Here is a 67,239-nt window from a genome sequence, read left to right on the forward strand (position 1 = left end):
CCGTTTTTTACTTCCTTGTTTTGTGTCAAAAAGTTACGCAATTTTTCCTCCCCACCCCTAATTTGCATTTGCAAATTAGGATTCGGTTCAGCGGGGCAGAAGGATTTGGGCAAATCCGAATCCTGGTGAAAAAGGCCAAATCCTGGATACGGTGCAGCCGTAATTTTAACGCCAAGAGACGCAATCTCCACTACCACAAAAACCCACCATTGTCCCATTGAGTTAGCAGTCTCAAGTTATATCCCTGTATTAATTGAACTGATGAGAAGCAAAAACAGTGCCCAGATCCTCATCAAGAAGCACAGATCAGTCCTTTTATCTCTCTGCTGAGGATGATGGGAATTGTAGTTAAGCAGTCACACAGCTTCTCTTTCCCCTGTTTCTCTTTAGACGTGATAATAAGCTGATTTGGCTTGGATTTAGGATTTTGAATGAATTTAATCATAAATGAATGTGCTCATTTAACACCTTCCTATTTGCTGGTACATTAATCCCTAACTAAGAAATATCCACCTTTCCCAGCTCAATGCAAACCTCACAGCTACCCCCTCTACAAATCTGTCAGTTCTCTCCTGGGTACCATCGCTGACACTGATCTGTTGCTATGACATTTCACCATGGTAACAAGCATCACCTAATTCACTGTACGGAAAGCATTGGCTCACAAGCCTTTCTCTGGTTCCAGCCTGAAGCAGCCATTCCTGACACGGAGGCGACAAAGGGAAAGGAGAGAGAGAAAGCCGGGCGTTATCAGGTACCCTCTTATGGCAAATAACATGAATATTTTATATATATATATAATAGACACACAGTATTTTACATTGGAGCTTAGACATTAAAAGGAAACAAAGAGGCTGTATGGAGATCGGTGTAATGGTGCTGGGGAGCTGAAATGATTAAGGCGAGGGGGCTTTTAACCCTAGAACTGTTTCTAAATATTGACCTTGGGCATTGGTGGGTCACTATTATAAATGTGCAAGAGACAATGTGGGGCGGCAATTATGAGAGTGTTGTGTGGCTTTGTACAGGGCCAATCACATCCCCTCTAATTACAACACAATGGGCTCATGGTGAGACCCTCCGAAAGCTCTAACATCTGCTCCCCTTGCTGGAGACTGACTTGCAGAGACATTAACAGGTATTTGATTTTACTCTTACTGCCAAGATCCCAATTGTGTCCTATCATCACCCAAGTCGGTCGCTTTCAGGCACACAATGGGTTAATGGATGGGGATTATTTTCCCTGCAGAGACAATAGAGATTCCTAGTTATGCGATGGCACTGCAGCCATTCGTCTTGCTACATTTGCTGCATTTATTTGAACCATTTTCTTTGGCTGCGGGAAGAGACGGGTGTATGTTAACCCTTTACGTGCTGTATTCAGTGGCGTAACTAGATATTACTGGGCCCCACAGCAGATTATTTCTCAGGCCCCCAGGTTGACCAGTTTTACCAATATTTATTTAAATTGTATATCAATTAGGACCTCATGGGGCCCCTATCCCTTCTGGGCCCCCCTGCAGCTGCAGGGTCTGCTTCATATATATTTACACCCCTGGCTGTATTGATATGCGTGCTTGTGGCTTTCTTATAATAATCACAGGCTTGTTTATTCAGGGGACATTTGCCTTTCTCATACAACAATCGTCCAAAAATAACCTTATTTGTCCAGTAGAACGTACGTGAAATAAAAGGATTAGCGGGTGCATTGTGTGTAGACCTGTATTTTATACCTGTCAAATGTGGTGCCCATATGTTGGTTTTGGGAACGATGACAAACGGTATTGTCAGAGGAAGGAAGGGGAGGAATGGGTGACAAGAAAACTTAGTGCTCCATCTGTTGGGAAGAAAGATGATATAAACTAGGAAGGTTCAGCCTGTGGTCCTCCAGCAGTAGGTGGAGTTGCATTTTAATAACAGAAGAAGAAGAACAGAAGAACATTATTAAGTGAAAGGGGGAACTACATGGCACAGTGACGTCCAACTTGCTGCCCTCAGGATATACCGGTAGTTGAATTAGAACTTACACAGGGCTCCCTGCCTGGAGTCTGTGCCTTTATGTGGTCCCTATTCATCTAGAGAAGGAGAACTGCATGGACTTCTAAAGCTTATTATAAATGATCAAATACAATGTCTCCTGAGCCCAGAATGGACCATGGAGACAATAATACAACCTTTGTACTCTCCTATATCAATATATCAGACGACACTGAGATATACAGTATAGGGCCTGAAGCTGGCCATAGATGTAAAGATTTTTAAAAGATCCGATCGTCATCGCGAGACCACGATTATCTCGAAACGATGGTACGAATTGTCCATTGCCTGCTTGGCCCTGCAAACATAGATAGATTGCACTGGGGCCGACAGATTTTTTAACCTGGCCGATCAATTTCCTGACAGATGTCACCCGAAAAATCGTAAGATGTTCGATCGTTCGAATCCCACTATCTTCACGATAATTTCGATGGATTGGTCGGACTTCGCTAAAATCGGTCGTTCGGCAAGAAAAATCTTTGCGTCTATGGGGAGCTTAAAGCTACTTCACATTGCTCATAAACAAGCATTGTCTTTATATCACAATATATTCAAGATGCTCATCCATGATCTCTTCCATCCTATGCTCACTTTCATCTTATTCGTCTTATATTTCATAATTTTTATGACTTTTTCCGCAACTCATATTTACAAGGTTAAAACTCTCTGGATCTTGGTATAGTCTTGTTTCATTGTCGCAAATATATACATATATTTCCTTTGTTGAGCAAATAAGTCACGCAACATATTATCAAAGACACATAATTAACATAGGGAAAGGCTTTGCTGTTGGATCTTGTGTGTGTGTTTGTGGCATAGGTATGGGACCTGTTATCTAAAAAGCTCAGGACCTGGGGTTTTCTGGATATGGGATCTTTATGTAATCTTGAACTCCATACCTTAAGTCTACTAAAAAATAATTTAAACATTAATTGAACCCAATTGGCTGGTTTTGCCACCAATAAGGATTTTTCATTTTATCTTACTTGGGATCAAGAACAAGTCACTGTCTTTAAAAATTAGAATAATTTGCTTAAAGTGGAGTCAATGGCTGATAGAGCTATATATATATATATATATATATATATACACACACACACATTTGGGATGCACAAATGCGGTCTTTGGGGCACCAGGATTCGGATTCGGCTGAATCCTTGTGCCTGGCTGAACCAAAGCCGAATTCTAATTTGCATATGCAAATTAGGGGCAGGAAGAGAAATCACTTGACTTTTCGACACAAAACAAGGAAATTTTTTTTTACTATTTTTTCTTTCCTGCCCCTAATTTTCATATGCAAATTAGGATTCAGAGTTTAAAGGTGTTGGTAGTTCCAGGGGTGTGATATGGAATAAATGGCTTAGGTGCAATTTTTGCTCGCCTACTTTTTCAGCCTTAGAAACACTATTCACTGTAACTATACACAGAATCATTAGTTATGTCCATATTCTGCTGATCCTACACAAGAATTCTGCTGGTCAAGAAGGGATTGTTGGTCTTAAAAACACTCTAGTCCTTCTTGAAGGCAAATTTAACCACAATGTGCTTGTTTGTAATCAGGGCCAAGCAGGGGAGTAACTACAGAGGAAGCAGACCCTGCGACTGCAGGGGGACCCAGGAGGTATAGGGGCTCCACGAGGACCTAATTCATATAAAATTTCAATATTTCAGGCCAATTTTGGGGGCCTCAAAAATCATTTGCTGTGGGGCCCGGTAATTTCCAGTTACGCCATGGGGACAAGGTAGCTAAAGGTAGTTATATAGATGTGGTCAGTAGAATGACCAAAAGAGGGGACATGATAAGTCTATAAAAACTTTAGTAACATATAAGAATACATATATTCAGAGCCGAATTAAGACTAAACAGGGCCCTAGGCAAGGTACCTTCGAACTACCTAAAGTTATAGTTGTAAAAGTAGAACTACTATGCTAGCACATACCTCCCAACATTTTGGAAATAGAAAGAAGGATAAAAAAAGTTTCCTCATGCGGCAATTTTGGCCACACCCATTTTTATGGCCACACCCCCTAATTACCATGTTTATTTTATTTTTGGCAGGTTATGAGAGATTGAACATATTTCTGCGGTTTTTTTTCCTGGCCAGGCTCCTAGAGCTAGACAGGTGCCTAGTGCGCCTAGCGGGTAATCTGGCCCTGCATTTACTACTTTAACTTGCACGTTAGCTCTTAATGAAATGAAAATGCTAAAGACAGTAATTTGTACAGCAAAGGTAAAAGAGCAGAGCTGGAAAATCAATATAACCTTGCCTCTGGAGGGCAACATGAAGATAAAGCAATTAAACATGTTTAATTTTGAGGATAGCTAGATATTACAACTATTGATCTGTGACAAGAATACACTTTTTCCCAGATACAATATTTTAAGGAGAACTAAATCCTAAAAATTAATATGGCTGAAAATGTCATATTTTATATACTGAACTTATTGCACCAGCTTAAAGGGTCAGCATCTCTATAGCAGTGATGATTCACATGAATTTCCCATTTAAGGTATAGTATACGTCTGTGACTTGCACATGCTCAGTGGGCTTTATGCTGTTAAAAGAGAACTATACCCTGAATAGGAATATAGGTAAAAATGTCTTATTTTATATACTAGCCTACAGTTTCAGCTTGTCAATAGCAGCAATGATCCAGGACTTAAAACTTGTCACAGGGGGTCACCATCTTGGAAAGTGTCTGTGACACTCACATGCTCAGTGATTGGCTGTTGAGAAGCTAAGCTTAGGGCTCGTCACTAATTATCCAGCAGAAAATGAGCTTCCCTGGCTGTAATATAAGCTGATGCTACAGGTTTGCTGATTATTAAATTCTGATGCTAATTGCACTGGTTTCTGTGCTGCCATGTAGTAATTATGTGTATTAATTACTAATCAGCCTTATATTGTGACATTTCTATTCTATGTGTACTGTATATTGTGAGTGGGTCCCTAAGCTCAGTAAGTGACAGCAGCACAGAGTATGTGCAGTGAATCAGAAGAAAAGAAGTTGGGGAGCTACAGGGGCATCTTTGGAGACACAGATCTTTACTGCTAAAAGGCTGTGGTTGCCTTGGGCTGGTACAGAAGCACAAAACATAATGTACAACATTTCTACCTACTTTTTTAGTTAGGCTTTAGTTCTCCTTTAACACTGTATAGGTGCTCCAGGTCAGTCCTAAGGAGTGAGAAAGGTATATGGCCGTGAAGCCTGTTGTGTATTTGTCTTGAATAGTTCAAGTTGAATAGGGTTGGAATGGCTGTAAACAGGCAAATATAACTTCAGATGGGTTGGTAGCTTATTGGCCTGAGTATGGTTCCAAACTGACCATATACTGGATCTATCTACATGGACTCTCATTGCAGCGTGTATGTATTTGGCTAGAACAGGGAAAGATCCACTAATGTGACCTCGCCAAATGACCTTATCTTTACATGTGTGTCCAAAGGGAGCTATAAACGTAGAAGTGAAGAAGCAAAATATTTTTAATTAATAAACCTTGTCAGGCACACATCAGCTTATTTATATAAACAATAGTAGTGTTTCTGAAGCGAACACAGCAGTTTTAAAAGCGCTGGGCAACACTGCATTATATTTGTACACTTTAATTTTTTTGATGTTACTGTTCCTTTAACCAGATGATATTGGAGAGGCAGCAGAGGACAAATATCTTTGTGCTCAGTAATGAGACAATGGTTGGAAAATAAATTGCTGTGGGTTGTAACAGTGGAGGGAATAGTAAGGTATGGAAAGGGGAAGGGAGTGATGGCAAGAAACCCTGATACTCCCCTTTAAATCACTTCTTGAGAACAGCAGCTAAGGGATCCGGAGTCTTCCATTACTTAACATGACAAGTCCAATTGCTCTTCTAGATCTTCACTGAAAGGAAATGTACAACACGGACGCAATGTAACATCAATTATACTGACAATGAATTGCTCCGTGTCTGCCAGATCATGTTTTATTAAAATGCCCCGCCTGGAGATGTTTTAGTCACAGGAGTATTTCCTTTGCTCTTGTCACTCACAATGATATCGATCATGATTTATATGCAATGTCCCCCTGGGAAATCAAATGTGTATCTATATATATATATATATATAGTAGTTAAGTAGAAGTAGTTGGCTGGAGAACTAAAAAGACACCTCCGTCATTTTTGTTCAAGTAAAAAATTCGCAAAACGGCGAAAAATTCACGAAACGCATTGAAGTCGATGGGCATCAAAATAATTTTGACCTGCGTCAATTTTTATACGCGTGACTATTTTGTCCAAATGCATCAAAGTCAATGGGCATTCAAATAATTTTGACACTCGACAATATTATGTGCACGACTATTGTGACGCGTGACAATTTTGCCACGAATTTGTGCCTGGCAAATTAATTCGCCCATCACTAGTCTATAACTACTAATTTCATTTCAGCTTCTCATTTGCTGAAAATACATCCGACCCCTTCTGTACATTACCTTTTGTAGCCGCCCAAATAATCTCTATTTGCTTCAGAGGAGCATTGGGCAACTTCAGTTTCTCACTGTAAAAACCGATGAGATTCTCTGTTGTTCTGTAAAACCATCAGTTTTTGTATAAATATGTATTACGTTTATTGTGGGATCCCTTTATATCAGGGCTGTCCAACCTTTTGGCTTCGTGGGCCACATCGGAAAAAGAAAAATTGTCTGGGGCCAAACATGAAATACACAAACACTTTTGATTTGTTAAATTAAAGAAAATACACAGAAAAGAACTACAATACCAGTTGGTTAACCAGATGGAGCTATAGATATATAGAGTATATACACTGGAATATGAGACACCTGGGTATTAAATAGACTTATTATATTATTATGACGTTTCCTTGGGAACTGAGCGTTTTAAGATGGGCCACATTCATATCTATCCTGGGCCGCATGCAGCCCTCGGGCCACAGGTTGGATACCCCTGCTTTATATATTTGTACTCTGGGATTATATTAAGTGCCTCTTCTCCAGACACCGTATAGTACCCTGTATATATATATATATATATGTGTGTTTACGGTATATGTAGCCCATTACCTACTATTGAGAGAGGGTTGATCCCTGCCATTTGGAAGGAGCTACAGGGTCAGACCCTTCTACCTTGCTTAATACAAGGGAAACTTGTTCTAAACATAACATTTATATTGATATAAAGTGGGGTTTTAGTAAGAACCTGATCAAACAAAAACACTGATACTATTGCCATATTCGATTTGCAATGTTATCTTATATAGGCCTTATTGATTATGTTATCTTATTATTGGGTCCTATATTATTACCTGTGTTATCTTATTACTGGGCTCTGTTTTGTTATCCGTTTAAAGGCCCCCATAAACGGGCCGATATACAGCTGCTGACAGACCGAGTCGGCAGCTTATTGGCCCGTGTGTGGGGCCATCCAATCGGCGTCCCCGATCTATATCTGCCCGAAAGTCGGCCAGATGTCGATCTGGCATGGTTAAAAATCCCGTCGGATCACGGCCGTATCTGTTCGTTGATGCAGAACCCGTGATCCGACTGCCTGTATCACCTCCATTCTGATCTGATCGTTGGGCCCTAGGGCCAAAGATCGGATCAGCCCTATATCGCCCCCTTTAAATATCGGGGAGAGATCCGCTCGTTTGGCGACATAGCCAAATGAGCGGATCTCCCTGTGCATGGCCACCTTAACTTTTTATTAGGCCCTATTTAATGACCTGTTTTAACTTATTATCAAGGCCCTATTTAATTCCCTGTTTCATCTTATTATTAGTCCATATTGAAATCACAATTTTGTAGGCCCTATCCTATTTTAGGTTCTATTTCATTACCTCTTCTATCCTATTATTAGGGTCTACAGTATGTAATTACCTGTTTGATCTTATTATTAGGCCTATTTGACAGAGTGATCGTATTATTAGCCCCTATATAATTACCTGTTTTATCCTATTATGAGGCCTTATTTGATTACCTGTTTCATCATTAGGCTCTATTTAATGACCTATTTTATTTTTTTGTAAATGATAAAACCTATTATTGGATCCCATTTTAAATGCAAATTTACCTTATTATTAGGGACTATGTATTACTACCTGTTTTATCTTATTATTCATCCCTATTTGATTCAGGGTTGTATGTTATTATTAGGGCAGATGTGATTTTCTGTTTTATATTATTATTGGGCCTTATTTCATCTCCAGTTTTATCTTAGTTATTTTGTATCTTTATAGAGTGAATATGCTCTTCTATACAAATTAATATATTCACTGGCCATTGACAATACATTTGCTCTTTCCTTTGCGTCTAACCTTGGAGGTGCGCCTGCTGCTTTTTTTGTTTAAATCAGCATGGGATTCACATAGAGGCCTCTAGCATTTGGTCCAGGAAATCAAATAGGGCTTTTCTAATGAGATACAACTGGAAATCAAAGAGGCCTGTTACAGTGAGGCTGTGATTATCTACCTCTACCATATAGAAACCCCTGTCAACGGGATATTAATGGTTGCTGCATCCTGGTCGATTTCTGGGCTGAGCTCTGCTTTGTGTGGATGATTTCCCCCATTACCTTTCCTTCTGAAACTAAATAGGATCAATTTTACTGACAGATGGAAAAAACCAAAGATTCAATGATTTGAATATTGTGGCTCTCCAAATATAAAGCTAGAGGGGGCTGCTCATAGTACTACTGTGGCATACCTCCCAACTGTCCCGTTTTCAGCGGGACAGTCCCTCTTTTGACAGCTCAACCCGCAGCCCCTCGTTTGTTCTGTAGAGTCCAGATTTTCTCTGCACTGAACAGCTAAACCATGAGGTACAAATGAGATACTTTGTAACAATTTTGTAACAATTTTATAACAATTTTGAGATAAGCAAATAAGTAATTGTAACAATTTAGGAAGTCCCTTGGGAAAAGTTAGACTCACAGCTTAAAGGGCAATTCACTTTCATTAGCAAAAACTAACTGAAAAAAACACAGAATATGTTCAAACTTTCAAAACCTGGGCAAAAAATGGGTGTGGCCGCGCAATGTGCAGCAAATTTTTTGTCCCTCTTTCTATTTCCAAAATGTTGGGAGGTATGCTGTGGTAACCAGCACAATAATTTATATGGAGCCTTTCTGAATAAAAAAAAAACAATTATTTGCAAACAGTCGTAATAACTAAATTAGATTCAGGAATACAGATTATTATATATAATGCTGGGCAACCCTGGCATAAGGGCTGTTTATTAATAAAAACTAGTACATTGTAGCATTGAGACATTTTGTGCATACTGCTACTAAAAGATGCCTTACCCTTTAAACAAAACAGGGATTGTTTGTCCATATATTACAATATATTTAAGCTGGCCAACTACGTCAAAGTCATCCCATATCTGGCCAGTCCTACACTCAACTTTCTACTTTCAACTTTCTCAAACTCTCTACCCCCCAATAAAGAAACTATTGCAGTCCAGTTGCTGCCTTGGATTTGTCCCACACCTTCATATTTTCTACAGTTTGACTAAACTGGGATATCAAGCACAGGATACCCCGTGGGAAAATCCGACTAAGAGACTAGGTGAGCTCCGCGTGTATTCTTATCTACACTCAACTTTCATCTGATTCATTAAGAATTCTATTGCTTCATTTTACACAGGGACTAAGTTTTACCTGCAACTTACTAGCTGCTTTCAAAGTAAAACCCCCAAACTTGGCTGCCCTTTTATTAGACGCCAGTGGGATCACCTGACTATAGTTGGGTAGGGTGGGAGCTACAACATGGAGCTGGTCACTGCTCCTGTATAAACTATAACAAACAAGGGAAAGTTGTGCTCACCACTAATTTTTAAAACCATTATGCGGGGGTGCAATGAGGGTGTGACCACAAAATACATATAGTCAAATACAAGAGTCCTCTGCACTCAACCCATTATCAATATATTAAGGACACTACTAAATATGCTTTAACCTTTAAACAAAACAGGGATTGTTTGTCCATATATTGCAATATATTTAAGCTGCCAACTATGTCAAAGTCATCCCATATCTGGCCAGTCTTATGCTTAATTTTCATCTGATTCATTAAGGATTCTATTGATAATGGGTTGAGTGCAGAAGATCTCAAACTCTGTTTCTATCCATGGATAATTTGCTATTTATATTGCTTCCACATTTGCTGCCCATTAATCATGTCATAACATGCCTCTGTATCATTGTATTCCTCTGTAGGTGTTCTGATCCTATAGATACCAGGCGATGCCTTCCAGAAGCACATCAAGGTGCATCTACTCCAAGCTCTTCCTCATGCTAACGATGGGGCTGCCTTTCATGAAGCTGGTCTCAGCAGAAGAACCCTCTGGAACCACTATCCCCCCAGAAAGTAAGTGCAGTGCATTACTCCTTGCTGGGAAGAGGGTAGGGAGGCCTCTACTAAGGCCTTCTATTGTCTTGTCCATTGTTTCCTACTACTGCTCATATGATTATAATATGGTTTTCCAAATCCTTTAATCTCATCAGTGAGCTTTTGTGTAAGGCAGCAGATGCTGGCAAGGCTTACAGTTTTAGTATTGCCTAAGAACGGATGAGGTTAACCATTTCACTGCAGATAAGGGCTCATTCAGGGGCGTAACTACTGGGGGTACAGGGGTCGCACCTGGGCAATGTTAGTGGGGAACAGATTCTTTACAGAAAGAAAGTGAACTTTGCTACATTGTTTCAGTGGTGTGTAGTCAGAAACAGCAGTGAAGAGGAGAGCAAGAGACCGGGTTCAACAGCAATTATATTTAAATATACTGTAACTCCAAAATATTTAAAAAATCGACAACGAATGCATATTGCAAAATGCATAGAATTACATTTTCTTTCATTAAACAAAATGAAATGGTAGCTTGTAGGTAAAGATATTCCGCTGATTCCACTTTATATCATAGACCATGAACACAGAATTAACTTTTAGTATGATGTAGAGAGTGATATTCTGAGACCATGTGCAATTGGTTTTCATTTGTTATTATTTGTGGTTTTTGTGTTATTTAGCTTTTTATTCAGCAGCTCTCCAGTTGCTAGGGTCCAAATTACCCTAGTAACCATGCATTTATTTGATTGAGAGACTGGGATATGAGTAGGAGAGGCCTGAATAGAAAGATGAATAATCAAAAGTAGCAATAACAATACATTTGTAGCCTTACAGAGCATTTGTTTTTTAGATGGGGTCAGTGTACCCCATTTGAAAGCTGGAAAGAGTCAGAAGAAGAAGGCAAATAATTAAAACACTATAAAAAAATAAATAATGAAGACCAATTGAAAAGTTGATTACAACTGGCCATTCTATAACATACTAACATTTAACTTAAAGGTGAACCCCCCTTAAATGGAAATCGTTGATATATATGAATGTAATTATTGCCCTTGATTTCCCTATACCTTCTTTAAAAAATTATATACATAGTGAATAAAATACCCTCTATTGTAAATTATAAGGATATTATAAGTCGGCTGAGTTCTTTTATACAGGCCATGGAACTCCGAGGTTACTTCTAAAATCCTCATATTTTCCAACAAGGGGCACTTTATTAGAATACACAAGTTTTAGTGAGTCATGTGTTAGAAATGACTTACTCACCATTTATAACCGATGACTTCACTAGTCACCGTTAATTAGGATATAATTTACAAGATATTCATGGCTTTTGTTTATTATATATATATATATATATATATATATATATATATATATATGTATATATATATATATATATATATATATATATATATATATATATATATATATATACATGATATACATATATATGATCTATCTATCATACATCTCCTAGGGCTATTTAGGGGTTATTAAACACTATAAAAATTCATTGCTAATGTAATGGTTAACCCTGCAACCACTGTGCACTGGGTGACCAAAAAAGAAATGGGAAAGACTGCTGCCCTGCATTATAATGCCTTTGTGGGCACATCTGTTAAGAGGCGCCGGGGTCTGTAGCAACAAGCCATATACTTGCGCACATGTGCAAGTGCTGCACTAGGCATGGGTCTAATATCATATTCATATTTGGAATCTGTGAAAAAACACATTCAAATGGGATGTGTTATCTTTGCTGGAGGATCTGGATAAACGGCTGACGTGGGCAGCTAAAGGGCATATGAGTGTTGATAAATGTAAAGCTATGCACTGAGGATTTAAAAATATACAGGTTGCTTACACCCTTAACGGGTCTAAGATCGGCGAATCCTTGGGGTGCTTGTGGATAATAAACTGATCCTATGATTAAATATCTGCTGTGATACGAAACGCATAAGTTCATGCCTTAACAGAACCAAAATAAATAAACTTGATTTTTATTACGTCTGTGTGGAGGAATGGTCCTTTGAGTTCCTGCTCAACTACATTACAATAACAGACTGAGCCCCATTGTCCTTTATTAAAAGTGATATAAATAATGGTAGTGGAGCAGAGTTATTCTTCCCCATTATAAAGCACAGACGATGCCTCAAGAAAAACAGCAGGAAATCTTTAGTCTCCAGTGCTGAAAAGGGTCAGACTGGATGAGCTGGAGTTGCTTACACTGGAGAAGAGGCATTTGTGGGTGGATTTGATAACCCTGTACAGATATATAAAGAGACCATACAAAAATACAACAAAACATTGCAGCATTCTCTCTCTAAAGTGATGGCAGCAACATTATTTCGTTTCAAGAAAGGGCTGGATGCCTTATTTTTAACAAGAAAGGAAAGGTTAAGGGTACAAGGTTTTATACTCAGGATGACAACTTCCCGTGGACCAGTTAGGTGTTAAGGTGGCCACGGACACAGAGAGATCCGCTCGTTTGGCAATGTCGCGAGGTGGGCAATATTGGGCTGATCCAATCGTGGGCCCTAGGGCCCAACGATCGGATCTAACGATGGCTAACGGGTGGTCGGATTGCGGGACCGCATCAACGAACAGATGCAGCTGCGATCCGACGGGATTTTTAGTCCCGTCTGATCGATATCTGGCCAACTTTCGGCCAGATATCGATGGGGGAAGCCCCATTCATGGGCCAATAAGCTGCCGACTCAGTCTGTCGGCAGCTTTTATCGGCCCGTGTATGGCCACCTTTAGGAAGGATTTACTTTAACAAAGGGTTGAACTTGATGCAGACGTGCACATTTTTTGGAGACAAGGGCATGGAAATGAGCCAGGTACAAACAGGGCTGCCTATTGCTGTACTGGTTACATCTGATGTGCAGTACTTACAAACACACACACCTGCTCTTTTGGGCTCAGTAATTAACACTGGGCAAATTTGCACCGAGGCAGAAACCCATAGTAGCCATAGTGTTTTTATTTGTTTAATGTGCAGCTGGCAGAAAAAAAATCCAGTCAATGATTGGTTGCTATGGGTTGCTGCCCACAGGCAAATACAGGGGCGTAACTAAAGATGAAGCAGACCCTGCAGCTGCAGGGGGGACCAGGAGGTATAGGGGACCCATAAACCCTAATTCACATACAATTTCAATAAATATTGGTAAAACAGGTCAACTTCTAGACATTTGGGGGGCCTGGGCAAGCTAGTGTTAATAAATGCATCCAGTTAGTTCATTTATGGAGCAGAAGTCTGAGTAGTATTAGCCATGTATGAATTATGGAGAAGAGTAAAGTAGAGGTGTTACATATATTCACTAGTGCAGAGGTTAATGTTCACAGGCGACCTCAGGCTCAGGTAGTGCCACCAAATAAATATATCTTCAGAGCTTGCCAAGAGATAGCCATTAGCTAGAATAAGCTATATAAATACCCAGATATTTCACTTCTGTTTAAAGGAGAACTAAAGCTAGTTAGAAATGTTGTACATTATGTTTTGTGCTTCTGTACCAGCCCAAGGCAACCACAGCCCTTTAGCAGTAAAGATCTTTGTCTCCAAAGATGCCCCAGTAGCTCCCCATCTTCTTTTCTGCTGATTCACTGCACATGCTCTGTGCTGCTGTCACTTACTGAGCTTAGGGACCCACTCACAATATACAGTACACATAGAATAGAAATGTCACAATATAAGGCTGATTAGTAATTAATACAGATAATTACTACATGGCAGCGCAGAAACCAGTGCAATTAGCATCAGAATTTAATAATCAACAAACCTGTAGAGTCATCTTATATTACAGCCAGGGAAGCTAATTTTCTGCTGGATTAGTGACGAGCCCTAAGCTTAGCTTCTCAACAGCCAATCAGAGCCCACTGAGCATGTGAGTGTCACAGACACTTTCCAAGATGGTGACCCCCTGTGACAAGTGTGAAGTCCTGGATCATTTCTGCTATTGACAAGCTGAAACTTTAGCCTCGTGCAATAAGCTCATTATTAAAATATGGCATTTTTAGCCACATTAATTTTTTGGGTTTAGCTCTCCTTTAAAGGGACACTCTGATGACCATCTTAAAACCCCCTGTGCTGCTTCAGATATGGAGCAGAGACATTACTTAGTGTGTTTGCAGCTCTATCTTGTGCCCCGGGGACTTGTTGGCTATGTGAAAGCATGAGAACATGTGCCGCGGGCAGGATGGTTGCTTTGGACACATCATGGGGGGGGGGGTGCTGGGAGTTGCACAGCTTGCAAGTCAGGTTTCATGGTTATACTAAGCAAAGTAACATTTTTATACTTCCCTTCCACTCAGTATCTATATTTTAGGTACTGGTCTCAAACTAGTTTATTTTGTTTTTCTTTGGGTACAAACACTTTAATATTTACTGAAGTTTTCTAATGCTGTATTTGTTGTCAGGTCGCCCCTGTGTGGATTGTCATGCCTTTGAATTCATGCAGAGAGCACTGCAAGACCTCAAAAAGACAGCCTACAATCTAGACTCACGGGTAGGTACCAGGTCCTGTCTGTATCATCATTCTGAATCATGAGCAGCTGATCTGCCAATGGGGAGGTACTGTACTTTCTAAACTCAAGGGCAGGTACCAGCCTTGTCTGTATCATCAATCTGGAAAAGAAAAACAGAACGGCCAATAGGAGGTACAGTCTAGACTCATGGGTTGGTACTGGCCTTGTCTGTATCATCATTCTGGATTATGAGCAACAGATCAGACAATAAGAAGTACAGTCTAGACTCATGGGTTGGTACTGGCCTTGTCTGTATCATCATTCTGGATTTTGAGCAAAAGATTGGCCAATAGGGGGTACAGTCTAGACTCATGGGTTGCTACTAGGCTTGTCTGTATCATCATTCTGGATTATGAGTAACAGATCTGCCAATAGGAGGTACAATCTAGACTCATTGGTTGGTACTGGACTTGTCTGTATCATCATTCTGGATTATGAGCAACAGATTGGCCAATAGGAGGTACAATCTAGACTCATGGGTTGGTACTGGCCTTGTCTGTATCATCATTCTGGATTTTGAGCAACAGATTGGCCAATAGGGGGTACAGTCTAGACTCATGGGTTGCTACTAGGCTTGTCTGTATCATGATTCTGAAGTTTGAGCAACAGATTGGCCAGTAGGGGGTACAGTCTAGACTCACGGTTGGTACTGGCCTTGTCTGTATCATCATTCTGGATTATGAGCAACAGATTGGCCAATAGGGGTACAGTCTGAAATCACAGGTAGGTCCCAGGCCCTGTCTGTATCATCAGTCTGTGTCAATAGCAACAGATCTGCCAATAGGGAGACTCATATGTATGTATTCTGCTTCTCTCTGGGTATCAGTCTGACTTTTGTTCAGTAGCAAATTGGGCTGGCATGCCTAAAGAATGAAAAATCACCTACAGTGAATGTATTTGCTTTATTCACCTGAGCTTCATTTCCCTTAGATTTGTTTTACTGAGATGTTGGTACCATGGGAAATCACTATCTGGGGCTGTGTTGTTGTACCCACTGGAATATACTGGCCCTATATAAATAAAATATAATAAATAATCTGTTGAAGTTGAACTGGAAATAATATTAATAACAACAATAATAATATGCATTTTCCTCTCCCCTCAAAGACAGAGACCCTTCTGCTTAAGGTGGAGCGGAGAAGCCTCTGTGACTGCATCACGGCCGAGGGCTTGAGCTGAACTTCTCCCACCTTGGACAAGGACAGTCTCCCTTAACCCTTCTGCTGCTGGAAAGAGCTTACAGCCCATTGCTCCGGAGTGTCTGGCAGGTCCCATTGGCAGCGAAAGGGTTAAACACTGAACATGCCACGAACATCGATTCCCCACAACATCGTATATCACCTTGACACTGTAATGTGCATGTATGCGTGCAAGAATTTCTTAATGGGGTTCTTAGAATAAAATCATTGGGATCTTTTTACAAAAAATTATTTTTTATGTCCAACAAGTTAGAGTAATAGATTAATGGGTCAGAAAAATACTTTCCTGGCTTTAGGGATGATTTTAGGGTAGGCTTGCGGGCGGTGACATCACGGGGGCAGGATGACATCAAGGAATGTTGGTGATGTCAAGGGCGGGGGTATGATGTGACCATAGGCTATTAGTCAATCTAATAGAGTCCTGCCCAGTTTTGCCAATTTAAAAAAAACAGGGCAGGCACTTTTGCCCCAGACAGCCCTCCCAAAAACTAGGCTTCCGGGTCAAAACAAGCAAGTGACACCCCTATTTTAGGGTAGGACAGGGAGAATATTGGCCCCCATAAGCAGAAGGGCCCTTTGGTGTAAAAACACATTTGAGAAAAGCACATTGTACTTATACGAGTGCATACCTCCCAAATGTCCTGTTTTCACAGGACAGTCCCGATTTTAACAGCTCAACCAGCAGTCCCTGATTGTTACTAAAATGTCCTGACTTTCGCTTTGATCTCCTGCACTGAACAACCACAAAAAGATATGTTTCTAAAACGTAATTGGCTTTTGGGAGAGAGCCCAGAATATGTGTCAGGTGTACTTAGATACTTTTGTAACAATTTAAGATAAGCAAGGAAAAAATTGTAATAACTTAAGATAAACAGGTCTCTTGGGGAAACTGTGACTTGCAGCTTAAAGGGCCATTCACCTTCATTAGCAAAACTGCAATAACATATAAATCACGCCAAATTTTGTAAAATGAATATGGCAATGAGGGAGCGTGGCCACAAACAGGGGCAAGGCAAATCTTTTTGCCCCTCTTTCTATTTCCAAACTGTTGGGAGGTATGCGAGTGCACATATTAGTTCAGGTACTTCAAAATGGGTGCAAAGTAGAGCACAGACATCCTCATGGGTGCAAATTAAATCTGTGGCCACCCTTGAGTGTGCTTTAGCTGTGTATTATGGCTGTGTGTGACCAGGATACAACTGCTTGTCTTGTGCCAAAGACACACATGTACCTGGGCAACTCCCTGCAACTCCCGGTTCCTGGTGTAGTTCAGTGCAGCAAAGGATCCATTCAGAGAGGTGATTCTTGCAGCAAAATGACTTGTTATTTACAGAGAACAGTTGCAATGGAGTAATTCACAGACACTTAGATGTCCACAGAATAATAGTAACAGGGTCCAGTTAGGGTCTAACACTCCTGGGGCAAATCCTTGCAGAGAGTAAAGCTTCCTGCCCAGGAATAATCATCTTGGGATCTTGGCACCCTCATTAGTCCTCACCCACTGAGTCCCTGAGCTAGTGATGTACTCACCACGGGGTCCTAACCCCACTACTTCTCCTCGTTGGAGCGGAAACTGCTCACTACATACCCTGAGCTTCTCCTTTGCTCCTATAGCAACTATGACAAAACCTTACTATCATTAAATAACTTTATCTGGCTTAACCACCGGCAGACCTGGACCTGTAATACCTCACAGTGAGCTACGGTCCCAGAAAAGCACATGCTACTTTAAACTGCTGCCACCTAGTGGATAAACCCTTTTCAGACTTTTTCCAATTACTTGCCATTATTTATTTTTTTACTGTTTTTCCAAAATATAAGTTTAAAGTTGAATGTTCGTGTCTCTGGTGTTCGCTCAGTAATTCAGGCGCAGATTCTAAATGGTTAAAATTTTTGCTACATTAGTTGATCCATTTCTCAGCAGCATCTCTGGAGTATTAACAACTATTGTATCAATTCTAACAGCTGCCTTTAATGAAACTGTATCAACTAAATGTATCAATTTAAAACAGTTTACAGGATCGGCGACCCCCCCCCCCTTCCAGAGCTGCTTCAGAAGGTGAAAAATTACACTTTACACCATGTAGAAAAACGGTCACACATAGAAAATAGAAAGTCATTGGAAAAAGTTGTTATTTCTGGTGATCTATCTGAAACCAACTAGTTGTTTGAAGGTGAACAACCCCTTTAATTACTATGGACCCAGGAAAAGGGACATACTGTAACCTGAGTAGACTGAAAGGACCCTTAGGAGCCCAATTACACAGGCCCAGATTTTTAACTCGGCCGCCCCTAGGCCCCCAGAGGGTCCCCCAGAGGGTCCTCACATCGCCCCCACCTTGCATGCATGCGCAGGTTCCTGCCGGAGTACTGGGAATTAGGTTGTGGAAGATTTAAAAAGCTGTGTATCCTCAGTGTTTCCAAAACATTGCGGCTGGACGGCTGAATGAACAGGGTTTATGTTGGACATGCTTTCTGTCTGCTATTTTAATTCAGAACGTGCACGGTTATTGCTTTGCATTATTTATTGCGCTAGCTCCCTCTGGTCCTAATCAGGCTGGTGTTCGCATGCACGCAGCGCGCAGCCCGGAAGAGGAGATCTGCACCATTGTGGGAAAGACGAGAGACAGTACAGCACAGGCGGCACTGCAGGAGCCCAGGTTGGGGACGGGATGGCTACACGCGGCCTTAGTATTATACATTTATTCACAATACAAAAGCTGAGCTCAGCTGCTGCGGTGGGTCAATGTGGGGGTGGTTGCTCTGCTCTATTTTGGAATTGGGAATTTTTCTTACTATAAGTTATAGAGAAGATGTTAGGGGTGCATGCTTGCCGCCCCTAAGATCTTGCCGCCCTAGGCCCGGGCCTAGGTGGCCTCTCTCCAAATCCGGCCTGCAATAGGCGAGACTGCCTGAGTATACGTACCCAAATCTCTGGATCCCTACATATCCAACATGACAACTGGTAATTCTATGTAGAGATGCAATGAATCCAGGATTCGGTTCAGGATTTTGCTAGGATTCGGCCTTTTTTCAGGCGAATCCTTCAGCCCGGCCAAACCAAATTCCAATCGTGTGACTTTTTGTCACAAAACGAGGAAGTAAAAAACGTTTTCCCCTTCCCACCCCTAATTTGCATATGCAAATTAGGATTCAGTTCGGTATTCGGCCGAATATTTTGTGACGGATTCGGGGTTCGTCCGAATCCAAAATAGTGGATTTGGTGCATTCCTAATTCTATGGTTTCCCCAGCAGCTTGTGACACAAAGCAGGTTCCACTTGGACAAAAGGTTCAGTTTAATGGAAAGCGTCCAACATGGTAATAGTAGTGTAATATGGCAACAGTGGGACAGCAAAGTGGTAGTAACACTTTTTATATCAGGCTTGCGCTAACTGCTGCCCAGCAGCTGTTGCTGAAATACAACTCCCAGCCAGTGCCAGGCCAAGTCAGTTGGGTGTCCAAGACAGGGTGATGGAGCATCAGGGAAGGACTGGCCCACTGAGATACCAGGAAAACTCCCAGTAGGCCCAGGTGTCAGTGGGACCTCCTACTTCTGAACATTTGGCCTAATTCATGGTTATTCCCTATTTCTATGAGAACAAAGAGGCTAAATAGATGGAATAATATATTATAGTGTGTAAAGAAAGGAGACTAGGAGAATAGAGGCTGAGTGAGGAGAGGAAGAAAAATAGCACTGAGAGTGGGCCCCTGGTCTAAGGTTTCTTGGTGGGTCCCTGGTGTCCCAGTCCAACACTGTGTGATGCTGGCCAAAGGATTAGTAGATGAGCGGGTGGCCATAAGATCAGCTGGCAGTCAGGTGATAAGGGTGCAGAGTAAGGGGTCGGCAAAGAGAAGACGTACGTGTGTAGCACCTTCCCACCATTGCACCCTAGTCATGTGCCTCAGTCTACCCCTAGTTCCTGGCCCTGCTCCCAGCATCCCACAACAGCTGACGCCTGTAAAGGAAAAGACAGTCATCATTTGTCACAACTGTATTTTTACCTCCATAAATCAGTGTGTGGTGCTTTACAGCAGCTGTGTGTACAAGTGTAATCCTAAATAAAGTCTAATTGTATGGTTCCCAAACAAAATAACTTGCATCAGCCAGAAGCTGCCGAAAATCACAAAGACATCAAAACATTTTGGAACAATTAGTGAGGAAATGTGGGTTTATGTTGTCGTGAGAACGGCAGTCAAATAAAAAGCAAATAACAGAGCACACTTTACGAAAATGTAAAAAAACCTCAAAACAAAACCAAAAAATGTTCTTTAAACAATGTCATTATATAATAATATAATACACTCAGCTCATAGGGAAAATGGGCAGTGAGTGATGCCAGATGCGCTTCGAAGTGAAGAATATATATACAGGTATGGGACCTGTTATCCAGAATGCTCGGGACCAGGGGGTTTCCGGATAATGGATGTTTCCATAATTTGATCTTCATACCTTAAGTCTACTAGAAATTCATATAAACATTAAATAAACCCAATAGGCTGGTTTTGCTTCCAATAAGGATTAATTATATCTTAGTTGGGATCAAGTACAAGCGACTGTTTTATTATTACACAGAAAAAGGAAATCATTTAAAAAAAAATTGGATTATTTGATTATAATGGAGTCTATGGGAGACGGCCTTTCTGTAATCCGGAGCTTTCGAGATAACGGGTTTCCAGATAACGGATCCCATACCTGTACCAATATATGGGGCAGAGATTGAAGCGCAATTGAGTAAGAAGTACATTGAATCTCAGAAGTGCTTCATGTTTTATGAAGGGGGACTGAGCAATACAGGTATGGGATCCGTTATTCAGAAAGCTCAGAATTATAGGAAGTGCGTCTCCCACAGACTCCATTACAATCAAATGATATAATTGTTAAAAAATCATTTCCATTTCCTCTGTAGTTGGCAGACAGTACTTTGTACTTCCAAACTAAGGTATAGGAGGTAAAACGATCCTATTGACTTTAGTTATGATTTTTATTAGACTTAAAGAGGTGCGTCACCTTTAGTTCTACGTTTAGTATTTTATAGAATGGACAATTCTAAACCACTTTTCTTCATTTATTTTTTTATAGTTTTTATTTGCTTTTTTTTACTGACTCTTTCCAGCGTTCACATGGGGGTCACTGACCCCATCTAAACAATAAATGCCCTGTAAGGCTACACATGTATTGTTAGTGCTACTTTTTATTACTCATCTTTCTATTCAGGCCTCTCCTATTCATATTCTGGTCTCTTAGTCAAATAAATGTATGGTTGCTAGAATCATTCGGACCCTAGCAACCAGACTGTTGAAATTACAAACTGAGAGCTGCTGAATAAAAAGCTAAATAACTCAAAAAACACAAATAATAAAAACCTAATGCAAATTGTCTCAGAATATCACTCTCTACATCATACTGACAGTTAACTCAAAGGAGCAAAGTAAACAACCCCTTTAAGGTATGGAGATCCAAATTCCAGAAAGATCTCATATCTGGAAAACCATAGGTTCCAAGCATTCTAGATAATGGATTGTTACATTGTTTATGTTCTGCTTCAAACTAGACACGTGTCTTCTCCTAGCATGGGTTAGCTTTCAGGTGTTTAGACTATATGGGACAGGTTTATCAAGGGTCGAAGTGAAAATTTGAATTAAAAAAAATAGAAAATTCTCTATTTGACTTTGATCATTCGCCATCTAAAACCTGCCGAATTGCTGTTTTAGCCTATGGGGGACCTCCTAGATCCTATTTGGAGTCAATTGGTGGACTTCTAAACTTCTAATCGAATTTGATCGAATACAGTGTTACTTTGATTCGTATGATTCGAATTCGAACGGAAACAGCCTATTCACCCAAAAAAACCAAAATTAGATTTTTTAAATAAATTTCGGTTGCTCTTTTTTTATTCAAATTTCAAAGTTTTTCTATTTAAAATTCGACAATTGATAAATCTGCCCCCTAGATGAGAGAGAAAACAGCAGGAAGTTGTATCAGCTACTTTAATCCTGTAATTATTCCTATTTTAAACCCCAAATATTGTCCTATCTAGGCCAGCTTTCTTGACCCAGTTGCCTGGCATTGCCACCGGAAAATTAGATCACTTTTATTACCCTACTGACCTACTTACATTCTAAACTAAGACAATGCAGGGAGTCACTAGGGGAAAGTAGTAATAGAAGCATCATTTATTGTGCTATTGCTGCAGGTAAGTAATGAGTGGCGTAACTAGATGTTGCTGGGCCCTACAGCAAATTAATTTTAGGGCCTCCAACATATCCAGTGTTTGTCCTGTTTTACCAATATATGTTGAAATTGCTCATCAATAAGAGCCTCATGGGGCCCTCTGTACCTCCTGGGCCCCCCTGCAGCCGCAGGGTCTGCTTCCTCTGTAGTTACGCCCCTGTAAGTAATGTAAGCAAACTCTCTGTGACCTGCAACAGCATTCTTTTATTTTTCTGAGCTCTATGTTTTAAACTCCAGGCAAAGAGAACAAATACTAATAGGTTAAATCCATCGACCTCACCAACAAACAAAAGATTCCTGGTAGGAAAGAGTTAATAAATCAGGAAACAGATCAAACTGCCCAGGAACCTTCTGGAATCCCTGTTGCCAGTGTGTTCATTTATTGAAAGTATATCACACAACTTTGATGCGGTCCCATCCAGTCATTTGACAGTTCATAATGTCACAACGAGCAATGACGTCACAATAAAATATCTAAATATTTAGAAATATCTAAAGGTGGCTATAAAATAAATAAATAAATAACTAAGCTGATATAAAAAATCCAAGGACACAGTTTTCAGGTCAAGGACAAGGAACCAGAAACAGACAAAAGATGCACTATTTCATCTATAGTGTTGAAAGTGACTGTATATAAGGAATATATCACACTTCATGTGACATGTGCATATCTGTCATAATACAGTGATTGATGTAACTATGGTAAAATTGCTATTGTCGAAATCTGAATTGCTACTGGCAGTGCTCCAAACAACTTAAGGGAGTTTAAACAACTTTATGTTTGGCTATTAGTGACACAATAGAATCGCATAATAGCCAGTGCTTCAATGTTGTAGCAAAATAAAATTGAATACATTAAGGAGGTTATTTATCAAAGGTCAAATTTTAGGGGCCGATTCACTAAGGGTCGAATATCGAGGGTTAATTAACCCTCGATATTCGATTAGGAATTGAAATCCTTCGACTTCGAACATCGAAGTCGAAGGATTTAGCGCAGATAGTTTGATCGAAAGATCGAAGGATTATTCCTTCGATCGAATGATTAAATCCTTCGAATCGAACGATTCGAAGGATTTAAATCCAACGTTCGAAGGAATATCCTTCAATCAAAAAAAGTTAGCCAAGCCTATGGGGACCTTCCCCATAGGCTAACATTGACTTCGGTAGCTTTTAGATGGCAAACTAGGGGGTCGAAGTATTTTTTAAAGAGACAGTACTTCGACTATCGAATGGTCGAATAGTCTAACGTTTTCTATTTCGAATCCTTCGATTCGAAGTCGTAGTTGAAGGTCGAAGTAGCCCATTCGATGGTCGAAGTAGCCCAAAAAAACCTTCGAAATTCAAAGTTTTTTAACTTCGAATCCTTCACTCGAAGTTAGTGAATCGGCCCCTTAGAGTAATGTGAATTCTTTAAAACTCTAAATTCGATTTTATTCACAATTCGAATGGTATGTTATTTATAAAAACATCTAAAATTCGATCGAATAGTGCCTACCTGAAAACTCAAATTCAAATAGAGTTTTCCTCCAAAAAGAAACCTCGACTTTTGCGCGTCAAATTTTTTTTGATGCACAACATTTGTTTTCTCCCATTGGAGTCTATGGGTCGTCATTTTGAAAGCGAAACTTGGCAAAAATGTGGCCCATCACTACTATTAACATCTTCATATAGTTCAAGGGACCTCTGCCATTGACTTCTACATGAACTCGGCAGGTTTTAGGTGGAGAATAGTTGAATTAGAACTGTTTGGGTCACGGTATGATAAATCTCACATTCAAATTCAAGTTAGAGTTGGTGCTTTTAAATTATAAAATACATACAGAGTTAGGGTCACTGGCCCTCTAGTCCTTCTCTTGGCTTTTGAGCCGAGCCTGCTGTTAGTAATCTAATACTGCTAATATCTCAGAACTGACTTCAAATAAAAAAATTAATGCATTTGAAAGAATCTGCAACGATCTTGCCGAAAGTCGTCAGGTTAAAAAATCTGTGCGTGTATGTGGTCCGGTGATCCGACCGCCCATTTCAGGTGCATTATGATCCAATCGCTGGGCCCTAGGGTTCACGATCGGATCAGCCCAATATCACCCACTTCAATGTGGGCATATCGGAGAGATCCGCTCGTTTGGTGACATCGCCAAACGAGCGGATCTCTGCGTCTATGGCCACCTTTACTGAGAAGCTGAACATGCAGTTCAGGTCAGCTCTCTGCTAACACTAATATCACAGGTATTTTGGTGAAACCTTGATGGAATATAATCATGTTGTTTAGGTCACAAACTGGTGGAACTCATCCATCCCTGAATGCAACTGCGAGAAGGTAAAAGGTGCATGTGCTGGTTGTGGATTGCAGGGGGTTGGCATTAAATATGATTTATATAGTTTATACATATAGTTGTTTTTATATTCTATATATAAATAAAAATTGAATGTTTGATATCTTGAGAAACTTCTTTTTTTTTGTAAATTCTCTGATTAAGTTTCAAGATTTAAATGGATAAAAATCAGTACGTACGTCAGTATGGGATCTGTCTAGTGATGGGCGAATTTCTCCCGTTTCGCTGAAAAATGTATGAATTTCCCTCAAAATTCGCGAAACGGCAGTGAAATCTGAAAGTTCTCTTAAAAATAGTGAAATTCGAACGTTTTCACAAAAAAATCGTGCAAATCGGACGTTTTCACACAAAAATCATGAAATTAGAAGCATTCCACTCAGAAATCGTGACATTTTAAGGATTTCACTCAAAAATCGTGAAACTTTAAGGTTTTCAATAAAAAATGGTGAAAATCGGACGTTTCACTCAAAAATTGTGAAATTTGAAGGTTTTCACAAAAAATTTTGAAATTTGAAGGATTTCACTCAAAAATCGTGAAATTTTAAGGATTTCACTCGAAAATCGTGAAATTTTATGGTTTTCAATAAAAAATTATGAAAATCGGAAATTGACACTGTCACCGGCGAATTTTCACAGGAGATTCACCAATTTATTCGCTGGCGGTGAAACGCGGAAATTTGCTGTGCGAATTTATTCGCCCATCACTAGACCTGTTATCCAGAATGCTCTGGACCTGGAGTTTTCTCGATAACGGATATTTACTTAATTTGGATCTTCATCCCTTAAGTCAGGGGTTTCCAAAAGATAGATCGGGATCCACCACTAGACCTTTAGTTGGTGATCAGTAGATCTCAAGACACTGTCCAAAAACAGTTTGACTAAATCACCCTTCTGTCTTATTCTTTTCATTATATATTTATTCTATATATTTATATTAAATATGTATTCTCTTGAGGTTACATAATAAATAGTTGTTATTTAAATAAAGTAATATAAATTCTCTTATAAATCAATATAATATTTAAGTAATATTTTCCACGGAACATAATCCTAATACTGATATTATGCATGTAGATCATAATGGGACAAAATCACTAAAAGTAGACCCCGCATTAGTATGGGCACTCCTGGCTTAAGTCTACTAAAAAATCTTTGAAAGATTAATTAAACCCAGCAGGCTTGTATTGCCTCCATGTAACATACCCTGGTGGTCTAGCGGGGACTAGGGCCCGTTGTTAAGTCTAACTTGTTAGTATCTGGGTGCGATTTCTATCTTGTTTTGATTACTCCTTGAACTCCACCTGTACTGACTCTGGCCTGCCTGACCACGCTTTTCATCTACTCCTTTAACTGTTGCCTTTCATCCTAAACCTTGGGAACGAACGTGCCCATTTGCTCTTTCAGAACACTTGCTTTGCTCCTCTCAAGTTAAGACCTTGAGGCATCTGAGTAGCTGAGGGCTCCTCCCGAGGCCAAAGGTGGCTGCTACAGGCAGAAGATTGAGCCATAACCAGGGAGCCTAGCACTTGTTCTGAATTTAGGGAGCCGTACGTGACACTCCAATACGGTTGGGATAACAAACAAGGTATTGTTTTAGTATTATTGTTTCATTATTACAGAGAAAAGGGAACTCATTTTTAAAAGTTTTAGTTATTTGGATAGAATGGAGTCTATGGGAGATGGCCTTCCTGTAATTCAGAACTTTCTGGATAACAGGTTTCCGGATAAAGGATCCCATACTTGTACTCTGTTCTCCAAATCAGAGAAATTGTATTTATTTACTGTGTAATATTTTCTTGGTCTTCCTATGTCTTCTCCTTTATTGCAAGACTTTATATAATTCTGTTCTTCATTTCTATTAGTCCAACTAAAATTTCTATATTTTCAAAATGATGTTGCCAAATAAATGTGGTGATGCACTTGTGATAGAACGACATATTCCTTACCGACAGCATCACTGGAGCAAAACGAGTTTCTGTTCTTAGCAAACAAATCAAGGGAAGATCGAGGCTGATCATATTCGAGTGTATGTAGGAGAGCAGCTCCATTACTGTCTGATGATGAGACCCTTCCTTATGGCCTGTTCCATCTCATTGCACTAACCAAGCTAGAGGGGAAGCAGGACAAAGGCTTGGGCTCCTCATGCAGCTGGGTTTTTGCTGAAATTTTATGTTGTTATGGTAATTCTCTACACAAATGACCTAATAAGCAAGGAGGGATAAAACTGTCATGCTCCATATGTCACATCCGCTCAACATTCCAGTCTACATGCAGAGCTGTACGGTAAGATAAGTGGTTCTCTAGCACAACAGAGAGGCCGATGCAAGCTCAGCATCTATTAAATCTTTAAGGGTAAGAGTAGTATTTCTGTGCAGCTCAGTGGCTTAGGGGGAAGGAAGAATTCCCAAACTCAATCTTTTAGAGCAGTTTCTAAACCTGGGGAGGAACAGTTCCCTTTTAAAAGAAACAGTGAGGAAAGAAATAGATTGTAGAACTGTAACAGTACTGGAGAATTGTAAGAGTTTTAATCAGTCTCCTTATAAAAGAATAATGAAAGAAAATGATTTATTGGTTGATTACTGTTTTTAACAAAATCCCAAGACTTGTACTTTTGATTGAACTTGCCCCACAGGCTCAAGCCTGCTCCCCCACACCCCCGTCTGCTCGATTAAAGTTAAGGAGGAGGAAGGAAGTAAATGGTGAGCTGTGGGTGATGCACACAGGGGAAGGTGGGCTTCAGGAGGAGGAGGACCCTGGTGGTGGTGATGAGGGCCCTTGATGTCACAGCCCTGGCGTGCCCCTTATTCCCCAGTCTGATGCTGAAAATGATGAAAGTCAATGTTAGCATGTTGACTATTGTAGAGTCCCCAATGTTTTGTACTTGTGAGACACATTTTGGGTCACACCAGTGTATAAAACAATTCTGTAGGCCACCAGCCAACCAGTTATCTCTATGTGGACTGCCAGCCCACAGCAGTTTCTTTTCGGCAGTAAATTATTTTGTTTGTGTCTCCAAGCAGAAATGGAAGCTTGATTGGCTGTTTTTGAGGCCATTGGGAGCAACTTCAAAGTAGCTGGCAAATAACATGATGTTCATGATCCAGCACAAAGGTGTTGGAGGGCAATCTCTAGCTTGTTTGCCTCCATGTGTTGAGCCTTATGCCAGAGAGCTGCACATTACTTGTCACAGCAAGTGTTAACGTAACAAAGCAATGCTAGCTAATATTTGACTTTTTTGATTCCCAGGTATTGTTTGTTCATGGCAATGGCATCTTTTGGGGCCCAATGTCTTCTGTGCTGGGTGCTTACTTGGACATCTGTGGTTGCTTTACTAAATGGGAAGACAGTTGGATCCCATTCAGGAACTGGGAGTGATATTCCAGCTGAAAGTACGTAGAACACTAAACTGTATTGCTCAAAAGCCTGGAAGCAGGACCATATTCTAGAATGAAGGATCCTATATATTTAACATGTCCATTTCAACTCTCCACATAAATTGGTACAGGTTATTATCATCATCATATGCAGACCTAGTGATCATTGGTCAGTTCTTTCCAGAGCACTTCAAATGACAAGCATTGAGGGCCAATTTTTGGTGCTGGTGATGTTGCATTGATGTTTTAAATTGGTTAAAATGTTGATTGGACGTTGGAAGACCCATCACCAAGGGAAGTTACATTTATTCAAAACTGGTAGGCATTAAAAGCTCTGTTTAAAGGTTAATTTGACATAGGAGAGTTTCATGCAGAAATTCTTCCACCCAGTTTCTCTTCTCTCTTCCCATACCAGCTGGATTTTAATGATGGGCTTCTTACCTGATGTCAAAGCCATTCCATGTTTCCTTAAGTGTCACCTTCTTTCATGGCCTACAGAAGTTCTTTTAGATGTACATTCTAGACAGAAGAATATAGCTGTGTCTCCTCAAAGCAAGTTATATGAGTGTTGATATATTTTATTGGATTTAAACCTTCCATTAGTTATGTTATTTTACATTTCCTACTGCTGTTGAACATGACCCACCATAACCCAACCAGAGAGCAAGAGAGTCAAAGATATTATCATTGCATTTCAAAGAGACAGGGTTGTTTTCGGTCAACATGACAAATATTCTGGACAACAACATTTCTAATACATTCTCACAACAGAGCTAACTATTAACATGTCAGGCCTTGCAAAGTACCTACATTTATCTAAGGTACAGTAACAATTATGAATTGGTGTTGTTAGATTCAACTTCAAACTGTGCTAGACCAAGTTTAAAAAAAGAGGTGTTTGTGCATTAAAATTTAGCTAAAACCTGATGAAAGTTTCCCTAGTGCTTGGGTGTTATGGAACTATAATAGAGAACGTGTACGCTCCATTGGCCAGGGACTGATATATATGATAAACAATTTTATTAAAGTGCTAAGTAACATGTTGGCACTTTATAAAGTATAATAATTGTCAGGACCTTGTAAGAAACTTCTCTACAAGATAATTCATTTCTCAGCCTACTTCCTAATGTCTTACTTTGCTGCTAAAGTACAGGAAGATTACATCTAAAGCCAGATAACAGCGGGGAGTTATTGACGAGAATTTTAATGTTGGCATGAAACAGCAGAATCTCATTTCTATTTAGTTTTTTTCTCAGACTAGGCCAGTTAAAAGAAAAGTGAAAAAAAAAGAGCTTTGTGAGATGTTTATCTTTGCATCAGCAGGAAAGGAATTCAGACATCTGAAAAGCCTTGCATATTACTAATTGTTTGTTGGGGCTGTTGCTCTGCACTGATTTGCTTCTGCATTTAAAGAAACAATAAAACCAAAAAATTAAAGTGGCTTGAAGCAATGATAATGTGATGTACTCTAGCCCTGCACTGGTAAAAATGGTGTGTTTGCTTCAGAAACTCTGCTATAGTTTATATAAACAAGCTGCTGTGTAGCCAAGGGGGCAGCCATTCAAACCATTAAAGAAAAGGGAAGGATGGCCCCATTAGGAAAACATTCAAATACACAAAATACTGTATAACAAATAACTTTATGTAACATTAAAGGCAAAATAAAACACATCCAAGATCCTGGCCCTCCATGCCAGGCAAAGTCCCATAACTCCTTTGGTAGACAAGCGTCTTAGTTCCCTTTCCCCATAGAGTACCTTGTTCCCAGGTAGCATTACCTGCCCCAAGTATGTTTCCCAACTGGACAAAGTACTGCTCCCATGTGGCAGGCACACAAAAAAGCCTAGGTCACAAACGGAAGACATCCTGGATCCTCTTTTTCCCTCTACCCTCCCCAGGCAGACTCACCCGGGGGCTCACACAGAGCTGGCAGGCTCACAAAGAGCTGGAGCAGGCATCCACAGCGATGACATCCTTTATCCAAGCACCTTGTAGCTTGCTTCACTTTCTGAACTGAAGCTCCCAGCACTGTATATAGCGCAAGCATTCCAAATCCAGATTGTGGAATCAGGAGCTTCTTACCCTCCTGGTCTAGCTCCCAGGCATGGGGCTGCCTCATCCCAGCCTCAGAGGCTTCCAGTCAATACATCTTGGTGGCTGAAATCACTATCTCCTCCAAGAAGTAGTATCCAGCAGTACTCTGCTGTCTGAGCACATGGCTCTTCTTTTTAAAGTAAAGTGGTGCAGCAGCGACACATAGTGACATCCCCCGGTATCTGCCATGCTGTGCCAGCACAAGGGCTCTGGCCCCTGCCAAGCCTCTAGGAAACCCTGTAGCTACAGTCCAAGCAGGGGGTTTCCAGTCATGTTGCTCAGACCGGAGGGTACCGGTGCGATTATTGATTGATTTACTGTTTACTTTGACCCTTGCCTGTCCTTGACCATTCCTATCTGCTGCCTGAACTGACTATTGCCTGATTACTGACTACTCTGGATTCTGATTCTGTACTGCGTTGACTGTTTGGTTATTGCCCCCAACCTGTTCCACGACTGCGCTTACTCGTTCCCCATTCCCCAAACAAGTTCCCGTTCCCCTGCCTGCGCAGAACTCTCGCTTTGGTTCATTCACTTTAAGACCTGGTCAGGGGCGTGCCGCCAATGAGGCGAGCTGAGCCGCTCGCCTCGGGCGGCAGCGCCTGAAAGGATTCCAGGGGCAGCAAAAAGCCGCTCCTGCACCTTTAAGAGCCGAATTTCCGGTTTTTGAACCGGAAATTCGGCTGTACTATTGCGAGAGAGCGCAATTGCGCTCTCCGCAATAGTGTTTCTGCCTCCCCTCCTGACGCGTAAGTTGGTGAGAGGGGGGGCGGCATTGCCTCAGGCGGCTCCTTAGTCAGAATCGCCGCTGGACCTGGTGGTATCCGAATAGCAAAGGGCTCCTTTAATTTTGGTATTAAAGTAGTGTTAAGGTAGACATAACTGAAACCAGCAAACAGCAAAATCCCTAATTTCAAATACTATTCATAAAAGAGCTATGCAAGAGAGGAGTCAGATCATAGATTAGTCTGACAGCAGCAGCCATGTTTGTACAGTGACTGCTGAAGCTCCAATATAAAATTCAGGTTTCCTGATTTTAGAAGCCAACTGGCAGACTATCCAAACACAAACATATCATTTTTAGAATGACAGAATATGCTGTTTTTTTCACCGTGATAGAATAATGAAACAAGTTCTGTAGATAGAGAATACAGATTCACTTGCTCAGCATGTGATTAGCTCTCTTCTCTATGATGCCGCAGAAGCCAGCAGGGGCCATTCTTCTTAATTTTCTGTAATTTCTCTTGTCTGCTCAGAATGCAAAACACCTGCAGGATGAAAGGCAAGGTCATTCATGGAAAATATTCCTTAGTCATGCAGCAAGAATGAAACTATGGTGTGCAAGCTTAACAGACAATGTACAGTATCTAGTAGAAGATAATCTAGAGCAGTGGTCCCCAACCAGTAGCTCGTGAGCAACATGTTACTCACAACCCCTTGGATGTTGCTCCGAGTGGCCTCAAAGCAGGTGCTGGAAGTATCCTGGATATAAACTCTTTCAATAATCCCATCACAATGGTGCAATGTAACTATCCAGAGAGGTGACAATTGTGACAATGCTTGTGAGGTTGCTGTGATAGAAATACCAAAGTGTCATCCAACTCAAAGTGACAAGTGTTACTTGTGAGAGTTTATAAGCCGAGGACTGCCTGTACCAGTGATTTGAACTGAAGAAGCTTCTCGGATGAGTAATGAAACATTTTTTTGAGCGGCACTTGCAACTTTACTAACTGTTTGCTATTGGAGCTTTCCATTATATGATATGCACTGAAGCAAAATATTTAGTAGGGATGCACCGAATCCACTATTTGGGATTCAGCCAAATCCCCGAATCCTTTGTGAAAGATTCGGCCGAATACCGAACTAAATCCGAATCCTAATTTGCATATGCAAATTAGAGGCCACAAAAGGGAAAGTGGGGAAACATTTTTTTACTTCCTTGTTTTCTGACGCGAAGTCATGAGTTCCCTCCCAGGCCCTAATTTACATATGCAAATTAGGATTTGGATTCGGTTTGGCCAGGCACAAGGATTTGGCAAATCCTGCTGATAAAGGGCGAATCCTTGCTGAATCCCGAAACCGAATCCTGGATTCAGTGCATCGAAGTGGCTGATTCATCAAAGGTCAAGAAGAAATTTTAGTTTTGTTGATGACAAAATTAATTCTCTCCTACAAAATTGTTAGAAATGCATTTTTTTCCCTTGTATCTTCTCTATGGCAAGTTTTCAATGAAGGAATTCAAAAGCTCAAAGCTGTTAAAAGCCATTCAACTCAATGGGCACACCCATGTTTAAATGGAGACAAAAAGAGAATCCTTTGGGTTTCTATAGCATTAAAGGCTGCGAGAATCTTCCATAATATAAGAAATAATTGTCAAGTGACAAATGATAAGTACCTGAACCAAAAAAATTCGAAATAATCGTTGCATGACATTTTACACGTACCGGGAAATATCGAGAATAATTTTCAATTTCTCCTCAATCTTAAATATATTTTTTCCTTGAGCCTCTTCAAAACGTCAAAGGCGCTAATCAGATTCGTTTGACATGAGCACCATGCTATAAATTCATGATGTTTTTCTTAAAAAAAAATTGTTATATCCTAAATATATTTGTGAATATTATTTACAAATTTAGAAAACCTTCCCTATCAGAAATATTGGTTGAATGTCTGATGTTGTTCCCTCTGCGCCTGCGGGTGGTTTCCTTCATTGGGTCGAATTTTATTTAATAAGGGTTTCTTGATGTTATAATTCTGTTTAGCTGACAGCGCTGTCTCAATAGCCCAGCAGATTGGGGTTTTTATATGGTGGCGGCTTGTATATTTTAATGATCTTGCTTATTTTCCCTGCATTCGCAGTCTTTCCTCTTCAACTGTCTCCTTAATACTATGATTGATCCTGACCTGATGATAAACTTTCTGTATAGAATTCCCATTTTAGAACACGAGGAACAGTTACAAATTGTCACACAATTAGCAGGAACGAGCCTCACAAATCAAGCAGAACTATAAGGAAATATAACTGAATAATATATTTATTAATTGTGGCACCTATTAAAGTTCAGAAGGATACGAGCAAAATAGAAATGTTCATGTGCCTAAAAGCCAAATCTATGCATTAAAGGAATGGTTTGTCTTTAAGTAACTTGCCTGTACACTTGTGTCTCTACAGGTAACTAATCTTTCTGCTCTACTCAGAGCTTTAGGCTGCTCACTAACTACCCTGAGCCTATTTCTCCCTCCCGGACTGAGCTATAATAAAGTCCTCACACTAGCTACTCCTCCAGAGGCCTACCTCCAACTCAGGCTCTTTAGCACCATCCACCTCCTCCAGTAATTTGTGCCAAAGAGGAAAAATGCCTTTTATTCCAGATGGGGAGATTTGTTGCCCATGGTTAAATCTGCACTACCGCAAACATTCTTTCCCTCTGGCAAGATCTGCCATCTCTGACCAACAGCAGAACTGCCAAGGAACCCTAACCAAAGGGAAGCAGCTCAACATCCCAACTGTTGCTGGATGAACCCTTAATGGAATTACCTGCACTCAGGGAACCTTAATTATTTTATTTTTCTACACTCTACTCTATACATCCTTTCATTTATCCTCTTGTCATACAAGAATGTGGAATGATCATGGTCTAGTCAGACAAGGTCAGATGGTTGAGTGAGTACCATCACCAACTGATACCTGGATGCAGGGCCTCCATCAGGGATTAGCTGGGCCCCCCTTAAGTTTCCAAAGTAGCCACTACAAGGAGCAGAAGTCCTGCAAGGATTCAAAAATGGTTGCAGAAAGCCAAAAGCTGGTGAACAGAGCAGAAAACCACCACCAGGAGCCAAAAGCCACCGAGTAGAGCTGAAAGCCGTCGAATAGAGACGAAAGCCACTAAATGGAACCGAAAGCCATCACCAGGAGCAAAAGCCTTTTTTAAAAAAAACTTTTGGGGAGGCCTGACCACCTGGCCTGCAATGGTTTTTTTCAAAAATTATATTGGGCCCTGGCCATTAGTGTTTTTTTTTTAACTTATAGGGGGCCCTGGACACCAATGGCTTTTTATACCTTGGGGGAAGGGGGGGGCTGGCAACCAATGTTTTTTCTAAACTTTAATTTTAATGAATTTTTTTTTATATATACTAATCACAAGTGGGTTGGATATGCTCAAACTCCTTGCCTTCTTTTTAAAACAAGATGAAGCAATTTAAACTGGATTATTAATATAACGGCTCATCCTATTACTGGGTGGGTCCAGGTGCAAATGCCCTGGACCTTTCGCTTAAACAATTGCTTTCACAGGCATTCATGCTATTCACCGCCCGAAGTCACTGGCCCGGTTGCAGCGCCCCGAACCCGCAGCTTAGGGAGACCCGACCGACAATATGTATCCAATGTTGCGTGCACTTTCCCAGACCAGCAGAAGATGGCGGTTAAGAAGAAAGAAACTTTATTCCCCCAACACTCCTCCTAACGCATTTCGTGTGGTGTCACACGTACTCATAGGCATCCTGTGACACCACACAAAACACGTTAGGAGGAGTGTTGGGGAAATAAAGTTTCTTTCTTCTTAACAGCCATCTTCTGCTGGTCTGTGAAAGTGAATGCAACATCGGATACATAATGAATTTTTTAACTTGTAGGGAGGCCCTGACTGTTTTTAATGTTTTAGTGCTGATGTCTGTATGACCTTTTTACTGTGGTGTGGTGTCTGAGTGATCTGGGGATGGGCTTGGGCCTGGGCTGAGGTGGGTGGGGATCAAGGGGCCCAGAAAATTCTGTTGCACGGGGCCCCATTTCTAATGGCATCCCTGCCTGGAAGCACTTGTAGGTTCCTGGTCTCTGGTGGGCCAGTCTTGCCCTTGTCGTTCCTATATTGTACCTAGGACTTCATTCAGGCTTTTATAGAAAAACCTTTTCTTACCAGGATGCAATGTTATTGATATTCTGGTTTTCGCTAATACCAACAGCCTCTGAATTATAATTACTAATAATATTATCAGTATTATTAGTTGAAAGACAGATATATACAGAAGAAAATGCAAACTGCAGAATATAAAGAACAAATGGGCAACCTGAAGAGAATGGGCTCTTCAAGCTAAGCTGGTCATTTGGGTTTTGTAGTTCTAGAGTAGCCGAATTCCCTGGCCTTCTGTACATATGGAAGATGCAGTTCTGCTGTGCAGGAGAATGTACCTTGGGATTACATTGTGCAGCATTTCATGAAATATCCGGAGGGGGGAAATGAAGCACAGTATGACATTGCAAGAACATGGGGGAAAAGCTGATTATTCATTCTGTTGGTTTGTAATTACCTTTCAGGTTGAGGCATTGCTGCTGAGAAGACAGGCTTGTGTGACTGCCCTCCCTGACTGGAGAAAACCCCAGAGGAAGAGATTTCTGATGGACTCACGTCCTTATGTATGGTTTAAAGGGATTCTTTATCGTGGCATTTGCTTATGTAGCAGAAGGAATTGCTTAGGCTCTCTGGTAAATCTACAACAAGTTGCCAGCTCCAGACCTCCACTTGGTGGCAATTGTTTCATACTTATTTCTCCTCAATCTATTTAACCCCAGCACCATCTTTTAATGACCCACATTTTTTTAGTAAGAGTAAGATGGTGAGTAAACTGTAACAATAACTGCATGGGAGTTACAGACTGAGTAACACTAATTTAACTGAGTTTTACAGTTAACCTGCTATCCCACACTCCCTTCCCAGAGACTATTATCCACTGTTACTTTAGACACCATCTCTCCCTACTATACCTTCTATCTCACAGTCACACTCCCTTCCCAGAGACTATTATCCACTGTTACTATAGGCACCATCTCTCCCTACTATACCTGATATCCCACAGTCACACTCCCTTCCCAGAGACTATTATCCCACTGTTACTATAGGCACCATCTCTCCCTACTATACCTGTTATCCCACAGTCACAGTCCCTTCCCAGAGACTATTATCCACTGTTACTATAGGCACCATCTCTCCCTACTATACCTGCTATCCCACAGTCACACTCCCTTCCCAGAGACTATTATCCCACTGTTACTATAGGCACCATCTCTCCCTACTATACCTGCTATCCCACAGTCACACTCCCTTCCCAGAGACTATTATCCACTGTTACTATAGGCACCATCTCTCCCTACTATTCCTGCTATCCCACAGTCACACTCCCTTCCCAGAGACTATTATCCCACTGTTACTATAGGCACCATCTCTCCCTACTATACCTGCTATCCCACAGTCACACTCCCTTCCCAGAGACTATTATCCCACTGTTACTATAGGCACCATCTCTCCCTACTATTCCTGCTATCCCACAGTCACACTCCCTTCCCAGAGACTATTATCCCACTGTTACTATAGGCACCATCTCTCCCTACTATACCTGCTATCCCACAGTCACACTCCCTTCCCAGAGACTATTATCCACTGTTACTATAGGCACCATCTCTCCCTACTATTCCTGCTATCCCACAGTCACACTCCCTTCCCAGAGACTATTATCCCACTGTAACTATAGACACCATCTCTCCCTACTATACCTGCTATCCCACAGTCACACTCCCTTCCAGAGACTATTACCCCACTGTTACTATAGGCACCATCTCTCCCTACTATACCTGCTATCCCACAGTCACACTCCCTTCCCAGAGACTATTATCCACTGTTACTATAGACACCATCTCTCCCTACTATACCTGTTATCCCACAGTCACACTCCCTTCCCAGAGACTATTATCCACTGTTACTATAGGCACCATCTCTCCCTACTATACCTGCTATCCCACAGTCACACTCCCTTCCCAGAGACTATTATCCCACTGTAACTATAGACACCATCTCTCCCTACTATACCTGCTATCCCACAGTCACACTCCCTTCCCAGAGACTATTATCCCACTGTTACTATAGGCACCATCTCTCCCTACTATACCTGCTATCCCACAGTCACACTCCCTTCCCAGAGACTATTATCCACTGTTACTATAGGCACCATCTCTCCCTACTATACCTGCTATCCCACAGTCACACTCCCTTCCCAGAGACTATTATCCCACTGTAACTATAGACACCATCTCTCCCTACTATACCTGCTATCCCACAGTCACACTCCCTTCCCAGAGACTATTACCCCACTGTTACTATAGGCACCATCTCTCCCTACTATACCTGCTATCCCACAGTCACACTCCCTTCCCAGAGACTATTATCCACTGTTACTATAGACACCATCTCTCCCTACTATACCTGCTATCCCACAGTCACACTCCCTTCCCAGAGACTATTATCCACTGTTACTATAGGCACCATCTCTCCCTACTATTCCTGCTATCCCACAGTCACACTCCCTTCCCAGAGACTATTATCCCACTGTTACTATAGGCACCATCTCTCCCTACTATACCTGCTATCCCACAGTCACACTCCCTTCCCAGAGACTATTATCCCACTGTAACTATAGACACCATCTCTCCCTACTATACCTGCTATCCCACAGTCACACTCCCTTCCCAGAGACTATTACCCCACTGTTACTATAGGCACCATCTCTCCCTACTATACCTGCTATCCCACAGTCACACTCCCTTCCCAGAGACTATTATCCACTGTTACTATAGACACCATCTCTCCCTACTATACCTGTTATCCCACAGTCACACTCCCTTCCCAGAGACTATTATCCACTGTTACTATAGACACCATCTCTCCCTACTATACCTGCTATCCCACAGTCACACTCCCTTCCCAGAGACTATTATCCCACTGTTACTATAGGCACCATCTCTCCCTACTATACCTGCTATCCACAGTCACACTCCCTTCCCAGAGACTATTATCCACTGTTACTATAGGCACCATCTCTCCCTACTATTCCTGCTATCCCACAGTCACACTCCCTTCCCAGAGACTATTATTCCCACTGTTATCTATATTACCGCATCTCTCCCTACTATACCTGCTATCCCACAGTCACACTCCCTTCCCAGAGACTATTATCCACTGTTACTATAGGCACCATCTCTCCCTACTATACCTGCTATCCCACAGTCACACTCCCTTCCCAGAGACTATTATCCCACTGTTACTATAATACCCATCTCTCCCTACTATACCTGCTATCCCACAGTCACACTCCCTTCCCAGAGACTATTATCCACTGTTACTATAGACACATCTCTCCCTACTATACCTGCTATCCCACAGTCACACTCCCTTCCCAGAGACTATTATCCACTGTTACTATAGACACATCTCTCCCTACTATACCTGCTATCCCACAGTCACACTCCCTTCCCAGAGACTATTATCCCACTGTTACTATAGACACCATCTCTCCCTACTATACCTGTTATCCCACAGTCACACTCCCTTCCCAGAGACAAATGTTAATGATAACAGGCCCCATTTAAGTTTCCGTGAGCCTTAAGCATGTGTTTAGCATAAGCTTGAAACCTATATTATTATATACAGGATATCAATCTGTAAATGCATAATACTTTAATATAATAGTAAGTTGCCTAACCTGCATTTTTTCTATAACTCAGATACAGCAAGCAGAGGCCTTTTTTCATGAGTCACAATTTCTAACCTATATTAAATAATAGCTATTTTCACCTATACAGCAATATAAGGATGCCAATGTTTATTATTTCCATATGAAATCATATCCCACTCTGTATAGAAAGCATTACTCCTCATTACTTCTCTGTGCACGCAGTATGTTTACATATATGAATAAAGGCACAGAAATCACTGTTTTATGAAATGATTAAAGACTGAAGGCTTGTTATTTGTCTCCTTTATGCACAGCTATAAAACCTGCAAATGCTCAGTCACCTGTCTTCAAGAATATCATAAAATAGATTTATTTTTAGGCCGTTACAAACTATATATACATCATCTATGTAATTGCTCTATTGCTTTTTTTCATGACTCTTTTCTAAGTTATTTCATTTTTTTCCCGTTTCTTTTCCTCCAGTCTGCTACTTAGTTGCTTGGTTCACTGTCCATAGCAACAAAAAAAAGTTTAAATCTAAGGTTAGATGTTTTGCTTTTTTTCATTTTCTCTAGCAGTAAAACAGGATCTTGTTTCTGGGGTTGGTGATAATGACAAACAAAGAGTATTTCTAAAGCCAAAGGGGGTAGGTGTAGAATAGAAAGGAACATATCATTAAAATTCCACAGTTATACAGAGAATATCAAAGTTACTTAGATGATTAAAAGTTCAGTTGTTTTCAAACTCTCCCCTTTAATTATTTTTCTATGTCTTATATAGGAAATATGCAGGGACAATTCTTCTGGCTAATAACCCATATCAACCAATCACATACTTCTTTTCATTACTGACACTGTCACAGATCAGTATATCGATGGTTCTAATTGGTTCTCATGGCTTATTAGGATAACTTTTATCTAGCTTACTTATGACTTAAGCTCATCAATGTTGGAAACTTTGAAAAGTTACTGAATTTGTACACAATGAAGTAGAAATTCCAGTATTTCAACGGCACTTCAATGACAATATTTTCAGCAGGTTGTAAAAGATTGATGGGTTCCATGTCCTCCTCTTCTTCCCATAAAACATAATAGAATGGTCCCAGGTATATCAGCAGCAGGTGGCCAGAGAGGACAAAATAAATCCTTTAACGCTGAAATATTGCAAATTGAGAAAAGCTAGAAAAATGCTGCTTTATAGAATGTATACTTATTCCTGTCTTGCTTTATTGTCTCTAGTTTCTATAAAGGTGTTGCTGCCTCAGCTTATCATTTCAAGCATATACCTAAGATTAAACTACTACTTGTTGGTTCCGCAGCAGAAAGCCTGGGGCCCTAAAAGGGCGTTGGTGAACACCAGAATCCACAGGGGTGCCTTGTGCATCTGAGTGTACCCACTGCTTCTAAGGTTCCTAATAGACAGGGCCGGCCTTAGGCCAATTGGACCAATTGGGCCCAATTGGGCCCCGCACCTCTGGGGGGCCCCGCACCACAGGGCAGCACAGATAATATTTCCCTCAGCACATGATGCTGCCTGGCCTGCCCCCAACTTTGAGAGTCCAGCCCATCCCCAAATCCATAGGTCTAGCCTGCCTACAACTCTCATAGGCCCAGCTTTCCTCCAACCTTGATAGGCCCTGCCTGCCCCCAATCCAACCAAGCCTGCTCCCAAGCTGAATCGGCCCAGCCCCAAACTAATTGGCCCAGTCCACTCTCCTATTTCCTCCCTCTCTCTCTTACCCTGTGTGCCCCTATTATGTTACCTTGTCTGCCCCTTTCCTTTCTATTTTGTGCCTGTATGCCCTTATTTTCCTAAATACTTGGTGTGTCAGTAGCCAGCAACACTTTGTCTAGGGGCCCCGCCAACATGGTCCCAATTGGGCCCCACATTTGATAGGACCAGCCCTGCTAATAGACATAGTAGTAGACAGAGTATGTTACAAAGACAGTGTGACTAATCGTGCAAAAGAATATTATTCCTATTCTGCAGGCGGCAGTGTCTATATACCCTGCTGAGTATGGCCAATGCTTATCTACCATGTGAGGTTCAGTTTATAGTTTTACAGAGGATGAACAATTACTGCTGGTGGCAGTAGAAGGCCGGTTAATCCATTTCACTAATCTTGAATGATGCAATTATTTCCTTTCTAGCTTGCAATAACTTATTAGATGTATCTAAATATACACAGCTTCTATAGGATCTAAAAGAGAGCCTTTACAGGAACTTCCAGCAACCTAATTATAGGATTTTATTTGAAGAAAAGTTGGGAACTGCCCAATGTTTATGCTCGTATTTTCTCTTCTTCGTATTCTTTGTACAACGAGAAAAAGTGGATCGTGTACAATACATGACAACGATATTGTGAGAGAGGGTTGAATTCAAAGATGGCTGGATGGAATGAATGAGCCAAGAGAACGAGGGTAACAGAAGGTAAATTATAAAACAAGGGTGAAGGAGGAAACCACAGAGATTAAGATCACCCATTTCACAGCCAATGGACCAATATTAAATAGTGATGGGTGAATAAATGCACCATGCCAGAATTTGCGCTGAATTACGGGTTTCGCCCCCGTTGAATAAATTTGCAAAACTGTGGTGAAAATTCACCGGTGAAAAATCAACCGCATCCGAAAAATTTGGGCGTGTGTCAGAATAGTTGCGCTCATAAATACAAACTTTCTGCTTGTTTATGACCAGCTATTTTACAAATACAAAGATGATCATAACGTGGCCTTTTCTGCCATTATGTACCAGCTGAATGACCACTGATGGGGCTCCTGAACGTGCTTTTTATATTGTCCCACTCTATAACTGATCAGTAGAAACAGAAAAGCAGAGTCACTGATGAACTCAAATGTTATCTCTCAATAATGATCCAATCTTACATCCTATAGGCCGGCTGGTCAGATAGTGTAAAAATCTCCCCAAACCCTTGTGTGCTGGTTTTCTCACCATGTTGCCATTTACCCCAGCCCTGTAATATTTGACCTTTTTTTCATCTTAGGTCCTGAGCTTCCATGGAATAGGTTTTCATTTTCATGTCACCTGTGCCAGAGTCTTATTTCACCTTTTTGGAACTGTAAAGAATTGCACTAGGGAGGCTAAATGTGTTGTGATTGAAGACCTGACTGAATCCTGACTTATTTAGGATTCTGGCCAGGGGTTGTTGCTCAAATTGTAGCGATAAATTTGTAGATATATAATTATAATTTAACTGAAATACCCTGACACATTTTTAAGTTACCGTAACTGAGGTAATAGATAAAGTCAAAGTATTTGGCCAGAAGTATATGGACAATGCTTGTCCAACATCTCATGAACCAAGGACATTAATATGAAGTGTGTCCTCTCTTTGCTGCCAGACCAGTCTTCTAGGAAGGCTTTCCATTAGGCGTTGGTTTACTTTCATTCATATGTTTGAGGCTGGACTCTTATGTTGGACAATCGGGTTTGGCTTGCATTAGTGTCCCAATTCATCAGTTCCTTATGGATCTGTGTAGTCCAGACAAGTTCTTCCACTGCCATCTCAGCAAACCCATTCTATATGGATGTAACTGTGTACGTGGGGTTATTATCCTGCTTAAACTTCCCCAAACTGTTGCCATAAAGTAGGAATTGTGAAGAATGTCATTGTGGCACCTGTGTGGTGGTCAGTGTTGGGTGTGGCTAAAATAGCCAATTCCAAAAATTAGAAGAAGTGTCTTTTGGCCATTTTATAATTATGACTGTACATTTTGCTGCAGATCTAGTAACACACATAAATCAATCAACGTTTGCTGTGAAACAACAGACTGATAAATGGAACCTGATGACTGATTGCTCTGGGTCACGTTGCCCATATTAACACGCTGCTTGTAACTGTGGGATTTGGCAGATGAAGACACGTCATTAAGGAGAATTGCCCTGGCGAGTCAATGGCAGCTGCAATCCATTACTTGCTCTCCATAAAAGCTGCATTTGTGCTGGAAGAGCTTTAAGGTTCCCGCGGGGAATAACCGCAGTAGCTTTCACTGGAACGCTACTCAGTGTGTTGTGTAATTACCAATGGGATAAATATTGTCACTGAATTAGTTGCCAAATGGATTGGTCTCTTAGTATTCTAAACCCACCATTAGGTCTGACAGTGCCGCTTTGGTGGCTGAAACTGAATGTTTGTTTCTTTCTAGGAATCCCTTAATGCATTATGGGCTGCTCCGAGTCCTGTTAATGTCAGCAAGAAAAAAATTGCATTCGCTAGCACCATGACTGGTCAATATTTATTGAGCCTTGGAAAGAGCTTTTATGCTTTTGTTTGCCTTTTGGGCGTATGTAACAAAGGATAAAAAAAAAAGTAAATTCTTCACAAAATTCTCATAACCAATTTACTTATTTCAGATTTTGAAGATATATTTTTTTTTGCGTTGCAATTTCCCCCTTTGATATAAATAATAATATAAGGCATACTCGTGTGAGCAAGCATCCTGATGTACAGGGATATCAGCTACATAATATGACCCATAATGTCCCATGTAAATAATCAATCATTTAATAATAACATTATACCTTGTACCTGATGATAACTAAACATAAATCAATGTTTATGCCAAAAAAACTGGGTAGTTAAATGTTAAAATGTAACGTGGCTTATTTAATAAACTCCGAATTTTTATGGTCAGAGTTTTAAAGGGGAAAATACATTTTTTTCGCATGTAGGAGGGTAAAGATTTTGGTAACCTTTAGGTACTTTGGTCCCCTGCACATAACGTAGCTAGATTGGCTCTTCGTTTATAGAATGGAAGCTGTTTGCTTTATTGTGTGAATGTATTGTGCGGGCAGTTCGGTGACTGGCCAGTAGATGTCACTATTCTATTTTATAAAAAGGGAAGGTTCCATGTGCTCATTCTCTTTTGGGGTGCACACTTGCTGGAGAAAGTGCAGTGGTTTTCCATAGGGCTTGGGACAAAGGAAGGTCCAAGAATAGGTGAATAAAGTGCAAGGGCAGTTCTGTTATAGTCACTCTAGGAGTTAAAGACAGGATCAGGAGTTCTTTGGTGAGCAGCCAGAGGCTCCAATGAAGAGACCAGGACGGTTAGTACCTCGTGGTGAGAAGGCCGCCAGTTTAGGGACTCAAGTGGTTAGGCTCGGGGATAGAGATATCTTTGGAGCGTGGGACCACTGTGAGATTCACCTTCAGCGGGGAATGTGCACCAGAGGCAGGCAACACAACCTCTGGGGTGTTCTGAACACTCATCCTGAAGTGTGTGAGTATGCACTGGATGATTATTTGTTGGAAGCACTTACTGATCATTTGTGTGACTATAAACAGCAGCCATCTAAGCACATGAAGAGATACATATGTCTGCATGTTATTTAAAGTTACAGTGTTCTGCAAATAAACCTTTCAACTAGGGATGCACCGAATGATTCGGCCTTTTTCAGCAGGATTTGGATTCGACTGAATCCTTGTGCCTGGCCAAACCGAATCTGAATCCTAATTCCTAATGTAAATTTGGGGCAGGTAGGGAAATCACATGACTTTTCGTCACAAAAAATATTTTTTTTCACTGTTTCCTTTCCTGACCCTAATTTGCATATGCAAATTAGGATTTGGTTCGGTATTCGGCCGCATCTTTCACCAAGGATTCAGGGATTCGGCCGAATCCAAAATAGTGGATTTGGTGCATCCCTTCTTTCAACCATATCCCTGTGTGTGATTGTGGATCAGAGAAGTGCCCCATCAGAGTATAACAGCCCAGTCTGTTCTGACCATGGTTGGAGGCACGCCAAAGTATAGTGTACCTACTCTCCCGTATAGCTGAAGCACAGGACTCAGAAGCAGCGCCACAAGGAAAGAAATCAGTGCTAAATTTGCAGCCATTATTTGCATCCCCATGCATGGTTGTGCTTTTCCCCAACTCCTTTTACATTTTGATGTATTAGTTAAAGCGGTGGGCCGCCAACAGACTGTGTTTGCAACAGGGAGGGTATATCTAAGGCCTAATAAGTACATGGAAAGTACAAAGTGTATTTAATAAAATGTTGTGCTGTTACACCATACAGTACAGCAACTGTTAAGCCATTCCATGAGGGGAGGATGCAGATTAATATAGTTAATGTATTCAGAGTTTTTGCAACACTCAGTGTTCCATTAAGATAATTAATGTGCATGTATAGTAAATGTTTGTTTCTATGGCCATCAGCACACACTGAATCATCAGCTGTAATAAGAGCAAAGTATTTGTACAGTGCTCTCCTCCCTTAAAATATGTGGGAGTGAAAGCAGGTTAAAGTGATCAAGGCAGCCATCTTTTGGCACAATAAGACTAGCAACGAATGCACAGACATCTGATTAGTAGAGCCACCAGCTGAATAAATGTATCTGTTGCCAATTTGCCTATACAAGTGGAGGGACAATGTGTTGTTGGCATTGGCACAGATCTTTTGGCAGTAATTGAAGAGGATCCATACAGCATTTGATTACCAGGACTACCATCAGAAATCACAGTGCCACGTACAACAACATTTTCTGGCCCCCTGGGTCCATCTCACCACCACAGGCCCGCCCCAGACCCCACAAATCCCCACACCACAGTAAAAAAGCCCACAAATATTGGCACTAAAACATGAATGCTAAAAACCCATTGGTAGTCATGGTCCTTCCCGCAAGTTAAAACAATCAATTGGTGTTCAGGGGACCACCAATAAAAGTTGAAAAAAGTCACTGGTGGCCATGGACCCCCTTACAAGTTACAAAAAAAAACATTTGTGGTTAGGGGCCCTACAGAAAATTCTTAAAAAAGCCATTGGTGGCCAGGGGCCCATAGAGGATTAAAATAAAACATTGGTGGCCAGGGGTTTAATGGAGAAGAAAAGCTAAGGCATTTTATTGCCAAGAGATTATCTGCACAATAGTACAAATTATAACGCTATATTTATCCTGCAGAATGCTTTACCATACCTGAGTAAAAAGCTCTAGAAGCTCTCTGTTTGTTTATGATAGCAACTGCCATATTAGCTTGATGTGACATCACTTCCTGCCTGAGTCTCTCCCTGCTCTCTCATAGCTCTGGGCTCAGATTACAGCAGAAATGGGGGGGGAGGAGCAAACTGAGCATGCTCAAGCCCAAGCCCTGGAGGTTTAAGATGAAGGCTTAACCTTACCTTCTCCTTTAATAAAAAAAAAATTGGTGTTCAGTGGAAGTTGGTTCTTCCTAGTCACTTCCCAATCACATTGGCTCCTTTCATGACAGATCTTCCTCTTCGGCTCTTCGGCTTCAGGTCTTCAGTGCTTTGGGTCTTCAAAGCTTCGGGACTTCACCTTCGGCTTGCATGCTCTTAAGGGGGGCCCGACTAATCCAGAAAGTGCAGCACAACCTGGCCCACCTTTAACTTTAAATTCTGCCGGACCCAGGATGACTGTTCCCCCATGCCCCTCTGTTGGCAGCTCTGCAGATTACAGTGGTGGTCCCAAACCTTTTTTAACTGTGACCAGGCCTGGACTGGAAATCAAAATAGGCCCTTGCATTCCAAGTACACAGAGGCCCAAACATTTGACCAAAACTTGCCTCCATGCCAGGAATTCAAAAATGTGCACCTGCTTTGAGGCCACTGGGAACATCGAAGGGGTTGGTGAGCAACACGTTGCTCACAAGCTACTGGTTGGGGATAACTGGATTACAATGTACAAATGGATTTTGGCTGCTTGTCCAACATGTGTCGTCATCTTCAGTAACCAAGCACCAGATGCGAGATTTGTCCAGATTTGCACCAAGGTCTCTTGCTTGAGATCAAGTTGCAGACGCCATAACCTCCAGTTCCATCTATTGAAATGAGGTGGTTCAGAGACTAAAGCTGGCCATAGATGCAAAGATCTTACCGTACGAATCATCGTACGATTGGACTTCCCCATCTCCCGACCTGCCACTAACCATTCAGATCAAAGTCTTACCAGTCAGATCCAATAAAGTAGTTAAAGAACAGATCAGCCAATGTTCTGCCCCTGACAGCAATCGTACGATATCTATGTCCGACAAAAGCTAGTGACAGTCTCCCTCTGAAAATCGTACAATACACGCAGAGATATTATCGGCAGCCGACAGAAATTTTCGAACCTGTCCGATCTCTGCTGGATGAAAAATGTCGGGTCTCTCCACACATGGTCCGAAAATTGTACGAATCCTCGATTCGTACAATTGGATCTTTGCGTCTATGGCCAGCTTAAGCAACAACATGGACTAAAGATAGATGAATTTCATATAAAATATATTAGCAGCGCTGAGCTCTAACACTCATTAGAGTAATTAATCCCCAGTGAAAATTGCATTGATTGACATCAAGAATTTGGACAAATACGAAGAGAATTGCATTAGTTTACTGAGGGAGGCACTCAATTCAGGTTCAGGATTCATCTGTAACCTTACACTTTTTGAAGGAATCAGATTCAAAACAAATCCTATGCGTTCAGCTGAACGAAATCCAAATGGGACTAAAGCTCTGGACAATCCTTTTATCGCAATTTGCGTAGTTTTTTATTTGAATATACAAATTATGGTTTGAATTCAGTTCTGGACTCCCCTTGGTAGAAAATACTGATGGATAATAAATCCATCCTTAATCTTCTTATCAGTAGCACCAAGAAAGTATAAACAAAGACATGGCCTTCTCCAGATCATGCAAGTACTGGAAAATGGCCGTGTGATATTTGGATCAATCATCAAAATGACCACTTCAACTCTTTGTGTCGGAAGCACTGTGACTGGGCCCATGACAAAATGGTTTCTATAAGTAATGCTATTTAGAAGACATAAAGGTTAAAAAGGACAAAGCTGTGTTGTATATATAGGAAAAAAATGGATCAGCGCCTTTGGCAACGGAGGCGAACTCACCAGAATCAAAGAGAAGGGGGGAAAAAAAATCGACATATAGTGTGGTACTTTTAGAAATAGTCGTTTCACACCAAGTGCTTGTGTACAGAGTTTCTATTTTGTTATATTTGTTCCCCTTTTCCCAAATTCTCCTTTATTTTAGTTCTCCATTTCGGGGGCTGTGCTTATATTTAATTTTCAACATGCATGTGCGTCTTCCACCAACAAATGGCTAAAGTGCCTACTTACAAGACTTTTACTTTTTCAATCAAAAAGTGGTAGTGTTTTCCTTTCCCTTTACGTTAAACTTCTGTGCCTTCCACCAAAAGATGGCTAAAGTGCCTACTTACAAAACCTTAATATATGGCTCGCATGTAATATTGCTTTACGTTCCTTTCTTCTTTTCTTACTTCATCCAATCACTCCCACATGGAATAGAGACATATATTGTGTAGTACGTTTTAATAAATAGTTAAAAAATATAAAAAGATTTTGCACTCACATTTTAATCGGGTTTTACAAACATTTCTATAAAATCAGATGTCCTTTGCAGGTTGCCCAGGTCTTTCCGGGGTAGGAATAAAAGAGCCGGCTTTTCCTATCCCTCGTGGTTGCGTTCCTGCTTGTCAGCGTCTTGTCCCCTACTGCCTGACGCGTTTCGCTGGTCCATTCAGCTTCCTCAGAGGATTGGCATGATGCCTCTGAGGATGATATTTTTTTTGCTTAAAGATCAGTTGGGTTAACATTTGGGATACATCTTTATTTATTGTTGTAGGTATTCTTGGAATTATGACTGATTATGGGATACAGAAACACATTCATATACTGTATATCCTTGTTGTATACCGTATCTTTAACCTCAAATGGAAGCTTGAACCGAAAAAGTCTGATTATGGCTTTAAACAATTATAATAATTTATATGTAACTGCTTGGTGATCTAGACAAGCATTTTACCATTTTTATTGGCTGCTCCCTCTAATGATAGTAGGCTCCCGGACAGATAGACAGAAATAAGTTCTAGGAATATTAACCTTTGAAAGCATGAACAGTTACAGAAAAATATAATCAGTGCATCAATCTATTCAGGAATTGGGCATATGAACAAGTATAGTAACAAGCCACTGGGCCAAAAAATTCTTTGTACTAGAAATGATGGTGAAATTGCTGATCCATCTGGAGAGCTTTGGTGCGTAATCATTTAGAACCCAATGGGAACTCAGCTGGTCACAGGGCCTGACTGCGAGTGTATCTTGTATCTGTAGTCAATGTATGGATAGATGTTTTGATCACTTGACTTAAATTAGTTACTTTTCTGCATGGCTAGAAAATACATATTGATTCTAGTGGCCAATACGCTCCCTATATAACTACATTTTCTATTTTATTGTAATTCCCTCACATTATTCCTAAAGACACAACATATGGGCTGAATTAAATGTATGCACCACGTAGCACCCCTCTCAAAAAAGCAATTAAATTAAGTAAAGGAGAAATTCAATATAAATAGAGAAAAATGTAATGGGTTCCCCAGGGAGGGGTCCTGTATGCACAATAATAGGATTAGGAATTCAAAATGTCATGCTTGGCTAATTTACCCACAAAATTCACCATCTTTTAAATCCCCTAAGACTTTTTACACTTAACACTATCTTGCTGTGCCCTGAAGTGTGTTAAATTTAGATACAAGCAGGGATCTGTATTCCTGAATGTCATTGGTTGCTGTGTTACTCTCCCTAATATCACTTTTACTCTGTTAGTATTCCATGTGCCAATCTATAAAGCTCTCTCCATCAATTCCCTTCCATTCCAAACCTAATCTCATGTGAACGTAATGGCTAAAGTAACAATAGCAAATAGATCCATGTTAATTTGTATGTGTTCAGTTGGAGCTGAAAGTAGTATCTTCTAGGGATGGGCGAATTTTTTCGCCTTGTTTCGCGGAAAAAATTACGCCCATAGACTTGTATGGCAGCATGCATTCAAAAAATTTTAATCGAGCAACAAAATTATTTTGACACCCATAGACTTTTATGTGCGTCTCCAACATTTCGCCTGCGGTAAATTTTTGGCGAAACGAAATGGGTCAAATTCGCCCATCCCTACCATTTACCACTAATCCTAAATATCCATTCTCTCAGCTGGGCCTAGACCTGCTGGCTAATTTGTATCATTCAGCCCAACATAGATAATCAAAACGTTGCACCCAAACTCTATATATGCAATAAATAAAAACATTAGATTAAAAGGATGGAGCCTATTTAAAGTAGGCCCCACTACCCAGCGCCTAGCCAGAAATCTAAGGAAAATGCTCAACTGGAAGCTGAGTTTGAAGGTTAGTGAGGGTGGTAGATGTGGGTAAACACTTATTTGATTCCAAGATTTTAAGGGGCAGATTTATTAAGGGTTGAAAAGAAAATTCAAATTTTTTTTCATGATCAAAACTGACAAATTTGACTAGGGAATTATCCAAACTCAATGTGGATTTTTAAAAAAATTCGAATTTGATTTTAGAGATTTATCAAAGTCTGGCCCTTTAAGAATTCAAATTAGACTATTCTCCACCCATAACCTGTCGAATTCATGTGTAAGTCAATGGTAGAGTTCCAGTGACCAATTTGAAGATGTTTGCAGCCTTCCTGACATTTTTTTCTGAGACAAAACCCAATTCAAGTTTGGTCGAATTCGATTTGAGTTTGGGTCGGTAAAATTAGTCCGAGTTTTACATATTCGATTTTTTTAATAAATAACCCCTCAATTGAATTTTGAGTAAAATCGAATTCATGTGAGTTAAAAAAAATCACATGAATTCGAAATTCGCCCCTTGATAAATGTGCCTCCCCATTGTAACAACTCACCCTGGTGGTTTAATCGCCCGGTGGGGACGCCCGCTGCGTGGTTCTCACTCCTCTTGCTCCGTTCATGCTGGTTTATCCTAGGACATGGGTGGCGCGCACTACTGGGTTTTTCCGCGGCCTAACTACTCTTGAACTCTACCTGTACCAACCCTAGCCTGCCCGACTGACTACACTTCATTTATCATTTAATCCGTGAGAACCTGGTGTTACCTTTCGTCCTAAACCTTGGAAACAAACGAGCCCCCTTAACTTGTTCAGAACACTTGCTTTGACCTGGGGGCATCTGAGTAGCTGAGGGCCTTCCTGCGGCCAAAGGCGACTGCTATAGAATATTGAGCCATGACCAGGAGCCTAGCACTTGTTCTTAATTTAGGGAGCCATACATGACATCAGTGTTACTAAATGGCTGATTTGAGCTGATGGTGGCCCCCACCAAATTCTGAAACTCAACTTGAGAAGTCCAGGAAGCACTTCACTTGGGTCAATTATATCTTTGATAAACCACTTTACAGCCTATTCTGGAATACTGCAGCTTGCTGAGTGATTAGGCAGTGCATGAAGCAGAAAGAGTAATGAACTGCAAGGCGACAACAACAGTAATTTCCAAACAGCGAGAGAAAAATAAAAGCCCCTACAACATCCCTTCTCTTAGAGCTGAATAAGCACAATCTGGCCCAGGAATAATTCGCTGCTTGTGAGCTCCCTTGCACAAAAGGAATCTGTAATGTAATCAATTTGCAAAACATATCAAACACAGATATTGCAAAGGTCTGAATCTATCAACGGACGCCTTTTATTTCTGAACACATTCGTGTGAAAATAATAGATTTCTTTGGTAAATATTATGATTTATTTATAGGGAGCAGAGAAATTGCCTAGTGCAGTAAAAATGTATATTCTAAATAATTTACAGCGCTGGAATTTTTCACAGAGCACTAATGAGATCCAGCTTTATGGTTACCAGTGGTGGGTGAAGACTCTCCTGGACCACTAACTCCAAAATGGGGGCCCTTCTTATCTTGTAATTATGTTACACTTAAATAAAAACGTAATCTTGTTGGACATCCTAATATAGTTAGAATGAGTTAATAAGCAATTAGTTCATATTTTATTGTCTATGAAGCTGGCATTTAGAGGACATCTAGTACAGTAAATTAGCATTCTGCCCTCTTCATTCTCCCCATCTGACCTTCAGTCTGACCCTTCCTCCATGAACTCATATCTCATGTCAACCCTATAGTCTGAAAACCTGTGCCCTAGACACCAACATGTAGGAGACCCTACCAGTGTTGTACCAGGATAGCAGGAAAACTCCCGGTGGGCCAAGATGTTAGTGGGCCTCTTGCTTCTAAGCATTTGGCCTATATTTATGGTCATTCCCTATTTCTTTAAGGGTACAAAGAGGCTTAATAATGGAAGAATAGAGTATATCATGTAGAGCAAAGAGACTAGGAGAATAAAGAGGAGAGGAGGTATAATAGATTGCAAAGTGGGCCCTCAGTGTAAGGTTTTCTGGTGGGCCCCTGGTATACCAGTCTGACACTGGACCCTACTCATAGACTACAAATGATCACAAATATGCCACTGGAGGTAAACTACAGCTACATATAAACTACTAAATAGGCTTCACTCTTGTTAATGTTCTTCTGTTGAAATGGCTTACCTGATATATGTTAATCACTGAAGGCAAAATCACTTAGGTCTTTATACTGCCCTCTAAATCATAAATACACTTGTCAATTAGGGGCGTGGAGCAGCTATCCACCAGTTTAGTGTTACTCATTCTTTAACATCAAAATACAGAAATTGCTTAACAATGTCCATGTGGGTGCACCATGCCTGCCTTAAATAATTAACAACTCTGTGCATAGAGACATAGGGTATATGGGCCCAACCTGAAGACTGTTTAGGGTAAGATTTCTTCTTTGATACACCTGGAAACTCAGATTGAGGTTAATTAGTCTGGTATCTTAGACAAACACTTATTTTCTGCCCTAGATATTCTTCCAACTATAGTTGAATAGGTCATATTTATTTACATGTGTTATGAGCTAAAGGGGGGCCTTAACCAAAGGTTAGATCTTAATGGAGGCTTGAACTTGAAAAGTCACTAGAAGTCAGTGGAAGTAGGCTTGACAACTTCTCCTGAAAAAAAAAAACTGGTATCAAGCATGCTATTTACTTGATTGTTTGGTAAAATACTAACAATGTAGCAACCCTATCTGGAAGGAGCTTGGCCAGGGGCCTGGTAGCAAGTTAAAAAAGAGGTGGAGATAGGAAGCTCTCTATTGACGTGTAATGTAGACTTGGGATAAACTTGGGTAAACTCTTGGGATATTATCTGGCAATTCACTCAATTCACAGTTTTTTTCCAAACAATACAGAATTCCAGCATCACTAAATCTGCTCCAAATGACTTTACAAGAGATACACCAATATAGGCAAATTGTTTACAAAATATATATGGGCTGTGTATATCTCTTCTATTCATCACTAAAAGAGAACAAGTATGAAGCTCAGACCTTGTATGAAGCATCGCACCTTGGACTTCTATCATAATAATCTGCTGTTTAGATGGATACAAACTTGTTGTGAGTGAGGCCCTACATTTGCCCTATTAGATTAGTCAAATGACTGAGAATTTAATGAAAAATTAGAGGGGCTGTTTGGGGGAGGGGTCCCTGAGGGTTCTGTTCCCATTCCTTTTTTTTTCTCATTAGTCTGATATAAATTGATTGGAAATTTAGCAGAAGAGGCAGGATGAGAGCAGTGGTTCTTGTGAAACTATATGGGATTGCAAGGAGTGTATTTGGACACAAATACCTTTAATATATAAAAAAAAGTATCCATTTCAGGGTGGTTAAACTTTTGGCTGAGCCATGTTATCTAGAATGTATTCAAGTAGCTGGAGGCTTAAGAAGAAAAGTGGTTTCAATTTGTATAATGCACAGGATTCCAATACCAAACCAGAAAAACCATGTAGCGACTGTAGGTTGGGTTATATGGGTCAGTTATAACGATGAGTGAAATTTTTCAACAGATGAGATATCTGTAGTACTTTTCAACTATGGTTCCTCACTGTTAAGTACTCTACAATAAATCCAGTCCCCGAAAACACAAGATCAACAGTTTTAATGGCTTCAGACCAGCACTTCAGTTGCAATAAATTACTTTAAGAAACTAGTCCTAAAATTCCATGTGATTTAGAGCCGCTCTAGTTTGCATACAAACTCAATAGATCCACAGAGGACCGATTGCTATTGTCTTGTCTCTATTCCACTTAGAAAAACATTTGAATGCTCTTGTGGATGACAGTTTGGCCTTTAATGCAATAAAATCAAACAAGCTCATTAATCAACTTCACTATCTTGTAATCCATGTCACTTTATGCCGCTGGATACAAGTATTTTTGAAAAAATAGGCCCAGGTTGTATTGTATTGGTGGAACCACACTTTGTGCCATAGTTCGTAACAGTTATGGATTTTTCATTTTTGGTGAACAAATAGACAGCATAGTACTATTGAAGTGGTAGGAACAGAGATGCAGCAAGTCAGTTCTATAAAATTCCTGGGATTAGAGCAAAAGCAAGATCTTATCTAGAGAGAAAACAACAAGGCCCTAGTAAGTAGATGTCATAGAAAAAAAGAAAAAATGTGGACTAAACAGCTACTCTCTACATTCAAGTTATATACAGTCAAAAGCATAATGATAGGTTCAGACCCAGATTTGTGGGAAGGCCTAGTCCTAAATGGTTGATTGATTGATTGAATGGCAAGACTATTTAAATTCTCTGACACGTGATGCACCTTGTACACTGAGGAAGTGCCTGGTATAGAGGCACGAAACGCGTAGGAATCGTCTGCACACCCACTGCATGTAAAGCATTGTATGCTGTAATAAAGCCGCATTCATACTACATAAGGCGTCCTTTTATATCTATTGGTCAGCGCTCAGAACGTGATAGAAACTTCGGGCGAGTCGCCGAAATCTCGCGAGAGCTAGCGACCAGCATTGAGACGCCATGCCGGAGTGAGAAGTAAGGCCTAGTCCTATGTCAACACAATTTTTGGGGTGTCATGTCACCCAGCCACCAGTGAATTTGCTCACAGAGCACTTGGAAGTCAGTGCATAGGAGATTTCTTAGTCTCCAGTGTTCCAGCAAATGTCACCTGCATGTATATGTGCACACAAGTTGTGGTGGTGGGGGTCTGCTGCCTGTGGGGCACTGTGATCCACCCAGCATATCATCTATTCAGATGGCAGAACTCACATTACATCTTTTGCAGCCAGATTATTAGCAAATGATGTGGTTGGGAAATATTACCACTTCAATATTACCTACTCCAGCTTGAGCAACCCCAAGTTTACTTTCCGGCTGCCATCATTCTACACTCACAGGAATAGTGAAACCTCACTGAGTTCATGTAAGATATTGAAGTCCTGCAAGATATTGGACTGTACCACACTTGTAAATGTATACTGTATATGGGAGACACTGCAAATATGTGGTTCTCTGGTTTGATGAGAAACTTTTTGGCCTTTGCCCAAAACACTATGCATGGCACAAAGCCAACACTGCTCATCACACTAAGAACAACATCCCCATGGTGAAGAAACAGATCGAGACTTATCCAAAAAGACTTACAGCTGTAAGTGCAGCAGAATGTGGTCTACCAATCACTGATTCTTCAGCAACCAATACATGTCTGCTTTTAATTAAATTAACTGTTTGTCAGAATAACAAAAATATTCTGCAGCCTTAAGGTGTGAATACTTTTGCAAGGCCCTGTAATGTGCTTTACAAAGGATATTTTTCTGTCTTTATCACACGCATATTCTTATCACACAGCTATAAACCAGGAATGTCAGGCACAGGCTCTTATTTCTATTTTTACACAAGTTTTAAATACCCATCGATTTATTGCACATTGTGTGCTTTAGACAGAAGGCTACTGGTGATGCTTGCACAACAATGGCTTTCTATCAGATGTCCTATGGAGGCAGTCAATATTAGATGGGGAAAGGCAGCCATGTGAAAATATGAGCAAACTTTTTTTTTTTTCTAAAGCAAATCGGGAATGGCTGACTCTTCAAAATAACGTGACTCTGATTGAAATCAACATTCTTGAAGTAGCATCTTGTTCTTTTTTTCCTCAAACATTACATGCCAAGATATGTATATGAAGGCTGACAACCACTGAGAAGGAGACCAGTTGAGAATGACTAGCTAGTATGCTAAGCTGGTTAACAGACAATAACTATTGTCCCCTACATATTATAAGGGATTGATCATTTTTATATATACACCTAGAAATAATTGGCAAGCAATATCTAAAATAATTGGAGAATGTGTAACAATTAACCTGAATGGTTAATGGGCGCATGTTAAAGGCGACTCCCTCCCCCGATCTCAAATAAAACTACAAGAAGCACCATTTGCGCATGTGTGCAGCGCGTTGATGTTCACTCATGCGTGCCACACGCTGGTGTTCGCACATGCACGTCACGAGCCATCGTTCATATATGTGCATGGTGGGCCTGGAGGTTAGTAACCCGGGGTGCCCGCCCATGTCCAGTCCGACCCTGACTACACTTCCTTATTCTCTGGTTGCTGGGCAAAAGCCCATGTATCTACTTTTGCTAATTAGTATAATGTGTAGGATGTATTATAGGCCCAGAGGCTGATGACAAGTTCCTGCCACACTTCAGTATAGCGCTGGGCAGAGGGTGGGGCTTCCTCTTTATCCTGCCACTCCAAAAGGCAGCTGGGAGCCTGGAGCTTAGGCTCCAGTAAAGGGAATGCCCCAAGGGTGGTGAGGTCCTTGGTCCTTGAATGAGGAGTAGTCAGGACAGGATAGTTCTCTGTAATAGCACTTTCTAGGAAAGTGAGGCTGATAGAACTAGTGAGCAAGAGCAGCCTGTGCTCCAACTAGGAGGGACAGCAAGGGGGTGTCTCTCCCCTCAGGCAAGACTGGCCTGTAGTGTAGGGATCACAGCTTGATAGAGATTTAGGTTTAGTGATTTCCCTGATCCAACGTGTGGGGATCCAGGTCATGGTACAGAGATCCTGAGGATACATCTATCCATGTGGTACACTATCTCCACAGGGTTGTCACAAAGTGCTGCCTCTGAAATGCTGTGATGTTACCTGACATGTATGTGATACACCTTAAAGGATTTCACACCGTCACAAAAAATGGAGCGCTCACCTCCCAGACAAACACTGTTGATGTGTCAGGTGCTGAACTAGAATCCTGTCCTCGGGTTGCATCAATACATGGAAAAAATCAGCAGCACACTGTTAAATTTGCAAAGGTGCTCAAATGCAGAATTTATTTAGCCCATAGCATACAGAAGGCAACGTTTAGAGCTTGATAAAGGGCCTGGTTGGCTCGAAACGTTGCCTTCTGTATGCTATGGGCTAAATAAATTCTACATTTGAGCACCTTTGCAAATTTAACAGTGTGCTGCTGATTTTTTCCATACACCTCAAAGGATTGTGATTTGTGCTTTAAGAGAATAAAGCCCGTTGCTCTTTGTTGTGTTCAAGAACCTTCTGATGTCCAATTCTTTTATTTAGTCATGCAGCACAAGTGAGGTGTAGTTGCGCAACACCATTCCTTCATACTTTCATATCCATCCTATGGAGAGAGGGGCAAATCAGTGATCTGCCCTAGCCGGACAAGGTTTAGCCTAGCCTAGATGGGGTTACATTAACTTTGTCAATATTTGTATGGGTATTTCTTTGCAGGACAACAAGCTTACACTACTTAAACATGGGCCGCTCAGATGACCATCATTGTTACTGTTTTAAGGACTGGACTAAGGTTGAGTCCCCTGAGGCCTGATATGATGTAGATTTCCAGCAGTTTCTCAGGTCACCAAAAAATCTTCTAGGTATTTCCTTCCATTAAGAGTATTGAAGGTCTCTAGGCATCATTGTGCTTGAGAAATCAATGATCCTTGTTACTCTTTAATATGGTTCTTTGCACAGTAACTTTCCTATGTGTCCCTCAGTGACTGCCCTTCATTATTAAATGCCCATAGCACCTTGTTAGCTAATGTTTCATCCAAAGTAACGACTTGTTACACGTTGTGCTCAACAATGCGTGACCGAAGTCTTCCTCTCGCTAGGAATGAGAACTTGTGGAAATAAACAAACCATTAAATGTAAACTATACATTGGTCCCTGGAGGCCACATATACATTGGGGGACTTGTAGCGGATACTTTCTAGACTACAAAATACAACCATAATTAGGTTCAACATGCATTTCTTGACTCTCTTGACCATTGTATTTCCAAGTACATGTTCTGAAGCATTAATACGTAATCAGAGCCCATGCTTTCAGCAGGATTAAGGTGAGCGGTAAATAATTAATGAACACAATGTTCTTTGAAATACTTTGCGGCTCTGGAAAACCTTTCAGATTTTTGCACACTAAGTCAACGGCACACATGGTGTTTTGTCACTGCATTTTTCTCAGGAACATCGTTCTGTGTTTATTTAAACAATGTACCCTCGCTTTTACGCCCAACTAAATAATGATTTTAATTTAAGAATATTTGTGCAGAATTGGTCCTTTGATCTTTAGCTTTTGTTAATTTTTTTAATAAATGCTCCTTACCTGTATACCTACTGTAAGTCCAGCACCACCCATGGGTGTTACCCATGGCCATTGACCCACTCTATAGAAGAATATAAATTGTGTAGAGGTGCTGGTACCAGTACTGGCCTAGCCACACACCAGCAAAATACTCGTATTAAATGGAACACCAGTACCTTCTTGTGCTTCAAACGGGGAAATCACAACTTTTTATTGCAAGGCACTTCCAGGCCCGGATTTGTGGAAAGGCCACCTAGGCCCGGGCCTAGGGCGGCAGGCTTTTAGGGGGACGGCATGCTTCCCAACCACACCCACATTGGTTCAAAAAACACTGGGGATGCGCTGGAGATACAAACATTTTTTAAATTTCCCATACACCAATCCCCATTGCTCCTGTCCCCCTGGAGGGGACAGGGGTGACGAACGGCAGTGGGCCTATGGCCGCCCACTATGTAAATCCGGCCCTGGGCACTTCAGACACTGCACACCCGATCAAACGTTTCAGGACCCAAATGGCCCTTCCTCAGTAAATTTTGACCCACTCTGCAAACCCTAAAACCAGATATGTCAGTAAAAGGGTAACCTCCTCCAAATAATTGTTTGGCTGAGAGGAAAGGGAGAGGTTCTACTTGGTTCACCGTGAACAGGGCCTGCACCCATTTTTCAGTTGAAGGTTTTATCAGTGGATTTTTTTGGTCATGGGTGGGTAGAAGAACCAATTAAACATGTAAAAATGTTCTTTAAATGTGGTGCAACACTGGACAGTGGAAACAGAAGTTTCTGAGGCTGTTCCAAGCAGAGATTTGGTTCCAGCAAATGGGTAATAATATTACTGAGGAGGTGTCCCCTGCATCGCTCTATGACCTGGGGATCAAATTCATGTCCCTCCTGCCCACTACACTGCTGAATTACAATAGAGACCATGAACCATGTCATTTTAAGGTGTATCCTCAATATGCATTGTGTAAGCAGCTGCAGACCTCAGTGCTCCTTTGCACAATGCAGAGACAAATGGCTTACTTGTGTTAGATAGGGCTGTATCCAAGAGGGGCAGGTGGAGGAGGAATATTGATGTTCCCCCACCTGCCCCCTAAGTTGCCCATCATTTAGATTCAGAGTTAGGGAGCATCAGAAGGTGCAGACCACATTTGTGCCGTGCCCTTATGCCTGCTGTAAGTCATGGGAAAGTGGTAAGGACAGGGCTCTATTGCATTTTCTGGCACTGAGCGTTCTTGAAAAATTACCCATATATTCTTTTATTGTTTCCTATTTTATCTGAGAAAATGATTTAGCACTAGCTGGTAGCTGCTGAAAGCTTCCCTTAATCAGCATATATGGTCCTATTTAGATATAAATTAAGGCTAAATTAACAGAGCTAGTGAACTTTTTTTTTGTGGTACAGGGGAATACTCATGATGCTGCTATGGTCTATGGATGCTGGAGTATTCCAACCCCTCAGTGACATTAAATGATACCCCCTCAATTAAACACCATGATTCCTTGCCTTTAGCTGTAGTGGTTTTCTAATACAAGAGGAGGGCTCTTAGGGCAATAAGGATGGTTGGTGGAGCCAGAATGAGATAAGGGAAACATAGACAATCATTAAACTAGATGAAACAACTTGATTGGGGGGGGGGTTGAGCAAGAGGAAAATATTTATATCTTCACCCCTCAGTATTTTCATTAAACAAAATGCAAATGGAAATTGTAAAAGAAGTTAAAGTGGCCCTGTAACTGGGACAGATGAGGTAAGTATCAATTTCATGGCTTGATGGATTCTGGAAGTGTATTTATACTCTCATACTCATTATAAAGAGATAATTAGCATGTGGGTCACTCGTTGCTCTCCCTGCTCACAAATAAGAGAGATAGTTTGTCAGTGGGGGGGTTGGATTCAAGCCAATGGAATATAGGGTGGCAGCACAGCAGTTGATTTTTTAAAACCCTACACTAATTATAAGTCAATCCATAGACCGTGAATCCATCTGTGCTAGGATTTATTACTAAAGCTAGTATCAGATGTGAAGATTTCACCCATTTTTCATACAAAGATGACTTGATAACTTCATGTAGGCAGTTAACACTCTCAATTTTATATCCCTGACTAAATGCCATAAAGTCTGCTCATTCTCCAGAGCAGATCTCTAGATCTCCAAAGTAGATCTCTACTCACTTGACCAAATCCAGCTGGACCCTTTGGATCATACTTTGGATAAGGACTTCATCAACACCCTAATGCTGTCCCGGGATTTTTCGACCTAACCAATAGACCGGCAGGTCTGGCTGAGCTGAGTCAGACGTTTAAATCAACCTATGACATGGTACACAAAGATTATAAGTAATTGGCCGAATTAAGGGGTATGCACCATGGACACAGAACAGGGGATACTTGTAACTGCACACTTAGTGGAGAATAAGATGGAGGTCATTAGTATAGCGTGTTCAATAATGGTTCTTTATCATGTAGTTTATCACGAATCCCTTTTATCAGGACAAGGTTTTCCCATTGCACTGGACCACCTGTTGCCTACCCTCCTATTGACTTCGGTTCATATTTCATAGAAGCCGAAGATACAGGGGAACTTAAATAATGTGGATAATTAGCCATTATTTTTATTATTGTGATAGCATTACACTGTATACTGTCAGCCTCTAAGCCCAGTAAGTGACAGCAGCACAGAGCATGTGCAGTGAATCAGCAGAAAAGAATATGGGGAGCTACTGGGGCATCTTTGGAGACACAGATCTTTACTGCTAAAGGGCTGTGGTTGCCTTGGGCTGGTACTGAAGCACAAAACATAATGTACAACATTTCTACCTACTTCTTTAATTATGCTTTAGTTCTCCTTTTACAATCAGGGTCAGACTGGGTTGGCAGGATACTTTAAAAAACCCCAGTGGGCCCCAGGCCCTCCTTGGTTCCACCGACCCAGACCTGATCCCCACCTGCAATATTGGTGCTCCTCCGCTGCACTCCCTCGCTCATTGGGGGGAAGGGGCTGGCAGTGGGTGAGCAGCTGGGGCCCCTGAGGGGATGTGGGGGCCCCAACGTAGTATGGGGTCCCTGGAGTAGTAGCCCCAGTCAGCCTCGCACACCCCAGTTCAACACTGTTAACTAGTGGGGAGAACTATTATAGATGTTATTTATATCTATTTTACCATATCCCTACTCAGGCAAGACTAAGAATGATATCATAACCATATCCATATTTATGAGTAGTTATCACCCCCGGCCCTCATTGCTGGTACAACCGCACACACTTGGCTGTCACCTCTGGCTGTATTTCAGATAGTAGTGGAAATTTTTGCATTCTCCGTGCTGTTAGGCTGCTCCATATCACCTGCTAACTGTTTAACAGGCATTCGCTCCGGGGCTAGTGCATGAATGGGAAATGACTAATCATTGAATAATCCATTGAATAATCCATTTGAGTCCATTTGAAAGGCATGGCTCCAACACATGACCATAATATCCATGTTTTGTCTTCTACATTCTACTGTTTGTAGTTGTTTCGCCATCTCTTTACAATCAGGTCTGGACGGGGAGTCAAAATAGGCCCTGGCATTTCAAGTACACAGAGGCCCAACCAGACTCCCACCGGCCAACTCCACAGTGACTGTCTATGGCATTTTATAGCAGCCCCCCTGGCATTTGCAAGAAGTCACAGATTGCCAGTCCGAGCCTGATTATAACTGAAATTTCATGCTGCCCTGTCTGACCCTAGAAGTCTGAACATAAGAATAAAAGATGGAGTGTGAGCAGGAAGAAAGGCAGAATAGACCAGTTGCAATATTGCTTAGATTGCTTACAGCTACACCATTATACTTTAAAGGTGAATTTGCCTTTAGGCAACAGATTTGCAATGTACAGCTGTTCTGCTGCTGCTGAAAAGAAATTCCCAGGATCCTCTGAATCAGCGATCCCCAACTAGTGGCTTGAGGGCAACACAGAGCTAGGCATCCGACCACTTGGATGTTGCTTCCAGTTGCCTCCAAGCAGGTGCTTCTTTTTGAATTCCTGGCTTAAGGGAAAGCTTTAGTTGCATAAAAACCAGATGCCAAACACATCCTCCTATAGGCTGCCAGTCCACATAGGGGCTACCAATACCAAATCACAGCCCTTATTTGGAAGCCTAGGAACTTTTTGCTTGTTTAAGTTGCTCTCCAACATTATTTTACACCGGGTAAAAAAGGTTAGGGACCCCTTCTCTGAAATATGTTTTTGCACCTGTCAGGTGTATATGATAATACCTATGATTAAGGGATTTCTTTCCCGAAACGCGTAAGGCCCATGTGCATCCATCTCATGTTCGAATAAATTTTCTTTATTCATTTTATGATAATGCATCTGGTTCAGTTGGATGCAACTTATGCCCGCTATGACAGGGGCAGCACTTGGCATTCACATACATGGGTATTACTTGCACAACACTACTGATTTGAAAGAATGAACATCTGGAGGCATAAAGTGCATGAGCGTCCTATACTAACAGTACATAAGTACATGTCTCCCTAGCTCTGTGCACTGAATCTTGTTCTAGATATTCCAATAAATACTCCACAAATATAGGTGTACAGGACAATCACCCCTGTTTATACTCCCCCTGTCATGGCATCTCTGTGGGTAGAAAGGAAAGCCAGACAGGTTCTGCACTATATATATATATAAAGCCTGGGTGCCGGGCAGTCTGGGTACATAGGAGGGTCACCATCCAAAGAATGTCCAGACAGGGCATAACGAATGGCGCAATGGCAGAGGGGATGGTGTATAGAGTTGAGTATAAGCCTTAGGTTTGATCCTTTCTGCTTCAACCACAACAATGGGCCTATTAACCCGTGCAAGAGGGACAAAATGAAAAGCTTTAGAATCCTTGCAGACAGCAGAGTGAATGAGTCTAGTGAAGAGTTTATCATTGTGCTGAGGAATGTAAACCCCACACAGAGGGAAAGTGCCCCCGGAAGCACATCAATCTCAGAGGATAGGAGTGAAAGCTCCCACTACATGTCATGTGCCATGGCCTTTCCCAGGATCAGTGCAACCCCCACAGTGAGATTCTGCATAAAGAAACTGATGGCCCGACCTGGGGCAGAGCAAGAGAGCAAGTCTTTTGGATTATGCAGATGGGTTTCCTATGCAGGACACTTGATGCTCTCAGTCTGTAATTGTAGCTTTGATCTTTGGGGCAACATGGCGTGTAACTTGTCCGGAAATCTCCCTGTTCATCTAAATGATCCCAAGATCCCTTTAATATGAGACAGAATAAACTGGCTGCAAAATGGTTCTTTGAAAAGTGTCAGCTTTTCTATGAGAAGACCTATTTGGGAACTTAACCGAAAGGGAATAGTGCCATGAGTAAGATTTTATACTTGGCGTGCCTTTTTCTGTGTTCTTGTTTCTTGGAATTTTGGTTTAACTTTGTTCAAACTCCGTCAGTTAATGATGTGCCACTGTAATTAGTCACCTTCTCTAAATTTTAACCTGTGTACTTGTTATTGGCCATTGTCCCTAGATCTCAAATGCGTTTTTTCTTTGACCTTCTCTGGAGGTAGTGAGGTTCCTCTGAAGCCTGCTCACCCAGTCTTCTCATGTTCCCTGGGGTCCCAAGCTCTAGTATCTAGGGTTGACATCTGTCCGATATTGTAAGGATTCACAGGACAGGAGCCAACGTGCTGTATAACTTAAGGTTTTTAATAAACAAAATATGTGCACAGATCTGCAGAAAAGTACAAGTAGGCAGCAAAAAACAAAATAAAGTTCAGGTTCAGGCCAAAAGCGCAGGCACAATAGGGATGAGACTGTGATGTTGGGGGTGGGTGACATCAGAGGTGGGACTGATGGGAGCGATTAGCTGATCGCCATGTCATTCACTTCAATGTTCTGACTGGATTTCCTAATTTGGCAGCCCTTCCAAAAACGGCGATGTCCAGGTAGGGTTACCACCTGTCTGTTTTGACCCGGACAGCCAAATTAGGAAAACCAGGCAGGATTTCCTATGATTGATGCAGCAACCGGCCAATCACCTGATGTCACAGCCCCGCCCCTGCACATCATGGCCCCGCCCCCATAATGTCATGGCCCCTGCCTGGATTGCACCAGCGAAAAAGGTGCAAATCTTATGTCCGGATGAAATCCGGACAGGTGGCAACCCTAGGTAGCAGACAAACAGATGAGGGACAGGCCAAAGATCAGGACGGGCAGAAAACATTCAAGGTCAAAAAACAAGCCAAGGTCAATACCGGGAGAGCCAAAAATCAGAAGAACAAGGTACCAGATAGGAACAGAGCAGGAAGGGGACAAGATTACCAGATTCAGGTACAGAAGCAGAAATAGGAACCAAACAGAATTAAGAACAGAAACATGAACACGATCAGGATTTCACAAGGCTTGGAGCCAGCGATAGGGCCAATAATCCAGCCTGGAGGTGTCTGGGAATCAGGCTTAAATAGCCCTTCAAGGAGAAGTATAGAATAAATAGAATAAGGCTAGAAATGCTGTATTTTGTATACTAAACATAAACATGAATTACTGCACCACAAGCCTAATCAAACAAATGATTTATACTTTCAAAGTTGGCCACAGGGGGTCACCATCTTGTAACTTTGTTATACATCTGTACAGGGGTGCTTCGCCAATGAGGCGAGTTGAAGCTGTCGCCTCAGGCGGCAGTGCCCCACTAGGTACCAGGGGCAGCAAAAATGCTGCTCCTGGTACTTTAAGAGCGAATTTCTGGTGGAGGGGGGGGCAGCAGCAACTACAGCTGCCTCAGGCGGCGGAGGGGCCAGGATCACCCCTGCATCTGTAGGGACCTATAGGATATCCTATCCCTATAGAGTTAATTCCCTACCTTTCTTACGTAGTTCTCTTATTTTTTGTTATTGGGCAAAGCCCTTGCAACAGTTTTAAGTGTAACCACCTCACTTATTGGACAAAGAGTGTAATGACATTCCCCTGCCACACTGCTATATAGTGATGTGTAGGGAGTGGCCTCTTCCTCTTTGGCTCCTGGTGCTGCTGCTAGGTGATGTCCATTGAGCCTGGGATCACCATAGGCCCCAGTAAAACCATTTACTCCAAAGGGACCTGACACCTTTGGTGCTTAAGTCGGGGACCAGGCAACCCCGTGAATGAGGAACAGCTAGGATAGTAAGCTCCTGTAATAGACTCTCTAGGAGAGTGAGACAGAGAGGTGTAGCAGAAAGAGCAGTTGTTGCTCCAACAAGGATCTGTAGAAAGGAAGTAGCTTTCCCACAAGGCCTGTTTGCCTTTAGAGCAGGGAACTCAGTTGATAGGCATCTAGGTTAGCAAAGGACTACCTGTACCCTACCTGATCAATCCTGATCCCCTCACTGGCAACGTCGGTTAAATGGGAATTGATGTACACCTATCTGCTTATACCTCAAGGAGTCACATCTGTCTGACTGTGATTATTACTCTGTCCAAAGTGATTCCATCCGCTGTATCCTACCAGTGCTTGTGAGTAAACCTGATGTTATTTGCCTTTGGCATAATAAACCTGTTCACCTGTTTGTACCACAAGAACCTCCTGGCGTCCAATTCATCTACTCTTGCACTAATTAGTCTGTGAGTTGTAGTTTTACAACATCTTAAAAGGGAAGCTTCCATTTGGCGAAGGCTCTGCCCTGGGTGTAGATTCACATGTAACCCATGCTCACTCCACTAACTGGACACCCTTAACTCCTCATTGGCAGGATAGCCCAAGAAAGTGTTACACATCTTTGCAAGACCATGACTGTGCACATGCTCAGTGTGGTCTGGGCTGCTTAGGGATCGTCATAAATTATCAAAACAGCACAAAACAGTCAAATAATATCTGCCAGAAGCCGATACAGCAAGACTGATTAATAATCAGAATATACAGACTGTGTTGTCATGTAATCTAATGTGGATTTTATCGTTTTTATATTGTTTAATACAAACTTTCTCCAACTCTGCAGAACCAGTGGCTGCAGCAAAATAATCCTCCAAATAGAATCCCAGTTTATCTGTTTAAATCTGGCTCCATGATCTTTGTGCTTGCAGCTGGAGTTGGAAACAGTAAAGGGGATGTAAAGGCAAAAATAAAATCGAATACAAATCTTTACACAGTCGCCGACTGCTCTACAGGGAAACAAACACAGCTGCTTCAGTTCTGCATGGCTGGGAAGTAAGGCGGGGGCTCCCCCTGCTGTTCATAAGTTTGATTGTTTCCCTGCAGAGCAGTTAGGGACCGTCTGATGATTCCTATCCACAGGAGTAAATGAAGGGAGAATTTCACTGCATATGGTCAGGTTTCTTATAAAAGTGGTACATATTTTTAAATAAAGTATATTGGAGATATTGGAGGTTTCTTTTTCATTAAAGAAAGTAAAAATGGGATTTTATTTTTTAGCCTTTACATGCCCTTTAAAGTGTACTGGGAAGGCTGACCTGGAGGCAGCACAGCAAAAGGTATCTCATCAGAGTCAGGCTACTACTACACCACCTCCTGTGGCTCAAGCAGGAGGAGGAGTGTCTGGAATGCAACAGGTCCCTTTCTAAAACCAGGGAGTTCCTAACAGAAATTTCATCAGGTTGTCTGGTTAAAGGAAGACTATACCCCCAAAATGAATACTTAAGCAACAGGTAGTTTATATCAAATTGAATGACATATTAAAGAATCTTACCAAACTGGAATATATATTTACATAAATATTGCCCTTTTACATCTCTTGCCTTGAACCACCATTTCGTGACTCTATCTGTGCTGCCTCAGAGATCACCTGACCAGAAATACTACAACTCTAACTGTAACAGGAAGAAGTGAGGAAGCAAAAGACACAACTCTGTCTGTTAATTGGCTCATGTGACCTTATATGTGGTTTGTATATGTGCACAGTGAATCCTACGATGTCAGGGAGCGGCCCTTATTTTGTAAAATGGCAATTTTCTATTTATGATTACCCAATGGCACATACTACTAAAAAAGTATATTATTATGATAATGGTTCATTTACATGAAGCAGGGTTTTACACATGAGCTGTTTTACTCAGTATCTTTTAATAGAGACCTACATTGTTTGGGGGGTATAGTTTTCCTTTAAGTAGAGCCTGCTCAGTTACAGAGTATTGAAAGCTGTCCATATAGCTGCCACTAAAACGTCTTATCTGCCCAAAGTCATCATTGTGCCCGTTGACAGCAACAACATGCCCTCTGACATTACTATCCTGCCAACCCGGCCCTCTTGCTCTAATGCTTTATACATTAAGGTAGTAAAGTTTGAAAAGTTGGGTAAGGACTGAGCTCCATGGGCATTTTTCGGC

The 67,239-nt window shown here is 41.2% G+C and overlaps 1 protein-coding gene across 2 annotated transcripts; it reads left to right on the forward strand.

The window, feature by feature from the left end:
- The first annotated feature begins 648 nt into the window (after positions 1-648).
- On the forward strand, positions 649-16,324 carry c4orf48.S (chromosome 4 open reading frame 48 S homeolog). Of its 2 annotated transcripts, none has more exons than XM_018243008.2 (4): positions 649-754; positions 10,244-10,394; positions 14,790-14,878; positions 16,005-16,324. In XM_018243008.2, exons 2-4 carry the CDS (start codon positions 10,271-10,273, stop codon positions 16,074-16,076), a joined length of 285 nt encoding a protein of 94 aa, XP_018098497.1. In that variant the 5' UTR covers positions 649-754; positions 10,244-10,270; the 3' UTR covers positions 16,077-16,324. The 2 variants fall into 2 exon arrangements, with proteins under 2 accessions (XP_018098497.1, XP_041435306.1); XM_041579372.1 differs by lacking the exon at positions 649-754 and adding an exon at positions 1,065-1,138.
- The last annotated feature ends 50,915 nt before the right edge of the window (positions 16,325-67,239 follow it).

The sequence above is a fragment of the Xenopus laevis genome, chromosome 1S, assembly GCF_017654675.1.
Source record: "Xenopus laevis strain J_2021 chromosome 1S, Xenopus_laevis_v10.1, whole genome shotgun sequence".
Classification (NCBI taxonomy): Eukaryota; Metazoa; Chordata; class Amphibia; order Anura; family Pipidae; genus Xenopus; species Xenopus laevis.

Excerpts from the sequence above, each read along its gene's own strand:
- c4orf48.S (XM_018243008.2), top strand. The coding sequence starts at position 10,271 with ATGCCTTCCAGAAGCACATCAAGGTGCATCTACTCCAAGCTCTTCCTC. Across the intron at positions 10,395-14,789 it reads AACCACTATCCCCCCAGAAA|GTCGCCCCTGTGTGGATTGT; the intron begins GTAAGTGCAGTG and ends ATTTGTTGTCAG. Across the intron at positions 14,879-16,004 it reads CCTACAATCTAGACTCACGG|ACAGAGACCCTTCTGCTTAA; the intron begins GTAGGTACCAGG and ends CTCCCCTCAAAG.